General features: G+C 35.8%; 4 protein-coding genes across 4 annotated transcripts; 2 read left to right on the forward strand and 2 right to left on the reverse strand.

Moving 5' to 3' along the window:
- The first annotated feature begins 2,767 nt into the window (after nt 1-2,767).
- On the forward strand, nt 2,768-7,318 carry LOC104903944 (protein NUCLEAR FUSION DEFECTIVE 4). The gene is made up of 3 exons (XM_010692089.3): nt 2,768-3,299; nt 3,806-4,647; nt 6,144-7,318. Exons 1-3 carry the CDS (start codon nt 2,964-2,966, stop codon nt 6,610-6,612), a joined length of 1,647 nt encoding a protein of 548 aa, XP_010690391.1. The 5' UTR covers nt 2,768-2,963; the 3' UTR covers nt 6,613-7,318.
- Nucleotides 7,319-27,537: 20,219 nt separating this feature from the next.
- LOC104903945 (endo-1,4-beta-xylanase 5) lies at nt 27,538-31,813 on the forward strand. Its single transcript, XM_010692090.4, has 8 exons — nt 27,538-27,951; nt 28,052-28,086; nt 28,192-28,324; nt 29,137-29,309; nt 29,399-29,500; nt 29,595-29,741; nt 30,255-30,893; nt 31,435-31,813. The coding sequence occupies exons 1-8, from the start codon at nt 27,888-27,890 to the stop codon at nt 31,768-31,770; spliced, it is 1,629 nt and encodes a 542-aa protein (XP_010690392.1). The 5' UTR covers nt 27,538-27,887; the 3' UTR covers nt 31,771-31,813.
- A 351-nt stretch (nt 31,814-32,164) lies between these two features.
- On the reverse strand, nt 32,165-33,063 carry LOC104903946 (photosystem I reaction center subunit III, chloroplastic). The gene has a single exon (XM_010692092.4). It carries the CDS (start codon nt 32,959-32,961, stop codon nt 32,269-32,271), a length of 693 nt encoding a protein of 230 aa, XP_010690394.1. The 5' UTR covers nt 32,962-33,063; the 3' UTR covers nt 32,165-32,268.
- A 10,288-nt stretch (nt 33,064-43,351) lies between these two features.
- Nucleotides 43,352-46,723, reverse strand: LOC104903947 (thaumatin-like protein 1). The gene is made up of 3 exons (XM_010692093.3): nt 46,367-46,723; nt 45,203-45,872; nt 43,352-44,043 (listed from the first exon to the last, which is right to left on the reverse strand). The coding sequence occupies exons 1-3, from the start codon at nt 46,422-46,424 to the stop codon at nt 43,725-43,727; spliced, it is 1,047 nt and encodes a 348-aa protein (XP_010690395.1). The 5' UTR covers nt 46,425-46,723; the 3' UTR covers nt 43,352-43,724.
- Nucleotides 46,724-72,089: the final 25,366 nt, after the last annotated feature.

Below are 72,089 nucleotides of genomic sequence, written 5' to 3' on the forward strand. Positions count from 1 at the left end.
ACTTTATAGGTAACCAAGGCCATCAGAACTATTCGCTGGTTTATTATTTTCCTCCTTTTGATGTTGATTTCTCTCTTATCATCCGCAATAATATTTTAGGCTGACCTCCTGACTAAAGAGATGTGCCTAAGTTTTTCTTTCCTTATTAAAAAAAAAAAATGAAACAATGGTTTACGCTTAGTAAATATTTCAATACACTATACCGACAATTTTGTAAACTAAATCGATGGCCCATTGAAATCAAATTTGTTTATTATTTGGACAAAAGAGCTGACATTTATTTGTTTGTACCCCTAAATTGTACTTAATTCCACAGGGGAAGAGGACTTTGGTGGTAATACCTTATATATATTCGACCAACGTGAAAAATAAACAAACATAGAATATGAAAAAAATTGTTGAAGCAAACAATTATTGGAGATTTGGAGTGAGGTCTGTAAACATCCAAAAATAGTGACGTCCAAGCATCAAAAACCTGCATGGTTTTTTCTTGGAATGGTTGACAACTTGCATTTAGATAGGCCAAGATAGCTACATTGTGGGAGGTAAGGAAGCTGCATCTAGACAAAAGTATAAAAAATAAAAGAAAAAGGAAGCTGCATAAGTTTGCTACTATTTTGAACTACGCAGATGCTCAGCCTTACGAGTTACGGCTCCTTGGCCGCCGTCCATTTCGATCTGTGGCTCGCAGCTGGTGGCCTTGAATACTTGCTAAAGTTTCAATGATTATGTATCACGTCGTACACCGTGTTGCTTATAAACCATGTGCTCATACATGTACATATTTTAATAATACTTCTAGTATTTAAAGCTCGTTGGTTGTTTTCCATCTTTCATATTAGCAATGAATAATGGATTAAAAATGCATTATGGAGTGTTTGGCAAATACTTTTTTTATCTCACTTTTGACTTTATAGTTTAGTCAGACAACCAAAAATCATGTTTGATTTGTGGCTTTTTTGTTGGCTTTAAAGTCCGTTTTTCAGCCAAAAGCTAACTGGAGTAGTTTTTCCTCCTTGGATGTTGGTTTTTTTAATAATAAGATTACAAATATACCCTTATGGTATAAGTTGAATGAAAAAAAAATCAATATCTATAATGGTCATCTTATAGTGCAACAGTCAACAACCAAAACCAATTTACCAAACATGTTTATAAAGAAAAAAATAGTCAAACAACCAATACAAACAGCCAATACAAATAGCCAGTCAAATAAATTAAATAATAGCCATTACCAAACAAGGCCTATATAATGTTGTTGGAGTGTTATATCATCATTACGACATTTACCGATTACTTTGTTAAAGCTAATTTTAAAAACTTAGATGTCAACAAATTTAATTGGATTATGCACGTTGTAAAATTTGGCCTACAATACTACTTTTAAAAATTGAGGATTGAAATTATGATTTGGGTTGCACCCACATCGTAAGTTACAAGATATACATCTTGGGTTGTAAACTCGTATGGGCACTAATCTAAGTTTCAATGTTGAATAATGTATAAAAGCTAACGAACCCAAATCTATTAATATTTTTTCCTTTTCTCTTCTTCCATCATGATATACAAATATAATAAAATTGTTTTAAATCGAGTTATACTTTATTCATTCTCAAATAAGTAAAATACTTCTTCTATTTTTTTTAAAAAAAGGAATTATTTCATTTATTTTACGGTTTTTTCACCAGGTACCCATGTGGTTTTTCAAAATTTATAAGGTACCCCTAATTTTTTTTAATGCACTAGGTACCCTTACTATTTCATTGAAATTCACGAAATGCCCTTACTGACTAACGCTGTTAAGTTTCCATTAGTTATTAACCCTAATTAACCTTATAATCCTAATTAAGTCTCTAACCCTAACCCTTAAGCCCTAATCCTAACACACTAACACCTAACCCTAACCTTAACTACCCAACCACCACCTTCCCCACCCCTCCCCCACCCACGCAGCCCCCCACCCCCACCGCCCCGTCGAATTCCCCCTACCCCCATCGAATTCCCCCTCCCCAACCCGACCCCCGTCGATGCTGTTCATAATCTCTCTCTCCTCCTTCTTCATTGATATCTTTGATTTCGAAAACTGATTTCGAAAATGATTTTCGAAAATGACAAGGGTTCGACGGCGCAGTGGTGGCGGTCTGGTGCGGCGGGAGTGTGAGAGGAGGTGAGGTGGTGGATGAGTGGGGGTGAGGTTTTGAGGGGGGTTGCTGCCAGGGGAGGGGGTTGGGGATGCTGTCAGGGGAGGGGGTTGTTGCCAGGGGTGGGGTGGGTAAATCAACGGGGGAGGAGGGTTGCTGTAGGGGGATGAGGGAGGGGAGGGGAGGTGGTGGGGTTAGGGTTTGAAGTTATGCGGTTGGGATAGGATTAGAGGTTAGAGTTACTTTTTTGAATTAGAGGTACCTGGTGCATTAAAAAAAATTAGAGGTACTGTATTATTTTTGAAAAATGATAAGGGTACATGGTGAAAAAACCCTTTATTTTAAATTCGAGAAAGTATGAAAATAGACCAGGCCAAATTCGAAACAAAATTTATCAGTGTTTCTACTCGATGGTAAAATTTGGATTTTGAATCGAAATTGATAATACCTCCATTTCATATTATTTGTAACGATTTGACATAAAGTGTGAATAGAAAATAACTAATAGTTGCAAATAATATAAAACAAAGGTTATATGTCAAATCCACGTTCATCAAGGCGACTTGGGATTGGGCCAATTTATTATTGATATACCTACAGTCCTACCTCTAAAATCTAATACCTTGAATAAAATTTAAAAATTCCCAAAAAACCATAATAGATCTCTCTGATAACTTTAAATAACGTGACACCAGTTGCAAGAAGAAAGCGTCAATATTACCGCTTCCTCAGTCTGTCTGTCCGACTGCATATTTGATATTTCTCTTTCTCAGTTTCTGAGTTTCTCTCTCTTCAAATCAACGCCTTACTATCCCAATAATAATGGGTTTACCTTCTCAACGGCCGTCAATGGCGACTGCACTAAAATGGTTAGGATTTGTAACGGCCGTTTGGGTGCAAGCTATTTCAGGCAACAACTACACTTTTTCCAACTATTCAGATGCTCTAAAGACCCTCATGAACTTAACCCAAGTACAATTAAACAATCTTTCTGTTGCTAAAGATGTCGGTAAAGCTTTTGGCCTTCTTGCTGGGCTTGCTTCTGATACTTTTCCTACTTGGCTTCTTCTTCTTATTGGGTCTGTTGAAGGTCTTCTTGGTTATGGAGCACAATGGCTTGTTGTTAGTAAAACCGTTTCTCCTCTTCCTTATTGGGCCGTATGTTCTCCTCTCTCTCTCCATACTTTTTTTTTTGTATATTATATGTTGGCTAATTTTGTGTTCTGGGATGTATGTTGACTGTTGAGATTTTCACATAATTTATAGTAATGATGAACTTTGTATAAAGATTTGATTAGCAAAGTTGGGGTAGAATAGAAACTTAGAATTTAAACATTTTTGGTCTGATTGAATTTGCTTTTTGGTGCCCCTATGGGAGATCATGATAAGATGAAGGACCCTACTAGACTGAAACCTCTTGCAGGTTAATCCGGCCTGAATTTCAGGCAGACATTTTGAAAGTGGGGGATCAAACCTATAGTGGGGATCGAACCCCAACTTTGAGGTTGGAAGGTTCTTTCCTTACTGCCAAGCTTGGCTTGGTGATTAAAATATATTTTATATGAATGGACAACTTATAGTGGGTGTTGTTGTTGTTGATTTGAGGTGTTGGTTGTTAATGAGAAGTTGATTTTTTTTTTTTTTGTGGAATTGAAAATGTGCAGATGTGTATATTTATGTGTATGGGAGGGAACAGTACAACATGGATGAACACAGCTATCTTGGTTACATGTATCAGAAACTTCAGGAAAAACAGGGGACCTGTTTCTGGGATTCTCAAGGGTTATGTGGGTTTAAGCACGGCTATATTTACTGATGTTTGCACTGCCCTCTTTTCTGATAGTCCTGCTAATTTCCTTATGATGCTTATGGTTATTCCTTTCGTCGTCTGTCTAACCGCGATGATCTTCCTCCGGGAGGTCCCTTCATCGGCCACTGACTCCGACATAACAGAAGAATCTAAGTACTTCAATATGTTTAATATAGTGGCTGTTACTGTTGCAGTTTATCTCTTAGCCCATGATTTCATTGGATCGCTAGGGGATGTTTTCGATGTAACCTTTGCGGTTGTGCTGGTAGCATTGCTTGCTTTCCCGTTGGTGATACCGGGTTATATAGCATTTAAACTCTGGGTGGATTCGAAAGCTAAGGAGGATATTGAGGAACAGAATACGGAGCCTCTATTGGCTCCGGAAGCTGTGTCCGATACACAGCCAAATGATGAAGTGGATGTTGTGGGTGTGGAGGTAAATGAGGAGGTTGAGAAATCACAGCCTGTTCTTGGTGAAGAGCACACTATCATTGAGGCGTTGAAGACGGTTGATTTTTGGGTTTTGTTTGTGTCTTTCTTGTGTGGTGTTGGACCTGGTATGGCTGTAATGAACAACATGGGACAAATGGGTTCTTCTCTTGGCTATTCTGATGTTTCCATCTTTGTGTCACTACTTAGCATTATGGGATTCTTTGGTAGGATTATCTCCGGGACAGTTTCCGAGTACTCTATCAAGTAAGTATGCTCTTCCATTCTCATCTTATTTATTACTGTTGTTACTCAGTCAAGGAGCAAGTAAATATTGTTTGGATGCAAGTACTTAAAAGTTATATTTAGTTGCCCTCGTGGGCTTTCCTTTCAACAATAAAAAGTACTTAAAAGTTGTATGAGAGTTCTTGAAACTTAAGAAAATTGCACAAAAAGATATTTTGGGTTGGTGGGGGGGAGGAGGTGTTCAAACATAGTAATAGTTATATTGAAAACAGGCATAAAACAGCTATGTAAAATAGAGAAAGGTGGGTGTATGAAAAAGTTTTGACTATTAACTCATAATATACTTGCAAACCATTTTTAATTCCACTCATAGTATTATTTTTTACTCATAGTATTAGCTTTTCTGTATAGGCAAAATACTGCTCCGGGGTAGGTTTATGGAGAAAGATCAGGCATGTATGTATCATGCCGCTTTCATAATTAATATTGAGTTGTCTGTTCCCTTTCAAAATCTTTGTTAAATATGCTGTTGTTGCCATGTTGAAATGTCTTAATAATCTAAAAAATCAATTTAGTTGGCAAGTGGGTTTTAATAGAGGTCTTAACTACTGGTGATACAAAGTGCACAATAATTGTTATAGTAGAATATGGTTATATGGAGATTTCTGTGGATGCAATTAAGCTTTCTTTATATGAGCAGGCTGGCCTACAAGTGTATTCTTGCGTCCATACTTTATCTGTTTTATTACCAACATGATACCTTCCAGTTTGCTTAATTGATATGTTTAGTCTAACCACAAATAAATAAAAATCTTCAAACGTGGTAGTGGTTGGCAAAGATCAAGTAGTAGAATTACTGGGAAACGCAAAGTTTGTGTCTTTTTACATTTGTAGCTGAACTGGTTGATACTATAAGCTGGATTGCTTGTGATATTATTATATCAGTATGCATAAGTTAACATATTAAAGTCGGTTTCAATACTTCAGGCTCCTGTTTTTGACACAATCGTAACTAGAAGTCGCTTTATCTTTAAAGATAAGCAAAGTTTATAATCAAGTTACAAGATATTTTTCTTTGCCATTGTAAAAGTGGGCTCACTCCACATATGGACCACAGATTAATGGCGCTTTGCTGTTTAATAGTTCACTGTAGCTGATCACGTCATGGCAGTTGCAGATGTGGTCTTGTAGTCCTATATGGTTTCCTTTGGCCCATAATTAGGACAATTATTGACTGGTAACATAAATATCTCCCTGGATCCTCCTTTTTTCCGGTCTTGATGATTATAAGGCAAACAATCATTTATAACTAATCTTCAATGGGCCTAACACAAGCCTACATTGGAGTACTCCACGAGTCTTATATGCTAGTCATTCTCCCTCTTCTTCTTCTGTGTAGGGCAACTAGTCACCTTGCATGTGGGTTTCTCTTACTCAATTTAAGAGCTGTATATACTCGAACTAAAATGTCAAGAATATGTTGATCTTATGAATTTGATTGGTCGATTATATTGCAGGAAAGCTGGAACCCCTAGACCTCTCTTCAATGCAGCATCGCAAATCTTATTAGCTGTTGGATTTGTGATCATGGCAATAGCAGTCCCAGGGAGCCTATACATCGGGGCAGTTGTAGTTGGTTTATGCTATGGTGTTCGCCTTGCAATCACTGTCCCAACTGCCTCAGAACTATTTGGCCTCAAATATTATGGTCTCATATACAACATCCTTATCCTGAACTTACCACTAGGCTCATTCCTTTTCTCGGGTCTTCTTGCTGGTCTGATCTATGATGCGGAAGCTACCATTACTCCTAGTGGTGGTAATGAGTGCTATGGGGCTCATTGCTATAGACTTTGCTTCTTGATCATGGGTGGTGCTTGCCTTATTGGGTGTGCTTTAGATGTCTTGATGGCTACCAGAACCAAGGACCTTTACAGGAAGATCGCTGCAAGCAAAAGATCGAAATCTGTGGTTAATGGAAAATGAGCGATCTCTACGTGTTGTATTTATGCAATTGATGGAAATGGAGCAACGCATGATTCCGATTCTTCTCATGTGAGCGTTATCCATTTCCAATTTTTTGACAGTACGGGGATTGGGGGTGTATGTTTTGTGTATATGTAAAAAAATAAATACAATTTACTTCCCAAAGTGCCATTTCGACAGTGTTGTACGACATGATGTTAGCAAAGACCGGGAAAGGATGGGGGTGGAGAATGCTGTATGAGTGTATGATTGATTCTTTGTATTGTAAGTCTCTAACCATCTTATCTCCTAACCCCTCTACAAAAGCAAAAATGAAAGTAAACGAAAGAGATGTGGTGATATTCTGTTATTGTTCCACCTTTTTTTGGATATTCTGTTATGTCCTAGTTGAATATGAGGTATTCTTTGTCCTATAATACCAATTGAGTCATTATAGCAGTTCAGTTGATCCCCTCAAGTCTTTTTAGCCAGTTCCCATGAATTTCCTTTTTCTTTTAGCAACAAAATTGTTGGTCTTGTTTGGCAATTAGCGGATAGTTGTTAGTTGTTAGTTGATTGTATTAGTTGATAGAAGATAGTTGATTGTATTAGTTGTTTATATAAATGTGCTTGGTAAGTAGTTGATAGTTGATTGTTACATAATTATGTAAAATGACCAATAAAGACATGTGCTTAATATATTGTTGTACCTTTTATTATTTATTAATGTGATTTTCAACAATTTTAGGATATAAGTGTAATTGATCCATTTACTCCTAAATCTCTAATGTTGAAACTCATCACATTAGCTTTTTCAAAAAGAGCTTTGTGGGCTCAATAAGCTAATTGAATATTTTTTTACCAGATACACAAGTTAGAGGATGGACTAATCAAATTTCATAATATGAGTTCAAACTTCTAATATTGCTCCAAACTTCTGTTTACCAAACAAAGTCTTTATTTGTGCATTTGCTTCACTTAAATTATGCTGTTTTAAAATTGGAAGTTCTATAAGGCCAATCTTAACTTATCTACACCTATTGGAACCTTTTATAATTGGAACTTGAACGTGTTAGCCTTGAAGTTAATTTGTTTAAACTTATACTGTTTCTAGAAATGAATATAGGAGAATTAAGTCTCGGTAATATCACTAACATGTTCGAACATTTGACTATGTAAAGTTTGTTTTATACACCTGAAGTATGCTTATTTACAGGGGCAGATTCAACGAGGTCCTAGGTGGCATATATCCTCAATTTTTTTAAAAAAAAAATTATGTTTCAATAAAAAATTTAGAAAAAACTCACAAAACATAAAGAAAATTCATAAATGTAGATGAGGAACTTTTATACTTTATTTTGTTAGTCTTTTTATTTTATCTAGATATTTAACTTGATCATTGGTGTTTCAACCAACAAGAAATATGAGAATTTAGTCTATGTTAAATTGTTAGTAGTAATACTCGCAAAATAAGGTTTGACTCATTTAACTCACTTGGTAAAATTAAGAGTTTTACTTTTTCTATAAATATGATCTTAATCTCACCAAGTGAGGGCGTTCTAGGGCTGGAAATTCACCTACCTTCTTATTCACTCCTAAGGAGTTCTGGGCTGGACATGCACTTACCTTTTTATTCTACTCCTAAGTACTTGACCATATCCTGATATTAGATCTACCATTGATCTTGTAAGATACCGTCTATTTTTAATTTAAAATTAAATACGGTCCAAATTCAATATTAAAAAGAGAACATGCCACCTTTTTAAAAATAGTGACTAGTTTAATCTCTATAGGGACCAGTTTAATTTATTCAGAAATGTCATTCTCTAACTCGGTCAGTGGCTAGTTTAATCCATTTAGTGACTAGTTTAATCTATTCGGTAAGACTATCGAGTTATTTTTTGAAATTGTCTGTTATAATCCGAGAATCAAGAAAACACGAAAGGAGAAGAGAAGGGATGAATAGGATAGTGTTGGGTTAGAGTAAAATGTAACTGGCTTGTTAGAAAAATTTAGTATTAAATTCGTCTAATTTTATATTAAAATTAGACTGCATATTTTAATAATTTGTGTCAAATTAAAAAGGGTGAAAACTAAGGTATGATTAGGCTTCTTTCGTTATCATAAAAAAATGTTTAATCATAGTGCCTTTTTTTTAAATTGTTTTTTGCTTGTTTGTTTTTGTTCGGAGGTGAGTCGGTGTTAATACAACTGTTCCTCAATTTTTCATATAGGCAGGTTCATGTCCATCCATTACTAATAAGGCGGGCAATTTCAGCTTTTCTCGCATGCGAAAACTTGCTTGTAGTGTAAACAACGTTTTCACAAAAGAAAGAGATACATAATCACAGTAGTATATATAAGGAGGGAGGTGGTAGCTTAGAGGAGTATCATTTCACTTCAAATTTTCATTCCAACAATATGTTGGAGCATTTACTTGTAAGCTGTTTAGCCTTGTATCTAGCCTTTGACTTGATGTACCCTGATAGAGGTGGTAGCCTGACAAATGTTGATTTTCGGATCAATTATCTTTCTAATAAAAAAACAAAAGTATATGTTTCTGTCAAGAAATTAAGATGCTAATGTATGTTGAGAGACATGATGTGGTCCCCAAGAAGGTACGTCTGAGCTCCGTTATCCGTACGTCGGAATCCTGCAAAATAAGGTTAGCCTACCCCGGGGGTGGTCCCGGGATCGCCCCTCCGACGCTCAAGTCAGCTGAGATTGAGGTAGAGAGAGAAAGTGATCAATGTAGAGAGAGATGTTCTAGGTTTTTGTAGCTTAGAATCGTTTAGCTTTGTCTGATGAGACGACCCTTATTTATAGAGGATAAGAGCTCCAACAAATGAGGGCATTTTAGTCAGCTCCAACTGGTGGATGATTGACTTCCCTAGATGTAGGGGTATTTTAGTAACTTTGCTATAAGTGGGCTGGTCTAGGAAATGGGCCCAAACAATTAGCCCCACGCTAAGTAATCGGAGTGGAAATCACCATTTTAGTTCGGTTGATTGGCGGAATAAGGTGATTGCATTTTTGCTAATATTGAGCGGGACCCAAGAATTTTCATGACGGATCGTAGCGGAGGAAATCTTCTGGCGCTAGGATTAACCAAGCACGGGGTTGAAACGCCCCCAAACTTTTGCGAAGTATAGGCTGGTCGAGTAGCTCCCTAGTGGCCGAGCTGGTCAAGGCCGAGCAGCTCCCTCGAGCCTTGATGGTCGAGCAGCTCCTCTGGCCGAGCTGGTCGGCTAAGTATGAGAGCGACTCATCAAAAGAGAGGGGGTCTCCTACTGGCTGAGCGGGTCGGACGCCACTCGGATGAGGGACTAATGAGTCCCATGCTGTCCGAGTAGGTGCCAATGAAGTACTTAGCTTGAATTTAGCTAAGTATGAGGGAGACTCGTCAAAGGAGACGAGGTCTCCTAGTGGCTGAGTGGGTCGGACGCCACTCGGATGAGGGGTTAATGAGCCCCATGTTGTCCGAGTGGGTGCCAATGAAGTACTTAGCTTGGCTTTGGCTAAGTATGAGAGCGACTCGTCAAAGGAGAGGAGGTCTAGTGGCCGAGTGGCGTCCGACCCACTCGGATGAGGGGCTAATGAGCCCCATGCTATCCGAGTGGGTGCCAATGAAGTACTTAGCTTGAATTTAGCTAAGTATTTGAGTGACGCTCCTCGAAATGCGAAGGGAGGTCATGGACGCTCCTCGAGATGCTGAGGGAGATCCTTAGCCTTATTTTGGCTAATTTAGTAGGACGCTCCTCTTATGATCGAGGAGGTGCCAATGAAGGAATTTCTCGACTCGGGGGGGCTAATAAGCCCCATGTTTCCCGAGGAGGTTTCACGACATTACTCGGGTCACGAGTAGGTCCAATTAACGATACTTAGTCGTTTTTCAGGTAAGTTAGTAGGACGCTCCTCTTATGATCAAGGAGGTGCCAATGAATGTATTTCTCGACTCGGGGGTGCTAATGAGCCCCATGTTTCCCGAGGAGGTTTCACGATGCTACCCGGATCACGAGTAGGTTCAGTTAATGATACTTAGTCGTTTTTCGGCTAAGTTAGTAGGACACTCCTCTTATGACCAATTGAGGTGCCAATAAAGGAATTTCTCGACTTGGGGGAGGGGGCTAATGACCCCCATGCTAGGCCGAGGAGGTTCATTCGTTTGCACTTAGCTATTTTCGCTAAGTGACAGGGTACTCCAGGCATCGCCGAGGAGGTACCGCGAGATAAATACTCGACTCAGAGGGATAATGAACCCCTTGCTTGGTCGAGGAGGTTGATTTGTTTATAATTTGCACTTAGCTATTTTTGCTAAGTTATAAGGTACTCCTGGCATGGCCGAGGAGGTACCGCAAGATATGTGCTCGACTCGGGGGGATAATGAACCCCTTGCTTGGCCGAGGAGGATGATTTGTTTGCACTTAGCTATTTTCGCTAAGTGATAGGGTACTCCTGGCATGGCCGAGGAGGTACTGCAAGATATGTGCTCGACTTGGGGGGATAATGAGCCCCTTGTTTGGCTGAGGAGGTTGATTTGTTTGGACAATGACACTCGATCGGGGCGCTCCTCCATTATCGAGGGGATGCCTTTGGAGAAGTTCTTGACTCTGGGTGCTAACGAACACCATCATACCTCCATCGAGTGTATTTATTGGACCAACTAATGGGTTCAAGCAATTAGCCCCACGCTGGATGAATGGATAGAGTAGCCTCATTCCTTCCCGAACCGGTTGTCCAGGGAAACCTGAGAAAGATTCTTGCTCTGGAATACCATGTTGGTCCCGGGAGGGGGGAGGATTCGAGATTTCGCCTTCTTTTTATATGCCCTGATGTGCGAAAGCCCTAAAAGTTATGTTTTCCTAGGCCGACATAAATGGGCCTCATGAGGGAACCGAGATGATATTCATGAGTGGGGTGAATCCCCAAATTTCTCGAGCGGTAGACATAATGATGTCCATTTGATCTTGCTGAGGGGACTGAATTAGACTGACTCGATTCTCCGGGTTGGCCCTCAAGTCTCTCGAGTTGGGTGTTAAGACATTTAGTCAAATTTAGGGTAAGTGTTTATCCCCCTGGCAAGGCCGAGAAGGGTAATGCACCAACTCGAGGGATAACAAGCCCTCCATAGTAATCCCGAAAGTCTTTGAGGTAATTACTCAGTTTTCCTTGACTGATCTGAGTGACGTAAGGTTTTTGATAATGCGCCTTTGAGGCTGAGATAAATTTCTCCTTGGCTGAGTAGGCATCTAAGGCCGAGTAGATTCCCCGGCTGAGTGAGCACCCAAGGATCAGTGGGTACATTGAAGGAGTAGGTACTGTTGATGAGTTGGTGCCTTCGATGATGAGTAGGCATATCTAGCTGAGTATATTCTTTTGGCCAAGTGGGGACCCAAGGATGAATGGGTACCTTGAATGAGTAGATATCGTTGATGCATTGGTGCCTTTGATGAGTAGGCACCTCTAGCTGAACTATATCATAAACTTGAGGTTGCCACTGTTTATTCAGGAGGGGTTTTGCAGTTTCAAGTTACCACACCCTTTGTTCGGATTAGTCTTAATGGGTTGTGTTCTTCGATACAAGTTATTTCGAGTGATAACATATTTCGCCCTCTGAGGGTTGACTCAATCCTCCCTCTATTTTGGTCCGAGCCGGTTAGGCTGAGCATCTCAGCAAGGACGAATGATCTCCTCGAGACGAGTGAAAGTCATATCCATCCGACTTTGCTTGAGAGTTTATTGAAGATGATCAGCTGCAATCAAGGTGACGTTCGTTGCGGTTATGGGTGGAGGGTCAGTTGCTTATGTCTGACCCGATGCTGCGGGATGATCGACTTCACGATGCCGATGGACTCCCCACTAGTGAGGAATCATCATCGTCGGGATAGAAACGTAGGTGTATGATGGGATGCTTGAGCTCTCCCGGAATGGATGGCTTGGGAGCGTGTCTTCTCGGTTGGGGCCATTGCTAAGCAACAATGAGGTGAGTTTTGCTAAGTAGCAACAAGGTGAATCTTGTTGAATGGTGGCGAAATAACTTCTTGTACTTTCCTCACAGACGGTGCCAAACTGTGTTTGTCAAGAAATTACGGATGCTAATGTATGTTGAGAGTAGGGATGGCAATGGGGCGGGTCTGGGTCGGGTCCAGCTGGACCCAGACCCAGACCCGTTATCCGTTGGGTCTAGATTTTTCAGACCCAGACCCAAATCCGCTGGGTCTAGCAGGTCCGTGGGTCCTTACTTGGTCCTAAATGGGTCCTTCTTAGTTTAAGTTTTCATCACATTTTTGAATATATGTAATTAAAAATTTTCGCCTAATATATATATGTTTTTGTATCCATGGTTAAAGCATTCTCTAAATAAAATTTTAAGAATTAACTCATAAAATATTAAAATGTTACAACTTATAAAGTTACATGTCTTAGTGGAGTTACAACACTAACGAGTTCACAAAATCAAAACTCATAAAATTATAGAGTTTTGGTAAAAAAAAAAATTCTAATATGTAAATGGGTCTGTGGGGCGGGTTTGGGTCTAGCATATGTGGACCCGGACCCAGACCCGACCCATGCTCTTTGGGACCCAGACCCGGACCCGGACCCATTGGGTCTAAAATTTCTGGACCTAGACCCTTATAAATGGGTCGGGTCCTAGCGGGTCTGGGTCGGGTCCAGGACCCATTGCCATCCCTAGTTGAGAGACATGACGTGGCCCCAAGAAGGTACGGTTGAGCCCCATTATCCGTACATCGGAATCCTGCAAAACAAGGCTAGCCTACCCCGTGGGTGGTCTCGAGATCGTTCTTCCGACGCTCAAGTCAGTTGAGATTGAGGTAGAGAGAGAAAGTGATCAATGTAGAGAGAGATGCTCTGGATTTCGTAGCTTAGATACACTTACCTTAGAGGATAGGAGCTCCAATAAATGAGTATATTTTAGTCTGCTCCATCTGGTGGAGGCTTGGCTTTCCTAGATGTAGTGGTATTTTAGTAACTTTGTCATAAGTGGGCTAGTCCAGAAAATGGGCCCAAACAGTATATATAAAAAGTAACTAAAAAAACTAGTGGAAAAACCTTATCTGTCACTTAGTAACAAATTCGGTTTTTGTAAACCGCATCCGAAAATCAACATAAAAAATGGGAGGGAAAGATGAGAGGACAATCTGATGCGGTCCTTTGTGATGATGATATATTGTTGTACAAACTAGTAAAATGTAGGCCTTTAAGATTGTTGAGGTCTTTACATGATAATTTGAGACTCTTGATGCAACATGTCTGAATTCTTATTTATCTCTTTCCTTTCACCATAGAAGGTCATGACAACAACGATGTACAAATGAAAACATGTCGTGAAAAAAATTGTCCACTGTCAATCGCTAATATAGATTGGTATTTTTCAAAAGCCAAAGTTCGTGATTCAAGTTATTCAACTCAACGTTTGTATGCTAGTGTGAAATTGAAGAAGCAAGTATTGAGTATCGTCAGCACAATTTAGTTTTTACATTCGATAATAAATAATATATCCAATAATGAATAATAGAAATATTATTTTATCTGGCAAAGAAACAAAATCAGTTTTCTTTTATTTGCTTTATTTTATATTTATAATTTATAGAGGTAAATCATATTTGCCCATATGAGACAAATGATATGTCTGAAATCTTTCAAAATTTGGGCAAAAATAAGTTAAGATAAAAAACCCTACCCATGGAATTAAGAATATTTTGTGGTTGATTGCATACAACTTCATATCTAGCTTTGCAGAATTAACTAAAATGATCTAATAGTTTCAATGAATAGTAAGTTGTTGCCCTTAAGGCTTAAGGTGAACCTTATGTTACACTAGTAATTTTCAAAAGTTGTTTAGATGACTGATGATCTGATTTTGTCTTTTGTTAATATGCATTAAAAAAATCATACTATTTGAAATTGTATTGTTTTGGAATGTTAAGATACAGATATTGTACGTAATTCAATTGTAAGATTGTATGGAGAATGGATCAAGTATCTATCCCACCTATTGAATTCGTTTGTGGACCCAAAAGACAACAATTCTAGGTCTCTGATATGATGATGGTTGTAGATGCATAAATATGTCTCGCCATTCTAATTATTTAATGATGATACTAATCATCGTCTTTATCAGTCTGATTTGAAAAACAGCCACCCAGATGGTTTTTAAACGCAAAGTCTATTTTTTTTATTTTATTCCAATCCTAATATTAAAAGCCCAATTAATTATTTAGTATAATTAAATAATAAATATTTGATTAATCAAATATATTCGATTAATCAAAGATATATGATTTCCATATTTTAAACGATAATATTATTTAATGAGCATAAAATAATCTTTCAAACAATGGATAAATAATATAAAAAAATGGCCAGATCTACAAATGGGCTTTGCGCTCCCGAAAAAATTGAATGCCATGGACCAAAATGAAAAAAATGTTTGGTCCCTCCATGGAGAGAGGAAAGAAAACAAATTCCAAATAATTTTTGGTCCTTCAATGGAAAAAATGAACAAAAATTCGGTCTATCTTCGTGGAGGAACAAGGGTTTTAGTTCGATTCCATGACATGATGGCGCAAAAAAAATTAAACGAAAGATTTAATTGACTACAATCAGTTATTGTGCTCGTGGCAGCATTGAAGTCTCTCTGATAATTGAAAAAAAAAATAGATGAAGAGAAAAAAGAACTTAACTACTGAATTCCAAAAAAAAAAGTTGCTTATTACTAACTACAGTTTTTCTTGTCTTTTTGTACTCAAAAAATGGAGCAACTAATATTTTTAGAGAGTACCTTGTTTATACTAATGTAGAACTAATGAGTTTTGTTATACCTAAAAAGTCATTAAGATTGTAAAGGGTAAAAATCTGGAGTAGCTTAATATTTTGTGTAGATCTCATTATTTTATAGTATATGTTTTTGTTGATGGTTTCATTGACATGTACGATGTAACTTTTTTTTTTTTTTAATATTGATAGCTAACTGATCTATAAATTAAATCGTTGTGAGGGATCGAACATCTTTCTCTAGTGTTTCAAAATAGCATTTGATACAATTATAGTTTAGATGTTGTGTCATTATTAATTTTAGGATTTTTGAATATTGGGTTGCTTTGACTTACCAACTTGACAATTTTACCAATCTTGGTGATCAAGTGCGAGTTCGGGTATGAAATGGTCTCACTTTAATTACTAAGTAATGCCTTCGAGCCAAACTTTAGTCTTTTGTTTGTAAATAAGCTTTCATATTTGGTTGGAACTTTTGAAGATCTTATTGATCATTAAAGCAAAACTTCATATCTTGGGATCCATCTCATGTAAGGTTTTATGTACTTCGTATTAATTTGTGTTGGCATTATGATAAACATGTCAATATCACTTGTGAATAAAAAGATAATTACTTTGCATGAAGAGTCTTCTCATGTCTTTACTTGGTATATTTTTTTCTTTTGAGTGCAAATTTCTTTAAAATGAAGTTACTAGTCTTATGCATGCTTATAGTACATCCTAGTGATCTTATTATGAAGATGGTAAGTTATAAAATTCTTTTGTCTTATGGCATTGTATTCTCTTTTGCATGTACTAGTTTATATCATGAATTTTCCTGATCAGACATTATAGTAGTGGAGTTTTGATAAAATGTAGTGAGAATATATATTGATGTGTCTTCAAGATTGTTGAGATCTCTCCATGATACTTTGAGATTCTTGATGCAACAACATGTCTGGATTCTTATTTATCTCTTTCTTTTCACCATAGAAGGTCATGACAACAACGATGTACAAATGGTCAAGTGTCGTGAAACAAATCGTCCACTGTCAATCGTTAATACATATTGGTATATTTCAAAAGTCAAAGTTCGTGATTCAAGCCATTCAACTCAACGTTTGTATGCTAGTGTGAAATTGAAGAAGTAAGTATTGATTATCGTGAGGACAATCTTGAAATTTTGCAACACGTTTTAAAGACTTTTATTGGATTTTCACTTCATGTACATTGGTATATGTGAAACATAGTTTTCACTTAATTTAAATATAGATATATCTATTTTTATTTTTTATATTTGATAATAAATAATATATCCAATAATAAATAATAGAAAAATTATTTTATCTTGAAAAGAAACAAAATTAATTTTATTTTAAACTATAGAGGCAAACCATAGTTGTGCATATGAGAGAAATAATTTGTCTGAAATCTTTCAAAACTTGGACAAAAATAGGGTAAGATAAGAAACCCTACACATGAAATTAAGAGCATTGTGTGGTTGATTGCATACAACTTCATATCTAGATTCAAGGAATAGTAAGTTGCTGCTATAAATGTGAACCTTATGTCACACTATTAATTTTAAAAAGTTGTTTAGATGATTGATAATCTGATTTTGTATTTTGTTAATATGCATAAATATAATCATAATATTTGAAATTGTATTGTTTTGTAATGTTAAGATGCAGATCATATATGTAATTCAATTGCAAGATTGTATGGAGAATGAATCAAGTATCTATGCCACCTATCAAATGCGTTTGTGCACCAAAAGATAACAATTCTAGATCTCGCTCCTCTGTTGAATTTTCATGAAATGATAGTGGGGCAAAAATTCCTATCCTGATGAAATTGGTGGAAGATGATGGTTGTAGATGCATAAATATGTCTCGCCATTTTAAGTTCTGATACTAATCATCGTCTTAATCGGTCTGATTTGAAGAAAAGCCATACATATCCGTTTTTAAACGCAAAGTCTATTTTATTTATTTATTACAAACCTAATTTTAAAAACCCAATTAATTTTTTAGTATAACTAAATAATAAATATTTAATTAATTAAAGATATTGGATTTTCATATTTTAAACGATAATATTATTTAATGAGGATAAAATAAATCTTTTAAACAATGGATAAATAATATGCAAAAACGGCCAGATCTACGAATGCGCTTTGCACTCTCGAAAAAATTGAATACCATGGATCAAAACGAAAATTTTTTTTGGTCCCTCCATGGAGAAAAAAAAAACTCCAAATAAGTTTTGATCATTCAATGGAAAAAATGAACAAAAATTTGGTCTCTCTCCATGGAGTAATAAGGTTTTAGTTCGATTCCATCACATGGTGGCGCAAAGAAAATCAAACAAAATGTTTAACTAACTACGATTAGTTGTTGTGCTCGTTGAAATTTTGAGGTCTTTGATAACTAAAAAAATAATAGATGAAGAAAAAGAAGAAATTAACTAATGAATTCCAAAAAAAAGTTGCATATTACTAACTACAGTTTTTCTTGCCTTTTTGTACTCAAAAAATGGAGCAACTAATATTTTAGAGAGTACATTGTTTATAAAAATGTAGAACTAATGAGTTATCGTACACATAAAGGATCATTAAGATTGTAAAGTGTAAAAATCTGGAGTAGCTTGTTTTGTGTAGATCTCATTATTTTATAGGTATTTGTAAATAAATATCTGAAATTATTTTTGTTGATAGTTTCATTGACATGTATTATGTAACTTTTCTCATATTGGTGGCTAACTGATCTATAAATTAAATCATTGTGAGGAGATTGAGCATCTTTCTCTCGTGTTTCAAAATAGCATTTGATGCAATTATAGCTTATATGTTGTGTCATTATTAATTTTAGGGGTTTTGGAGATTGAAGTTGGTTTGACTTACCAACTTGGCAACTTTACCTATAGTGATCAAGTGCTAGCTAGTTCAGGTATGAAATAGTCTCACTTTCATTTCTAAGTAATGCCTTTTAGGAAGGTAACTTCGCTTCCTTTAAGTAAGCTATCACAAAAGGAGAAACAAAGGAAGAGTAGACCCCGAAAAACTCCCTTGGAAAAAAGGGCACGCTCTTTACTGCTACTAGCGTTGATAGTGCAATCTCACTATCTGCCGGTGCGTCTCCGTCACGACGGTTATTCTCCTTAACTATGGTTGAGGAGATCACAAAAATATGCTATAAATTACGATAGATGATGAGAAAGAAACTATTCTGGATCTAGAAGTCTTGAACCCTAATCGAGACGAGAAGAAAATTTCACTTCCTCTTCTAGGGCGTATCTTAAATGAAAGAACATACAACATAGAGGCATCTAAACGAATGATAAGTCATATTTTTGTATAATTTTTAGGTGCATTTAGGTTGCATTTTAGAGCATTTAGTTTCATATTTAGGTTCATTATTGCATTATATTCTTAAGTTATGATTTTCTACTCCTATTCGGTATGTTTTCTTGTTTTTGATGAATTTCAGGCATTGATAACGTATTTGGAGTATGATTAGCTAAACTTGAGGATTAGGAGCACGTGGAAAGAAGCTACAATGAATAAGGATCGTATGGATATGTCATAGTACGAGTTTGAGCAAAAACGAAGCGGAAAATCATTAGAAGAAATGTACAAAGAGTCACGTCTACTCTTCTGATCATAACTTTTGATGTGATTCTTAAAATTGAGTAATTCCAGCAGATTTAGAAACTAGACTTGAAGAGCTTTCCAACGATAGGTGGCACTCCCCGAGGAGACTTCTAGTCAAGGAGTTATGCCTTTCGGAAGATTGCACTGTTTCTGCTGGAATCTGCCACGCGTACGCGCAGATCACTAATCCGCCTATTAATGATTTATTTAAGACTTTCCTTATCTTGTAAATTACTTTTCTAGTCATATTAGGTTAAAGAATATTATTTAGATTAGTTTTCATTCTCTCTCTCTCCTCCCCCCTTCACGTTAATCTTTAGGTTTTAGTTTTCTCTCAATCTTTCTCTCTAGTTTTAGTTGTAAACCCTAATTTTTATTCTTCATTAATTCATGATTTCTTTTATTTTCTTTCCTTGATTTCTTTAATTATGTTTTCTTTTATAGTTTTAGATTTGATCTTTTATTTCATGTTAGAGTAGTTTTCATTTCTAGGGTTTTGGGAATCCATGTTTATATGCTAGATTTGATTGATATTTATTATGGTTTGATTAGTTATTGATATCTCTAATTGATTAGTGTTTTATTGTTAATCTTGCAACCTGATCAATTGTTTGATTAAATATTGTTAATATCGAGTCATAGATCGAGAGATAGTACTCTTTAGAGGCTTACCTACAATTAGCAAATCTGATTATGTTGAGCGACCGTACTAGCATATGTTGATTTGAGAGTGTTAATGCCTGACCAAGGATTAATCCGTGCTCTAGATATCTGATTGATTGAACTATTGATGATATTTTGAATATTATAGTTATAAACATGGTGAACCATTACCCTAGATCCTTTTTAGTTTGATTTTCTTTATTTATTAGTTTAGAACCTTAATTCACATATTTCTGATCTTGTTTAGTTTCTCCATATATTAGAAGTTAGATTAAAACGACCATCTCTCTGTGAATTTGACCCTACTTACCCTACTACATTGTTAAAAGGTTTTGCAGGAATTATTTTTGACGGGTGTACGACAACCTATCAACGAACCATTACGAATGTCAGGGCTTTGTCTCATGGTGTTGCAATTAGGGTTTTAAGCCCTAATTTATACGCTTTTCCAATTTTTTCATTTGGAAAGATCTAAAGAAAGTTATGGATGGGAGGGGATAGTGCTTTGATAATATGTTACTAATGCTGAAAAAGGCTGATGGTGAGGAACAACCGGATCATGTCGTCATCAAACACTCACCATTCTGGGTACGTATAAAAATTTGCCTTTTAATTATAGATCCGATGATATAATTTGTGCTTTGCTTGGAAACATGGGGGAAATTTTGGAACTTGAGGAGGATGTGTTAGGGATTGGAAGGTAAAGGAAAGTTTGTGTTTGGATGGATGTCACAAAACCAATTCAGCATTTTAGGCGGATGAAGAACAGACATGGTAAGGAATTTCAAGGAGATTTCGCCTATAAGAGGCTTCCTTTCTTCTGCTTTGCTTGTGAGATTATGGGGCACTCTGAGAGGGATTGTCCAGGTGGTGGCTGAAGAAGATAAGCAGGAGGGTTTGGGTGGAGTTTGGGGCTGAAGGCGACCCCTCGTTAGGGAAGGTCAAAAGAATTAGAGGAAGAAAGGTGTTTGAGAGTTGCCAAAAAAGTCTTGTTTGTGGAGGATGATTTATAAAAAACTCCTATACTGCTGCTTGTGATCCTCCTTTAACAATTATGGGTGTTGGTCCAAGGAGGTAAGAGAAAAGGCGCCACATGTACCTCCTACTCAAAGTCAAACCATGGGTAAGCATTTAATTCAGCCAATTAATGAATATGTCTCCCAATGCTCCAACAACCCCTACCAGCGTAGATATTGAGAGTTCAAAGGAGGCACCTGTCCCCACCCTCTTTGTTTTTAATGCTGAAAAATCAACATATGTGACACAAAAATGTGACAACAAATGGAAAAGAATTGTACGTGATGAATTGATTGATAAAGGGGACCATGTGCAAACAAATACTGGTGAGACTTTTTCTGTTAATAAAAGAGTGCATGAATTTGATAATTTAGGAGTGGAAAATGTTTTGGTTGCTACGAAGCGTTCTAAGCTGAGCCTTGTGCATAATTTATCTTCATAGTCCGGCGGAGGTTGACACACACCAACCCCACCAGTCACCATGAGTACATTATGCTGGAACTGCCGAGGGATGGGAAACCCTCGGTCAGTTCGTCAACTTCGGAGGTGGAGCATCTCTTATGCCCCCGACATCATTTTTCTTTCGGAAACAATGTTAAAGAGATGTGATGCAGAATTTTGAAGAGTAGAATTAGCTTTGCCAATGCTTTTGGCGTTTCAAGTGAAGGAAGAGCAGGTGGGCTTCGTCTGTTTTGGAGAGAGCATGTTATATTTTCATTGGTTTCTTTCTCCCAACATCATATCTGTGGGGATGTTGGGGGAGGGAGCTAGTAAATGGCATTTTGTTGGTATTTATGGCTGGGCGAAAGAGGAGGAGAAATATCGTACTTGGGATTTTATTCGATCTCTCTGTGAGATGTCTACTATCCTTATCCTCATAAGTGGTGATTTTAACGAGATTCTTAGCTATGATAAGAAAGAAGGGGGTGCGGATAGAGTGAGGCGGGAGATGGTTCCTTTTAGATATACATTGGATGATTGTGCTCTTGGGGACTTCAGATTTACAAGGATGTGGTATACTTATGAGAGGGGTCTCAATGTTGCTACTCGAATCAAAGAGTGTCTTGACAGATTTGTCTGTACTTCGACTTGGTTGCACTTATTTTCGAGTTGCATTGTGGAGCATGGGATTCGTACAAGTCCGATCATGTGCCTATTATTACCCATTTACAAACATGCACTCACCACAGGAAGAAAAAACGAGGATTTCAGTTTGAGACTTGTTAGATGCTGGATGATGGATTCGAAGGGGTGGTTAAAAGCACCTGGGAGGATTTGGCTGTGGAAGGTATTTTTACTCCATTGCTTCGTTGGGTAATAGCTTGAAGACGTGGAGTGAAAAATCTTTCAACAAGCTTAGCAAGAAGATAAAAGATGTTGAAAAGGCCCTCTCCTTTCCCCAACAACGTGATATTTCGCATGAAAGTAACGAAGAGTGTGTGGCTCTTGAGAAGAAATTGGATGGCCTGATCGAAAAGTATGAAGCATACTGGTATTTACGATCAAGGGTTGCTGAGGTGAAAGACGGGGATAAAAATACACAATATTTTCACCATAAAGCTTCACAAAGACAGAAAAGAAATTTTGTGAAGGGGATTTTTAGCTCAAGTGGAAATTGGTCACGGAGGAAGCTGATATGGAACACACTTTTGCTAATTATTTCAGCAATATTTTTTCTTCTTCTAACCCCTCTAATATGATTTTTCAGGACGCTTTAAATTGTATTACTCCTATTGTTTCTGATGATTGTAATCAAGCTATGTTGAAACCTTATTCCAAGGAGGAGATCTATTTTGCACATCAGCAGATGCACCCTTGTAAAGCTCCGGGCCTGAACGGGATGCATGCCATCTTCTATCAACGATTTTGGCACATTGTAGGAGATGATGTGACAACATTTTTCAGTGATATCCTTCATGGAGTTCAGTTTCCTGCTATGCTGAATAAGACGAATATTGCTCTAATTCCGAAAGTGAAAGATCCAAAGAATGCTGCTGAATTTCGTCCAATAGCTTTATGCAATCACTAGTAGAATAAATGCTATTTGCTGCGATTTTACCCATACGCAGCAATATTTCACGTAAAAAAAAGGAAAAATATAAAATAAACATATTGCTGCGGTTTTGGCCGAAAACCGCAGCAATATGGTTTGAACGAAACTTTTTTTGAAAATTTTTGACTATTTGACCAAATATATTGCTGCGGTTTTGGCTGAAAACCGCAGTAATATATTAAAATAATATAAAAATTTATTATTTGAAACTATTGCTGCGGTTCCTAAAAAAACCGCAGCAATAGGGTTTTAAAATTAATATAAAAAATTTCGCTAGGGTTTTAAGCGCTCACTCTTCATTCAGTTCCCTCTCTCCCCTTTCACGCAGTCTTCAATTCTCTCTCTCCTCTCACGCAGCCTCTTCAGTTTTTCCTCTCTTTCTCTCTCTCTCCTCTCCCCTCTCCTCCTCTCTTCCTCTCTCCTCTCGACAGCCGTTCCTCTCTTCAATAGAGAGAGAACTGTTGCTTCATCGCTCGTCAGACTCGACATGCGTTCGATGTGGCTCGCGATATTCATCCGCTCGCAGTTCTCTCCTCTCGACGGTCGTTCCTCTCTTCACTAGAGAGAGAACTGTTGCTTTATCGCTCGTCAGACTCGACGGTCATTTGACGTGGCTCGCGGTTTTCATCCGCTCGCAGTTCGTTAGTCGTCGTCGTCTTTAACCGCCAGATTCGGCCGTCTACCAGTTCTTTCGTCGTCGTCGTCCAGTTCATTCGTCGTCGTCGTCCAGTTCATTCGTCGTCTTCTTCAATTTGTTGTGCGTTTCGTTTTGTAATGGTTGTATTATTTTTTTGTAATTAGTTGTAATTATGAATTATATTATTGTTGTTATATTATTTTCAGATCTAGAATTTTGTGATATTATTATATTATAGTTGTAGTATATATATATGTTTTTTTTTTTTGAGGGGTATTTTTTATATTCTTTTTGGAGTTACCTTCTTAATCTTATGTTGGGTGTAGGATAATTGTCATAATTTTTTTTTCAGATCTGTCTTTTTGTATTTTTTTATGTTTTTGAATTGAATAATATTCTTTTGTCATTTGTTTCAATTAATAGTGTTTTATTTTTTTTTTTTGTCTTTCAAATTTGATGGCGAAATGACAAAAAAAAAATTTGTCTGTACCAGGTCATATTGCTGTGGTTTTGGCTAAAAATCGCAGCAATATACTGAATTTTCCTGATAAAAAATTATAATATTGCTGCGGTTTGGACTAAAAACCGCAGCAATATTTGTAGATATTGCTGCGGTTTAAAACCGCAGCAATATAATTAATACCTATTGCTGCCCTCTTAATTGCTGCGCTCCCAAAACCGCAGCAATAGGGCACTTTTTAACCGCAACAAATAGCATTTATTCTACTAGTGAATGTTCTCTACAAGTTGGTGTCCAAGGCCATTGTTATGCGTTTGAAAAAGTTTTTGCCTGATATTGTTACAGAGAATTAGAGTGCTTTTGTGCCAGGGCGACTTATTACAGATAATGTGCTCATTGGATTGGAGATTTTTCACTCTATGAAGCACAGGAAGTAAGGCAGACGAGGAACTAGTGCTATGAAGCTGGACATGAGCAAAGCCAATGATAGAGTGGAGTGGGGCTTTCTCAGAAAGATGCTACTAACTATGAGCTTTGATGACAGATGGGTAAACTTGATCATGGACTGTGTGTCCACTGTTTCCTATTCCTTTATTATTAATGGAGGAGTATGTGGTTCTGTTTATCCTGCACGGGGGGCTTAGACAAGGGGACCCCCTATCCCCTTATTTATGCATTCTGATTGCAGATGTTTTTTCAAAGATGATCCAGAAGAAAGTGCGGGAGAAAATGATTCATGGGGCTAGAGTCAGTCGTAGCGGTCCGGAAATTTCCCACCTTCTTTTTGTTGATGACAGTTTATTGTTTACTAGAACTACCCGACAGGAATGCACTAAATTAGTTGATATTCTCAACATATATGAATTGGCATCCGGGCAGAAAATTAATTATGAAAAGTCGAAAGTCTTGTTTATTAAAGGAGTAAGTTTAGAACAACAGGAAGCTCTTATGGGAATTCTTCAGATGCTCAAGGTTGACAAATATGAGAAGTATCTTGGTATCCCTTCTATTGCGAGATGGTAAAGAAAGCTATTTTTGATTCAATCCTTTATAGAATTTGGAAGAAACTCTAAGGTTGGAAAGGAAAACTTTTATTGAGAGCTGGGAAAGAAGTTATATTGAAGGCAGTCATTCAGGCTATCCCTACATATTTGATGGGAGTTTACAAGTTCCCTAACATGATTATTCAGAAGATTCAAGCAGCTATGGCTCGATTCTGGTAGGGTAGCTTTGATGGAAAAAGGAAAATTCACTAGAAGAATTGGGCGGATATGTGTACATTGAAGTGTTTTGGTGGGATGGGTTTTAAAGATCTAGAGGTGGTTAATGATAATCTTCTTGGACGTTAGACATGTCGCCTCACTTGGCACCCCCACTCTCTCCTTGGGTGTGTAATGAAGGCAAAATATTACCCTAATTGTGTTTTCCTTGATTCTTTTATGGGTCACTCATGCAGCTACTCTTGGAAGAGCATTTGGAGTTCAAAAGCTTTGCCGAAAGAAGGCATTTTATGGCGTATTGGTGATGGTAAGGATGTCAGCATTTGGGAGGACCCTTGGTTTTTGATGATGATGGCACATATATTACTTCAGTGCCGCGTGCAAATACTTCCATGGTAAGTAACCTAATTGATGAAAGTTGCATGGAATGGAAAACAGGGCTTATTGAGGACATCTTTAATGAGAGAGATGTCAAGTGTGTAGTGTCAATCCCTCTCACTTCCCCATCTCCTAAAGATGATTTAATGTGGGCATTTTCAAAGGATGGCTACTAAACTATAAAAACAGCTTATATGTTGGGTAAAGGAGGTAAGTTGATAATTATCACCGTTCTTGGATTGATATATGGAGCTTGGATGTTATTCCTAAGGTACGTAATTTTCTTTGGAGAACATGTACCAACACCCTCCGGGTCCTTGCACTTTTGCACTACCGCCACCTTGTGGATGTCACTGATTACCCGTAGGGTTGTGGCCAGCCCGAAATGATGCACCATGGTCTTTTTAGCTGCCCTCGTCTGGTTGATTTATGGAAGGATAGTGGTTGTGAAGTGTTGCAAAATGTAGATGAGAATCTCTCTATGTGTGATGTGCTCGAGAAATGGCAACAAGTGGATGCGAAAGTGAGAATCCAAACGGGTTTTCTTTTGTGGTGCATTTGGGGAGAACGGAATAACAAAGTGTTCAATGATCACACTTCCCCGAATCAGATTATACTAAAGAGGGTAGAGTGATACGTGGAGGAGCAAGGAAAATATGGCAAAGCTATTTACCCACACAAGCTTCAAGAGTGTGCAACTAGTTCGAACAGGTGGAGTTTACCGCCAGCAGGTTCGCATAAAGTGAACGTGGATGCGTCCCTAGTGGTAGATGGACGGGTGGGTTTAGGAGTCATTGCGTGTGATTGTGCTGGCATCGGGGTTTTTGTAGCAACACCTTGAGTTCGTGCTCATTGGACGCCTGAATTAGCAGAAGCCAAAGCACTAGAGATGGGGGTGAGATTGAGTTGAAGATTCGGCCTCCAAAGCATCATCCTTGAGTCGGACTGTTAAACACTTATTAAACAACTTACGAAGAATGCAATTTTTCTTTCCGATTGAGATAATATCTTGTCTAACATTCTAGCTTTCTGTACTAGTTTTTCTTCTCTAATATGGTCTCATATATGAAAAGAGACGAAAACTTTGTGGCTCATCATCTAGCTAGACTAAGATTTGGGAGAACCATTCCCCTCCGAAATTGGCTCCTTATATTTTGATGGACAATTTGTCCCTTGGTTAATGCTAGCTTGATGTTTCACCTAAAAAAAAAAGTAAATTTTGAACTAGCATGACAAACATCATCCACCTCCATCAAATAGAGAGTTTCCTTGCTTTCGACAACATTGCTTTGACGAAAATAATGGCATCCAATGATCCGATCTTAACTTCAATTACCTAAAGAAAACCCTAAATTAGATTACAATAACAACTTTGTAACTAGGAAAAATAATTTTTGAATATACTTCTTTCCAAACGATTTGTTATCAAAAAGAATGGTTATAATTAGGAAAACCTCTTTCATCTACCTATGAAACTTTAGTATCTAAATTATAATTTTCAGTTGAAGTTAACAATAATTACTCTGATTCTATGAAGATACCTCAATTAAATTATTCGTGGTTATTTGTTCTAGACTTCTATCAGTAGGTTCATGCGACTAGACATAATTTGGCGAGAATTATGATTAATGTCTAAAGAATTGATAAATCTATCACTAAAATGTCTTGGGTGGATCAAATTTTCAACATTTTTTATCACACAAAAATGGACTATAGTAGAAAAAAAAGCGATTATATTATATGAAAACTGACTATATCATAAAATTGACTATGTCATACAAAAACTAACTAAATAAAAGGTGTTTATATCATATAAAAACTGACTAAATTAACTAAAGACCGACTTTATCAAATAAAATTGATTACTATATCATATAATTTCCTATACTTATTGTTTTCCAATTCACCACAGTGCTCATCTCTCCCTCTGTCTCATGAGCAACCTAGACTCAGTTTTCAGATCTTTTCGAGATAATATCACCACCTCTTTCTGTAATTGGTTAAGTGTTATGACATGGTCAGATCTTAATTTTACGAACTTCTATAATTTCACTATACTCCATTCTTTGCCATTTACGTAAGAGGGCACTCACTAGTCTAGTCACTCATGCTTATGATCTTCACATGTGATGTGAGTAAGCACTAAGCACGGGCCTGCTAAACGTACATTTAAAACAACACCCTGTCGCTCCACTCCCCACTGTTCTCTTGTGAACTCCTCCAACTCCAAACTCAAAATACAAGTAAACAAAAAACTAAACTATAAAAAAAACCTACATGATTTTAACTTCCAAATAAAGTTGTAATAAAACAAGGAATAAAGTTAAAAGTATGTTGAAGATGCAGAGTTTCACTTTATTTCCTCGTAAATTATCTCCCTCCCCAGTAGATATAGTATATGCTTATATAGCTTGGTACAAATAACCAAGACATATACTAAAATGCATTTCTCGTTGATTTTCCTATGTGCTCTAGGATTATTATTTCTCTTAACCAATAGTTATGGTAATTACCTTATATTCTCATCAAAATAATTCATTTTCTACATATGTACATTGAGCTTAATTATGCTATAATTAACGTTTTTGATGTTTTTTTGTTGCAGATGGGCCTCTTTATGATTCTTCAGCTTATACAGAGGTAGGTACATATATCTATGATTCTTATTTCATTATATTACTGTTCTTGTTATTTGTTGTTTCATAATTGTAATTAACATAGTTCTTATACTGTTTTTGCATGAAGTGCAAAGTACATCCCGAGGACCCACTATACAATGGAGGAATCCTACAAGCTTACAGAAAATTTTACATTAGTGATGCATCTTCACCCACTTTTATGTTGCATAATCTTTCCAATGCTTTTTACACCTTCTCTGGTTATTTCCTAATTCCTATCCTTTCACTATATTGCATATTTTCAGTTTTATACTCTCTTCGTCAGGAATTAGTACTTACGTCGACACAATAAATGGAGTAAATTGGTAATGCCAAGCATACAATATATTTTTTAATGAATAGTGCTACAAACTTGATCGTTTGCTACTGAATAAGGAGGTATATTAGCGTTTGATCTTATCCTTACTAGCTCTACCATGCATCGTCAGATAGCAATTGGTAAAAATGTTAATAATGTTGGTGTTGAAATGGTGGCGGATTTTGAGAAGTCCGTCAATGATCGAGGGTTGTTTGAGGTTGGTGAGCTGCAGCCTGCAAGAGAACAAACATGGGCTACCCTCGGAGGATGCGAGGAAACCCCCTCCGTCCTCCGACGCTCAAGTTAGTAAGTGTCCGTTAAGGATTTAGAGAAAGATAAACTATTTTTAGTATGTGAGAGAATATACCTGCAGAATAGTACCATTTACTATTTATAGGAGTACTATTCATTTGACAGAATACGTAATTATGTGACACGTGTACGACTGAGATGAGTCTGACTAGACGGAAGATTCCTTTGTCCTTTTCGTGGCCACGAGTATTATCCCGGTCACTTACCTGGGACGGCTTGATCCGGTGTAGTGAGTTTGTGTTCTAGTGAATTTTATGGGGGACACTAAGATCTGTCCGACAGTAGACTTGGGATACTACCCATACAAATAATGTACCTCTTGTTTTGTGGAGACGTTAGGTACGTAACTTTTTTCTGTTCTTATCGTCCTAATTTGTTCAATTTGTTTTAAATCGATGGCAGCTTGGGTAATGATAGAGGGAGTTGGTTCAACTTTAGTAAGAGCAAGCTTAAGAACAGAACATGCAACATTCAGTTGTATTGGAAGTGTAATAGCAAAGCAAGGATGCTGGTCCTTTCTAAAAGGAGGATTTGTCCTAGATTTACCTTCAGATAATTCAATTCTCTATTTTCAGGTACTTTTATGCCTTGATTTTACTCTTATGATATTCAAGAAATTTCGAATTTGTGTCCTTAATAGTGTTTTTATATGAGTCTATTACAGGATTATGATGGAAAATCCAGTAACATATCAGTTGCTAGTGCATCCTTGCAGCCTTTTAGTGAAGAACAATGGAGATTAAATCAGCAAGCCATAATTAACAGAGTGATAATCTTCTCATCATTTGCTTATTAACAAAGTAACCTTTGTTTGAATATAATTTGGACTAACATGTACTGCACTTTTTGCCTTCATGAAGGAACGAAAGCGCTTTGTGACAGTTCATGTATCAAATTTGCATGGAGAGAGGCTTGTAGGAGCTTCAATAAACATTCAGCAAATATCCAAAGATTTCCCTATTGGATCCGCCATTGCCGCTACCATTCTTGGAAATCTTCCCTACCAGGTCATATACTCATATTCACATCTTAGGCCTAGCTTGTTCTCTCCAATTTATAAAGAGTAACAGTTTATGAAGCTGATATAATAACTATGTATGCAATAATGCTAAGAATCAGCAAAAATTAGTTTATTCAGTAAAATATCAGAAACAACTTAGTCCTACAACATAACTCATATTAATAGTTCAACAACAAATTTTAAGTACTAAAGGTGAAAAGTAGTGTTTGATAAGGTAGCTTTTAGTGGCTGAGATAGTATTTGGAGAAGTTAAGAATTCGCTTTTGGGGCTAAAGATAGCTTTTGAAGGTTGAATAGTTCTACATAACACTGATGATTACTTGGACAACTATTCTGACCTTGAATCTATGTTAACTAACAGCTACTATGCCAGCTAACAACTACTTTTGCCGAACAACCCATGTAACTATAACGCCATATTATTTCACTCAATCATTGGGCTAAATAGTTGTGTAAACATAAGATTATCATTCCTAACATACGAATGTACTTTTACCAGAGTTGGTTCTTGAAGAGATTTGATGCAGCAGTATTTGAGAATGAGCTGAAATGGTATGTGACAGAACCAGAACCAGGAAAGACCAACTACACATTAGCTGATCAGATGCTGGAATTTGTCAGAGCAAACCAGATAACTACAAGAGGCCACAACATCTTCTGGGAACACTTAAAGTACACTCCACCATGGGTTACCAAACTTGAGGGGACCGAGCTTCAAGGAGCTGTTAACTCTCGAATTTCGGGCCTGATGGACAGATACAGAGAAGAGTTCATTCACTGGGATGTCAACAATGAGATGCTCCACTTTGATTTCTACGAGCAGCGACTCGGTCCTCATGCCACCTTGGAGTTCTTCAAGACGGCCCACCAGGCCGACCCATTAGCCACCTTGTTCATGAATGAGTTCAATGTTGTTGAAACTTGTAATGATGCTAATTCCACAGTTGATGATTATGTTAGAAGGTTAAGGGAGCTTAAAGAAGGAGGAGTTACAATGGATGGAATTGGCCTAGAAGGGCACTTCACTGTTCCTAATCCTCCCTTCATTAGGGGTGTCCTAGATAAGTTGGCTACCCTTGGACTTCCCATTTGGCTCACTGAAATTGATATTTCTCAAACCATTGACAAACAAACACAGGTAACCCTTATATATTATGGTATAGTAGGACTACATTTCTTTCACAATTTCTTTCCAAATTCTGTTTTGTTGGTTTTACTTACTAAGATTTTTTTTAAAAAAAAAAGCATGACAAGTTTCTTGAAAAGCTTAGTAGTGTCGGTACCAACTCAACCAAAAGCTTAAACTGATGGTTGGAGTCCCAGGAATAATTTAATACTCTATCACGCCCCCTCACGCGATAGCCCATTAAACTTGAAGTGTGGATGCGGCACAAGCCTCCCTTGTACCTGACGCTAAATATTTCACTTAAAAAAGAAGGGGTGGATGAGATTTGAACCCCTGACCTATATGTCACACTGGCTCCGATACCATGTCAAAGGACCAACTCAACCAAAAGCTTAAGCTGATGGTTGAGGCTTATCAAGTAGCTTACTAGAAACCTACACTTCATTTACTATAATAAGTGACACACAAATAGTACACGAAAGCGTACATAAGATTTCATGTCAATAATTAGTAAAATGTTGAGATGACAGTTTCTTCCACACTCAATTTGCAGGCTGTATACTTGGAGCAAGTAATGCGAGAAGGATTTTCACACCCATCAGTAAAAGGTTTAATGCTATGGACAGCCCTAGATCCAAAGGGATGTTACCAAATGTGCCTTACTGATAACAATTTTAATAACCTCCCAGCTGGAGATACTGTTGATAAGCTATTAGAAGAATGGCAAACTAGGAGAGTAGAGGGAGTTACAGATCAGCTTGGTTCATTTAGTTTTCATGGATTTTTAGGGGAGTATACTATTATGGTTAAACATGGAAATAAAACCAAAAATTTGTCATTATCATTAAGCGGAGGACACGAAACTAGATTTGTTAACCTTCAACTGTAACCATATATTATACTCCATTTATACACTTTGATTGCAATATTCATTTTACTTGTTCTATAATGTTGTAGTTTATTAAATCTCATTGCTTTAGAATTTCTTACATGTGATTACAGTAAAGTGTACATGACTCTAGTTGGAAAATTGAGTAAAATGTGTACATTGGCTAACATAAACAGCCTAGCCAATAAGCAAGACAGTAAAATCGCGTGTATATAAGTAGATTAGTGAATAAGCTTGAACTCAGTTCGGGTCTTTAACACCCCTACTCATGTATAAGTTGCTTATATAGAAGTATTTCATAACTTAATTACCACTATTAGACTTGAAATCCTACATAACAATTAACAGACAGTCATAACTTAATTTAAATGACTAATACTCAAAAGAAACCAAATGATCAAGTCACAACCACAATAATGTATCCAAATTGGAGTATATTACATACACATAATCAAAAGTAGACAACAATTTGATCACCAACATAAAACATGACATAATTTAAACATTGCTGTCAATAAGTTCACCATTCAACAACTCTCTGTAAGCAGCAACAGGCCAACTGAATCCCCTAAAAAGAAGTCTTGAAGCCAAAGGAACATCAATAATAATCTCCTTTTGAGTAGGTTTTTTCTCATCTCTAATAGCAATCAAATAACTCCTTCCAACCCACCCAATCCATCCTGCAATATACAAAAACAATATCCCAGGAGTAATAAACTCACCCCAATGTCTTTGATCACCACTCACTATCAAATGAGGTAGTCCATCTGATCCACACAATAACCCATAATTCCCATAGTTCTCAAACCTTCTCTTTGTCTTCTCCATTGTAGCCTTGATCGCCAAAGCCGGCGCGCTATCGGGTGCGTACAACTTCAAGGATGATTCTAGCTTCTTCAGCTGTTGCTTCTCTCTTTTGGCAAATTGCTTGGATTCCTTGCATGGTGTTAGCCCTGCAATATCAGCCATTGCAGCATCAGGCGCCACGGTCCATGAAGATAGCAACACTGAGGATAGTGCTAGAGCTGCAGCCACATTGGTTCCTGTTTTGCTTAGTTCAAGCTTTTTTGGTTGATCATTTTCTTGCTGTTGACAAACTACAAGTTTTGATCTTGGTGTTTGAGAAGATAGAAACTTTGGTGGTTTTGTAGCAAGAGGTTTGTAGAGGTTAGTTGGGATTGTCAAAGACATGGTGGTGTGGTAGGAGTTGAGGAGGAGAGAGAAAGAGGGGGGGTGGGAAGGAGTATATGATGAGGATGGAAGAAGAAAGGAGAGGTGGGTTTTAGATTCTAAGAAATACAAGAGGATTGAAGTTAGTGGTGGGTGGTAGATTTTGGGAGGATAAGATGGAATGAGAAATAAAGATGAGTTGTATGGTTTTTATTGGTGTATTCATATTTGGGTTTGGGTTGTTTTAGATTTCTTTCTTAGCTTGGATTGGTATAGTATGTTTGGGGGTGTGACTTTGGGTTTATTTGGAACTAGAGTTGGGAGTATGTTGATAACACAAGCTTGTGACGTGGACAAGCCTCTCTTGTTATGTGGGGGACTAATTTCCATGCTGGAACGAGTGACGATAATTTTTATAGTTGGATCAATATTACTTGGTTTAGTGGTTAAGACATTAGTATATATGTTTGTGATCATGGGATCGAATTTTACATATATATTCTATTTTTTTAGTGTATGTGGATCACATGGCATAAAACACTCTAGACAAAGGCGCCACGTGGCATCGTTCTTCGCTTAGTAACAACTTTTAATATATTTGTATAGATGTGCAAAAAAATATGCTCGATTATTGGAAACACATAATTTTTGGTGCTTCGGACAATACCTAAAAATTTGTACACATATTGACATATCAATCCATTTTACTGAATGTTTATTTTTTTTTTTTTTTTTTTTTTTTTGAGGGATTACTGAATGTTTATAATTTTATTGAATTTAGCTAAAATGAGCTAAAAGACTACTTACGAACTTTTTGAAGAAATATTTTTTATTTTGTTTTGAAGGGAAGAACTTTGAATTTTAATTAGTTAGACAATGAAATGGGGCTATCGAAAAAAGAATTAAAAAAAAGAGAGTAATTGGATCAATGCTCCAATTAGCGAAAGAACCTTGATCTTTTATCTATAAAAATTTCATGGATGTGTTCCAGCGGTTAGGCCCAAATGCAAGTCAGGTCTAATAACCAAATAGAAGGCTCATGCTAGAGTTTACAAAAAAGAACTAACACTTGTCCAACGTACAAAAGGGGAGCGTTAAAACCCCAAGTACAAGATCCTCAGGCCCACACAAAAATCTGTTCCATCATTAAAAGCAAAAAAATGAAACTTTCTCATAACCATGCTAAAAATTTAGCATTCCTAAACAGGCTTTATTTGGCTAAGGTGTCCGCAACAATGTTCGAGCTTCTGCCTTTATAAATGATGGAGAGATCATGCTAGAATTTTCTTGCATTACGAATATAATTCAGCTGGAAATTTAAGTTCTAAGGTCTCCATTGCCATTGTTGCACCATCTAATAGCATTTGCGGAATCGGACTTTATGATCAAGTGAGTGTTTTTTACAAATAAGAAGAAGAAGAATGTAAGGGAGAGATGAGAGAGAAAAAGGTGACATCGGAAAATAGTTGATCCCATCCATCTGACGGAGATGGTGATGCTGGATCCTTTGGCGGTGATGAAGGTTGCACCGACGAAGGTGAAGAAGTCGAAGATTTGAGGAAAGAGGAAGGAAGATGGTGATGTTGGATTAATTTGGCCGCACGATTTCGTTTTTGCGTGGCTTGTTGTACAAAAAACGGACTGAAAAAATATATATGCAAAAATGTCATCTTTGATCTTCGTGACCAAAATATAACGCTTAGGATTTTTCTCAAATTGAAAATTTTACTCTACCTTAAGCCTTTATGATAGCTTATAAATTTCAAAGTTGGTGAGAATACTTAATGAATTTCGCCAAACTTCTAACATTTATATGAAATTTACTACTAGACTTAATACTATGATCACATTTTGAGGAAAGATTAGTAATTACGTAAAAAATGCAGCAAAATTTGTATTAACAAACGCCAATACTTCAACAATCTGCTAATTATCTTAACTTCATCTTACCCCAGTTTAAACAATTAAACCTAGAGACACAAACTATATGTAAAAAGTCAATTTTAAGATCGAAAACCCTATATTTTTTTAGACTGTAGTGCTGCTTCAGAAAGACCAATAATCAAGTTGTTTTTGGAGTTATCATTATTACTAACACCAATAGAACTCTTTTTAAAACTTATCCCAATTGAGTGATGATCACAATTAAACATCCTTTTGACTTCTTTTGTCATCTTTGTATATAATCTAGTATTTCTTTTTTCCAAGGATCATAACCTTTTGACAAACGAGATCCTTTCCCTATCAAGTTGGTGTTCATATACACACTTACACTAAAGTAAATTACCACTTGAAATCAAATTAAATTGAACATAATACATATAAGTATACATTAATTTGGCTCTAGTAGCAGTCGATGAACTGCAGTAGGTAGGTAGCTAGCCACTTAGCCAGGAGAAGCAGAATAAGAATAAGGAGGTCTAAAGTTGCAGCTGCTGTTTTGTACGCAGTTTGCCGTTGGCTTAAAGGTAAACCCGCCGTAGTGCAGAATTGGTGGCTAATATTATGGACAGGATAATGTAAAGTACAAGTTTTGTAATAGATCCTTATTAGAGCATCTTCTTGAAAATTTAAGTATTTGTTTGGTATACAGAAAATTATATAATTGATGAAAATTCTCATGATTTTGTTATTTGAATTGTTGTTTGGTTGACAAGAAGTGGAAAAAATGAGGTGAATGAAAATTCATGAGAAATTGAAATTCCTACATACGTGGAAATTTATTCATCCCCCTCCTTGGTCATTCAAAATTACCACATCAATTCACGGAAACTATAAATTTTTTCCATGTCAAATAAAAACATTAGTCCATTTTATAGGAATTACTCAGAGAAATAACTTCTTATGAAATGAAACTTCCCATGTATATATAAGCACTTCCTTAAATTCTTTTTTGGGAATTCCTACTATTAATTTCTTCCACTTTCCTTGATTTCTTTGAAAAATGAGAAATGAGCACTATATTATGAGATGCAGGGAGTATGAAATAAAACAAAGTAAATCAATAAAGTCAATTTACAAAATAAATATAATAGTACCCTTATGATTAACTTTGAATTAACTACAATAATAAACATATGGCTATTGAAATTTCAATACCACAAACGAAAAACTGGTTATGATACTGAACAAACTCGTATGTAGGGATGGGTATGGAGCGGGTTGTTATCTTCCGTAATTTTATAAATTTTATAAATATATACTTTAATGTATATTTATATATATTTTAGCATATTTCAGTATTTAAATGCTTTATTTCCTGAAAGGTTGACTATTTGAAAGTCAAAAGTAATTATTGAATGATTAAAAGAAGTCAAACATTTTATTTAGTCATACTTTGAGAATATTTAAATAGCTTAAAACAAATTTTGGTTTAGCATGAAGGATTTTAAATTGAGTTAGAGGAACTCAACTACTCAAATTACCAACCGTTAAATATTATTTTAGTCAAAACACCTTTTTCTATTCTCAAAAGGGGGAAACTATATAAACCCCCAAAATCCCAAATTTTTCCCATGCACTTATATCCTCTCTCTTCCTCTCCCCCTGATTTCGGCCTCCTCCTTTCTTTTCCTCTCTTTTCTTTTCTCTCTTTCTTTTCTTCTTTTCTCCTCCTCTTTGTGCTTCGCGGCCAACCAACAGCCGACCACCGCCGCCGCCGACCCGCCACCGGTCCTCCGGTTTTCCAGCGCCTTCCTCCCTCCTCTTTCTTTGTGGTTATTTCTTCCTCCTCAAGTTATATTTAATGCATAGTCTATGTTTGTATGGTTTTAATATGTTTATGTATAAAGTTATAGTTTGATGATTTAAATATAAATCAAAGATTATGTAGTTTATATAATGAAGTAATTAAATTTCAAATATATTAATTATGTTTAATTTAATATTTTAAGTATTCAAGGCATGGATTTTTAGCGTTTTATGAGTTGGAAAATCATTGTAGTATATTATAGTTTATGAAATTGAGTATTCTTATGATTTTAATTATGTTTAAGTATGATTAAAAAGAGTTCTATTATATTATAAGTTGCTGAAAATTTTATAAAGATGCTTATGATGGAGTTTTTATGATCAAAGTATTAGTTTTTAAGGATTTTTTAACAACTAGTATACTAGTACTATACTAGAAGGCTTTAATAATTAAGTTTTAATGACGGAAAAGGTTTGTAAACACTTTTTAAGAGGGTTTAAAGTATATTAATATTGCTGGAAATTTATAGAGTATTTCGTGGTTATATTGGTTATTTTAGGCGGAAAATTCTCCTTAGGCGACTTTTAAGCTTGTGAAAGTGGCCTCTTGATTTGTCTACACAATATACGATTAGTATCATGTCCTAAGGATGAGATTTATATAGTATCATGTATAGGAAACTATTTTTAGTTCATGTGTGATTATATTCAATTGGATTTGCATGTTTTATGCCGTTGTGTGAACCATGTTGATTATAATGAATGATTATTATGTTTGTATGGAATATTGATGCAAGCATATGAGATTTAGAACTTTATTTTATTAATTCACATGAGGGATTAATATTTATGTTGGTATTGGATCATGATTGAATCATTTTGTTCCTTTGGATTATTTATATAATTACTTTATAAGGATCGAAGGCCTTATTTGGTAAGTTGATTATTACACCAAGGTTGGTTGGTTGTTAATTTGGTTCAACAAATAAATAAAGATTATTGACTTAATATTGGAATCAATCTTGGGTTGTTAATTAAGTTGTTAATCCCCTTATCTAATCCTAAGATGAAAATGGAAGTTTGTGTATATTGATGATTATATTATTTGTCCTACTTGTGAGTCATAACAAGTGAATAAATTATTAATCATGTAAAGTGAAACGTGCATAGCAATAACTTTAGACTTGTGCAAGTCTGAAATGTTGGACAAGTATGAGTTAGAGTACATGGTGGTACCCCATGACTTTTCCTAGCTAGGACCAGATTGATCATTGTGTCCAATTTTTATTTAAAATGATTGTCAATATCGTAGTTTAGAAGAGTACAGAGTCGTGCCCGTATTTCGTCTTCTAGATTGAAGACTGATTTTGATTTAGACAACTCGTTTCGTTGACTATTCTATCTAAATTAATTAATTTATTAATTGTGGAGTTTAGTTCAGTTGAAGTAGTCTGAGATGTTATTATATTATTATTTATCCCTACTTAATATTTATTAGTATCATGTTAGATTTATTTATTTATTTACTATGTAGTATTTAGCTTTGTTGATTACGTGGTTTGTGTGTATGTGTTGATCATGATTATGCCTTATTGATCCTGTGATGACCCAATTAGTGAGCAGTCTCTCGAGATCAATAGAGCATCGTCGTTTACATGTTTGTAGATGATGCATCATGGGTTCAGGAAAATGGAGAGCTTGTGTTGACTTTACAGTTTACAATTGACTTTATACTTTTCATAGTTGACTTTGACTATTGTGGCTGACTTTTACGTTTGAGGTTGACTTTTGACTTTATGTTGGTTTGATTTTTGGAGTTGACTAACTTTTATTTTCAAAGTTTATTTTGTGTTATTTTCTCTGCAAAATTCTGAATAAGCCGATACGTTATCACACGGGAGATAATATTTTGATAATTCTCTAAGTTTTATATTGAAAAGATATTTTGGAAAATAGAGAATTGTCGGGTCCTCCTAGACACATACTCGCAAATTTGAATTTAAACCTAGACATGCCTAGACCCACAGGGTTTAGAAAATTTGGACCCTTACCCAGATCAAATGGATCCGACGTGTCCTAGGTACAAATGGGTCTCAAACGTATTAGGAGTTTCGATTTTTTTTTTATCCTGCAAATTTTTTACACCTTTTTTTAAAGTTATTAAAATGATAAAAGAACAAAATAATAGTTTAATTATTCTTGTACAAACATTTAAAATTAAAACTTCCTCAACAAGTTGACTTGAATCATGGTAAAAAGTTTTATTACGAATTTATATATTTTGTATTATAATACATTTATCTAATATGTAAAAACAAAATTGGGTCTACGGGACGGGTCTGAGTTCATGGGACACAGACCCGAATTTTAGCACATAGACCCAGATCTGACCTATACTCAATTGGTGTCCATTTTTTAGAATCAGACCCTAACAATGGATCGGGTCCAACCAAGTCTGGGTCGGATCCTAGGCAATGGAGATGATCAAAACAACTCAAGAGTCATTCCAACATATCTTGAGGTTTCTAAGAAAGTTCCAAATGTAAAATATTGTCCGGCCCTAAAAGTTCGAAAAAAGAAAATAACCAAATTCAAATATTATAATTATAATTCCTGTTTTTGGACATTTTTAGTAGGGTCTGGACAACAGGCTTGACAAGATTCATCATAAGGTCATAGAATTTCATTTGTAAGCATATCCATGTATAGTAATGGGAATATGATGGCCTTTGGAGCTATTTTAGGATCGATTGAAATAAAATGATGGAAAATAAGTAATAAAATAAATCTTATGGCAAGAAAGGATTCAAAAGACTGGGGTCATTTCAAGACATCTTGAGGCCTTGGGGCCTTTGGGGGAAGGTCTCGAAATATAAAATATTGTCAAGTCCGATAATAGTCCGAAAAAATCCAAAATTATGATGCACGTTTCAGACATTTTTGAAGCTCGATAATGAAATTGACACCATTTATCTTAGGGTCATATAAGTCCTTTGAAAGCATATCCATGCATAATAACTAGCATATTGTGGCCTTAGGGGCTATTTCAAGATTGAAACGAAAGATGCTAAACAAGGCATTTTAAGGGCATTGGAGAGGGTATAAAACACTCAAGAGGTGTTCTATACACCTTAAGGCCAGGGGAAAGGTATTGGATAAAAATAATATTATAAATCAGGAGAACTCTAGAATTGGGTCTTAAAATAGCCAAATTTGAAGGTTATATACACGTTGTTGCATATCCCCAAGGCCTTGCAATGAACCTGGCGAGATTCATCCTAGGCTTATAGGAGTCCATTTGAAATTATATCCATGCATAATAACAAGCATATGACGGCCTTCAAAGCTATTTTAGAGTTGAAGTGAAAAGACACAAAATGAATCAATATTTTAAGTCAATGCAAAGTGTTATCCATCCATAACTCATCCCGAGGCCACCATAGATTTTGGACAAAAAAACATCGGTTTTTCGACCAAATGCCCCCGAGTTTTCACGAAATTCACCGGGTACACACTTTTGAAAATACAAGGGGTACCCCTCAATTTCAGAACAATACACCCAAATGCCTTTAATGACTAACGGCGGTTATCTCCATTAACCACTGTTATTCATTAACTGTTATTTTGTTGTTTTCAACTCTAATTAACCACTAACCCTAATCCTAATCCATAATCCATAATCCTAACCCTAACCACCAATTCACCACCCCATCCCCACCACCCCAGCAGCCCCCCGCCCTCCCCCTACACCAGCAGCAACCTTGCGCCTACCCTACCACCCCATCATCATCTCCCACCCTCCCACCACCCCCGCAGCCCTCCTCCCCTTCCACGCAGCCCCATTCCCTCCCCTACTCCCGTCGATTTCCACAACCTTCCCCCACCCCATCGACTTCCGCAGCAAACACCCCTACCCCGCCAATTTCCGTAGCCCACAACTGGTGGGTGAACCGACTTCCACAACCCGCAACCAATTTATGCAACGTGAGTAGAGGAGGGGATCGAGAAAATCGACGAGGGTCGTGGAAGGGAATGAAATTCGATGGGGGTGGGGGGAAATCGAGTGGGGGTTGCGAAGGGGTGGGGGGAGGGCTGCTAAGGGGTGCGGGAGGGGCTGTGGTTAGGGAGCAGTGGTGGTGGAGTTTGCGAGGGGGTATGAGAAGGGGGTGGGAGTGCTATGGATGGGGAGCAGTGGTGGGGGAGGAGGCAAAGGTGGTGGAGTGATGGGAGGGTGGGTGGTGGGGTGGTGGGAGGGTGGGGGAGTGGGTGGTGGGAGAATAGGTTAGGGTTAGGATTAGGGGTAAAAGTTAGTATTAGGGCTAGGATTAGAGATTAATTAGGATTTAAAGTAGAAAATTAGGGTTAATGACTAACGGTGGTTAACGTCGTTAGTCATTAAGTGCATTTGAGTGTATTATTGTGAAACTGAGGGGTACCTCGTGTATTTTGAAAAGTGCAAGGGTAGCTTGTGAATTTCGTGAAAACTCGGGGGTATTTGGTGAAAAACCGAATAAACATTTATAGGTACTAAAAATTCTAAAAACTGCCCGAATTTTTTAGAGAATATAATACATCCTTTCGAAAAAATTTAGAACAACATAATGTTGGTAGACCAAATATATAAGGTATATAATGTATGGGCTAAAGAATAGAAATTGAGATTAATATTATTCTTCTTTTTTTTATTTGGTAATTTACTAGCCCAAACATGCTCAACCCTCATGAGTTAGGGGGTAAGAAGGGAATCCAAACCCATAAAGAAACTTCCAGAAACTAGAAACTGGGGATTTACATCCAGAAGCAAATATCGACACAAACGCCCCAAATGTAGAGTTGATGAGAGTCGAACTCCAGAGGGAGCTCCAACCATTGGACTCCCACATAATTCTCGAAAATATTATTCTCTGTATAGGCTCTATAAGTACTCGTATGATTAATTTATCTAATTTTACATTCATTTCAAACTATATTGTTTGAAAGTATTGTATAAACTTTCAAAACTCAGAGTATCCTAGCAAAAGTTACTGTAATATGTGCCTTGAATTCGTGGCCAAGGAGAAAGGATATAGAGATTCGAAGCATTGCACTCAGCAGCCCGGACGAGAGAAGTCAAGCTCGGCCTCGAGGAGTCAGCCCGGGCGGGCTAGTGGTAAGCCCAGGCGGGCGCATGGCTTCACCAACTTTCTGCCTTCGAGGCAGATTCTCTTTGAAAAGCCTGCACCAGACAGACAACTTGCCCTGTTTCGCGTTTTTCGAGATTTAATTCGGATTTTTCGAATTTCTTTGTTTAGGGTTTTGGGAGATTGTGTAAACTTTAGGAGGCCATATATAAGGCATCCTAAAGTCATTTAGTAACCTAAGATTCAAATTAACCCACAAATATAACTCTCTCTCTCTCTCTCTCTCTCTCTCTCTCTCTCTCTCCTCTCTCTCCTCTTCTTCTCCATTGTAATTCCTCCATTAGAGAGGCTAAAGAAAACTCCAAGGTTCTTGCTTGTGGATGTAGGTCAAGATTCACGTTAAATGTTTGTCTCTCTTTATTGCTTACTTTTCTCATTTAAAGTTTGAAAATTTGCATTTATTGTTGAACTTGAACTTAACTAACAAACCCTAGGTCTTGGAAGTTGCATTTATTACTTACAGTTACATTCCAACTGTCATAAAGTACAAAGAAGGGGAGGGGGAATCGAACCTGTGACCTATCGTTCACAGCACCTCAATCTTAACCACTAGGCCAAGACATCCTTGGTAGTTGTGTACTTGAATAATGTATATAATAACAATTAGATAAATAATAGTAACATTGGCATTTACCCCCAAAGAGATGGAAAGTATTACTTTTATTATCAGTGTGGTGGTAGGTGGCGACTCCGACATCAATATGGCGGTGGTGGTGTGCTGGTGTTAGTGTCCAATTGCGATGTGGAAGAAGATGGAGAGGGAAGATGAAGAAGGAATGGGAGAAAATGAAAAAGGAAATAAAAATTATTTAAAATGTAATATTTAATACGTATTTAGGACGCAACTTGAAAATTCTAAAACGTTATTTAGCAACTCAGATTCTAAATTGGATTGTTTATTTGCAGCGTCGATACGACTTACGAGTACATAAACATAATAGCTGTAGCAGGTACATCGAGTTTCTACAAATTTGTCCAAATTGCGATGATTTTATCGAAATCGAAAGAACATAGAGATTCTGCATTACTCCACCACAATCCACATATGTTTGCACTGTTGCACTGTTGCACATACATTGTTACCCCCACAGCTTGTCGGCAATAATGAAAAAGCTAAAGGAACAATAGATGTGTACATTAGTTCTAATATATCATGTTATTAGTATAAATTTTAATTCTTTTTACCTAAATATATACCTTCATTGCGCAAAAAACATAATTTTACCAAAAAAAATGATAAATAACAAATGGTCAAACAACCAACTCAGAAAGCCGATAACACCAACTCAGAAAAATAGCCAACAACCAAACAATCCATTTTGTAATAACACTATGGAGTATGTCGGTAGTATGTTATATATTCATACAAGATCAATCACTTTTCAAATTTAATTGTTCATACCCTCACTTTTCTAAGTTTATCTCAGCACTTTGGTTGAACACCATCATTAGCTTAACGATCTAATTAGTCATAATGATTAATAACATGACTATAAATCAAAAGCAGTATGACGCACAACTTTTGATCCTCAGACAAGATGTGTTCCAAAGATCTTTTAAGTAGATACCTCCATTGACTATCAAATTTCGTAGATATGATGACAATGTTAAATCTAAAGGCAAAAAATTAACAACCAAAAAACAATCTCATAGCTGACATAAAACAACTGCAATCTTGCTAAACCCGCAATTCCCATCTTTTTTTTCTTCTCTCTCCTACATCTTTGCCAACACTTTTTTCTGTACAAGTTCATAATTAAAACCCTTGAATTCTAATTTATCTAAATTTGAAGTTGGGTTCTACTATGCTGGACAAGAACACCCCTTTTCGGCTTTGCCAAGTGTTCGATGAAATGCCAGACTAAAACATGTTAAAGACATCATTACTCATTTAACATCCTTATAGTTTTTTCACTACAAGGTGAGAAAAGTGAAGAGGGAGAATATTGCAATTACAAAGGGTACTACTATTGTTGGTTGTAAAGAGGGTGAGTGTCCCATGGCTAAGCCAGCTAACCATGATCCATCAGTTAGCACAGCTGAGGTTGTTGTTCCGGTTCCGGTTCCGGGTCCGGTTATCATTCCAGGTCCGCCTTCGGACGCTGACCCATATGTCATGCCCCCTCCTGATCCAGTTGATGTTGAGCCAGTTGGATCCGACCCGGAAAAATCTGGTGGTGTCGTTGTCACAGGAGCTGTAACTGGGGTCGTTGTATCTCTTGATGATTTCTGACTGTGACAAATACAACACACGCATACAATTACATATTGCATTGATTGAATTATTGTCAGAACTTAAATTAACTCTTTAGGGTAGGCTATTTCTTCATACACTTTTCTGTAACAAGTTAACAACTTACAAATTACAAGTTTACAACTGCAGTAATCTTTGACTTAAGTTTTTGGTTAGCTAAATAAAACAGGAGTAAAACCAATATGGTAAGAGTAGTTGTTGGCTTTATGCAATGTTAAATTATGAAAACACTCTCATTATGATTTATAGCTAACTAAAATTTAGCCACACACTCCTACTGGTGCAAAATCAGGGTGCATTCTCAATTTCTCATCACATTACAAGAAAAATAAGTTTCAAGTTTGGGTATGTTGTCTTTTACCTTAAAAATAAGAAAAATTCACAAGAAAGAGCTCAACTACTATTCCTTTTCTTTTATAAGTCTCAACTATAGATTATTCCCTACAGGTCTCAAGTTTCCTATGTTGTGATTTTCATAAATCCTGAGTTATTTATAACCGATTTCGAATGTAAGATTTTTAAATATTTTCCATCTTTGAACACTTTCAGCAAATGACAAAGACCTATAAAATGGGGCCAATATTTTAAAATCTTACCTTTAAGCCGTTTATAAGTAATTCAGGACTTATAAAAATCACAAAATAGTAAAATTGGGACCTGTAGGAAATAATCTATAATTGGGACCTATAAAAGAAAATGGGCAATAGTTGGACCCCTCTTGTAAATTTATCCTAAAAAATAAGTTTCATGCCAATAAGATCAAATTAGGTCTAGCGTAACACCCAAAAGTAAGTTTCAATAAGGATCAATCAGGTCTAATAGGTTTATCAGGTTTTTTCAGGTAAGAAGAACGCACCCTAAGATGTAAACATAAGGTTGCATTATAGTTGATTCATCACGAAACAAGATAAATATATGTTATCCCTAATCAGGTGTAAATATAACTATATTAAGGTAACATTCGAGTTTGATTAGATCAAATCAGGTCAAATAAGTTCAATTCAAACCCTACAATCTCTAATTTAACACGACAACACAATCCAAACCCTACACAACAACATTTACCGACACGATCAACATGTTTAAACTTGTAACATGCTATGTAAGAAAAAGATGTGCAAAGATAAAAATAGTTTACCTTGGAGTAGAGGGGCAAAAGGTGATAGTATAATCAGCACCACTACAAGTGAAAGTGCTAGAAGCATCATCATAAGCATAACTATAAGATCTAGGACAAGCAGCCTTAAACATCTGAGAATAAACCGTAGGTTGACAAGTAGTAGGTGAACCATACGCACCACTACAACAATACTCCGGACTTCCAAAAGCCTCACACGCACTCTTACACGCATTACCATTTCCTGCTTTCAGCTCACTTGGACAAACTTGGTTCAAATCAACCACACAACCAGTTGTAGCACACAAACCCGACCCACCACTTACCTCAACCAACATGGGTAAATTATACCCGTCAACTAAACTCACGTCATAAAAGTCTTGACTACCTGTACCAAGAGTGAACTCGGCTAATGTAGCTGGCGGCTCGGCGCCGGCTCCGTTGCATTCTACGGCGCCGGAGCCGCAGTCTCCTGTGGCGCAGTAGCCGAGACCGGAGCCGCCGAAGTTACAGCCGGTTCGACCCCAGAATCGACCGGACCAACCGGTTGGGGCTTGGAGTGACTGGGAGGTGCCGGTTGGGAGTTCGAATCCTGTTGTTGCGAGTTTTGGGGTGCCTGCATTGGCGAGGATTCCAGGCCATACTGTGTTGTCACATTTGTTGACGAATGTGAATGTTGCTCCATTAACTCCTGTAAAAATACATGTAATAATGAAGTGTAACATATCAGTATATTAAATGAAAGTGTAGTTTCACTGAAAAGAGTGAAATTTTATTAATTAGAGGTTATATTTACTTACTCAATAAAGCTCATTTTTTAGTGTTTTTCTACTGGTTGATATTGATTACAACAATTTGTACTTGTTTTTCTACTGTTTTTTACTGAATGGAACTAATTTTAGCTATTTTTGTAGTGTTTTTCTACTGAGTTTTATTGATATGAAGTGATTTTTGCGTTTTTGAAATAGAATTTTGCTGATAAAAGTTGATTAATAATGGAGGAACAAAAATAGAAGGGGGAATCAGGAGAAATGAGGTTAAAGATTGTATTTTTAGAGAAAAAATGGAGAAAAGATGACATTTTTAGTTTAATTAGAGGAAAAAAAAAACAGAGGAAGAGGGAGAAAAATTGTATACCCAGAAATGAAAATGGCGAAAAAGTTGGATTTTAAGTTGATTTTGTACCTGTATGAAGAAAATGCAGGAGACTAAGGCTGAGAATGATGTAATATAGCGGATCCATTTGTGTTTCTTGAACTTTCTCTCTCTTACTCTGTTTTCCCCTGTTTAGTTTGAGTGAGATTTGAGTGTGAAATGAAATGTGTGGATTTAGAGGATAATATGAGGAGATTCAGAGGTGAGGAGAGAAAACAGGGGAGTATTACTTTCTTGTCTCCAAAAAAGTGAGTAAGAAATGAGAGTGAAGAACTGAAAAAATGGGCTGAAAATTGGGGGTTCCCCACTCAGAAAACAAACAAAAAAATTCACCTCGAGTGGAGAGAGAGAGTAATGTCAGAAGAACAGAGAAGCCATCACCTAAAAATGTTAGATTATATGATAATGTTTCACTTTATTCCTTTAAATCAGATTTATAGTATAGTTTAATCATGCTACTTTTGTACAGTAAAAATGTAATTTAGTTTAGTTGCATTGGCCAAGAAGGTGGTGTTGTATAATGGCTTTTTTCTCTGCCACTGTACAGATGGATGTGTGATTAGTTTAATGTTTTGACCAAAACACTAGCATATGCCATTGGTACACACTCTCCCAACCCATTTGGGCACACTCCCAACCCATTTGGCATTTTGGGCACCTTGTTTAAGTAACCAAATAACCAAGTAACCAAGTAACCAACCATATAAAGAGTCCATTTGGGGGAGTAATGTGACTTGTATTTTGTTTTTGGTGACCTTAAATATTACTCCATGATTCCAAAACATTTATCTATTATATGATTTTAATATTGTATCGTTTTCTTGTTCCAAATCCATTCATAGGACTAAGAAATAGGATGTACTCCTTGTCAAGTTTCATCATACCAAGCAATACAAGGAAATTAATATTAGTATTTAGTCATTATGCATGATCGCTTGTTAAATATAACAGCAGATAAATTAGAAACTAGTATTTTGCCCGGGTTATGCCCCAGTGTAAGAAAACAATTTCATTTATTAATATAATACTTTATGATAATAACACTAAATACAATTTATGGTGCGTTCTATTCAACTTATTGGCCCTTAACTTATTGGACTTTATCTAAACTGAACTTATTGGAACTTATTAAACCTGATTGGACCTGATTCAACTTATTGGACCTGATTGAACCTGATTGGAACTTATTGGACCTTATTAGAGCTTATTGACCTTATTGAAACTTATTAGACCTTATTGGCCCCGATTGAAACTTATTAGACCTGATTGGACCTGATTGAAACTTATTAGACCTTATTGGACCTGATTGAAACTTATTTGACCTTATTAGACAAAAAAATTGACTATTAGTAATATAAATATTACCCCTAACGTAAATACTACCCCTCAAAATATATTATGAAGTAATAATTAATAAAATTCATCCTTCAAAAAAATAATTATTATTAATTATCTCTTATGATAATTAATTTAACAAAAAAATTTTACTATTTATATATTTAACATGTTATCTCTAGTTATTTAAAGACGAATTGCAAAATATTGTAATTATAATTATTATTATTATTGTTAACCTTAATTATTTGACCATGATTATAATATTACCTAATAGTAATATGAATAATCAAATAATAGACAATAATACAAGTATAATACTATACATTGTGGTATTTTAATAAAAAAATTCTAATAATAACATAACCAACTAATAGTAATATGAATAATAAAATAATAGACATAATACAAATAAATAATAAAATAATAGACATAATACAAATAAATAATAAATAATAGACATAATACAAATAAATAAAAATAATAGACACTAATACAAGTATAATACTATATAATCATTGTGGTACTTTAATTAAAATTCTAATAATAACATAATCAGCTAATAGTGATATGAAATTATGAATAACAAAATAATGGACAATAATACAAATGTTTATTAAACATTGACTATTTGGACCTTATTGGACCTTATTAGACCTGATTGGAACTTATTGGACCTTATTAGACCTGATTGGAACTTATTGCACCTGATTGGAACTTATTGCACCTGATTGGAATTTATTGGACCTTATTGGAACTTATTGCCCTTATTAGACCTTATTGCAACTTATCTGAACTTATTGGACCTGAAACTTAATTTTATAAGTTGAACAGAACGCACCCTTAGTCTAGTGGTTAAGACTTTAGTATATGTACTTGATGTCTCGAGATCAAATCCTATACTATGCAATTTCTTAAAAAGATTATTGTACGTTTCTTGCTTCTGCACGCCTTTTAATATATTTGTAAATATATGTAAAGGAAATTTAATTAGAAATAAAGTTGCTTGAATTATGATGAAGCGGTACAATTCCTTGATCTAAACATGTATGTTCATGTTTTATGCATTGAACTTAACACTCGTAAACTAGATTTTGTTCCAATTATTTTCTATTGGTGGTGAAAATTGAAAGAATTTATCATCCTAACAAGTAAAATTTTATAGTAGCTTTTACAAAATTTACACAAGAAAATTCTCGATATTCTTCCAAATGTTTAAAAAACAGAGAGATAAAACGAGTCAAATTGAACATCGCTAACTTTCATCATACTTCTTGAGGGTGTCAAAAACAGGCATGACCCACGGGTCCACCCGCGTTTAATCTGTTCCGATCCGACATGATCAGCATTCCTAACATAACCATTTCGATACGAAATCAACCCAACCCAATTACACCCAAGCATAGCAAAACCCAACAAAATATGTTACCGACCCAAACTTAATCCGAACCTACTTAGATTTGAATATCAAAATCCGAATCCAATCTGCATCTGACCTAAAATCAAACCTTTAAGTAGATCCGAGAAAACCAATTTAGATCCAACCCATGTCAACCTAACTCATTAATTGCGGACCTGATATTATCAATCAAAATATGTTCTGCTCATAACTTTAGTTCATATTCTTATTGATACTTCTATATAAAATATTAAAATATTATTATTATTAAAATCTCTGGACATATTTGATAATATGATTATAGTTAACATTGGTCAAGTTTATTAATTAACTTGTTCATTTATGTATTTCTCGCGTTGTCGCGCATACGGATATGCATGTGTCGACCCAAGCTTCGATTGATATAATGACTAGAAACGAACGAACTTAAACATATAATGGACTATTCCAACTCCACCGAAATCCGACTTGAGCCGACTCAAGTCCATCCGAACACTACCCAGCCGACCCAAGTCCATCCGAATCTAACTTGACCCACACAAACCCATTTAGAACTTGACTTATGTGTAACCAAAATTGATTCGAGCCGAGCCGAAATGGTCTGACTCATACCCAAACCGCACACGAGATTACGGTGGTAGGGTTTGATCTGGCCTAAGTGGCTTCGACCCAACCCACACTTGACCCGAGAAAAGGTTTGATTCGGTATGATCTGACTCAAACACATCCAACCCAACTCAGGTCAATCCAAACTCACCCGATAACCCAGATTAACACTCCTTCCCGTCCCTTTACTCCATCCTACCCACTTGTCACCAATTATAGCAATCACTTGCATGTTGCATGTGATGTACATGCCCAAAGGTGAATTGACCGATTATTGGGAGACAATTTACTCGCAGATTTGGTGATAAGAAAGTGTTCAATAATTCTTCAAAAGATAATAATACTACTTATATATATATATATCCTAAATTAGTTGTAAATAGTTTGATTTCTAAATTGGTTATAAATAGTTTGATTTTTGCATTATTCAAATACCTTACTTTTTTTTGATAATTTTATTCAGATACCTTACTAACTATCAACTACACTTTATGCAAATGTAAATGTAACCTAGTGGCAGAAAATCTATCAAAAAAATGTATTGTTTGGGAACTTTGATACTAAGGCCTGGCCTGAAGTTTAATATGTGTGCTATTCTTTTCTAATGATATAGGAAAGTCCAGCCACACATAATCTATCATGAATCATGGCTTCACGCATAGATAAATCTGATCGAGATCATACGAGTACTAAACAACTTATAGTACGTGCATATAGAATTTCAAGTGATGACAAGATTCACATGCATCATGCATGTGACCTCAACTTCAATTCGCATAGTGTCAAACCCCCTATTATTACTTGTCCTCCCGTTTCACGTGAACTTTCAGCCAGGCACTGAGGCACTTAAGAGCCTTAGAGAGTTAGAGTTAGAGGGCATTTGTTCTGGAATTTGGTCAACACCATCTATTAGTCCTTGACCTTGTACATCCAAAAACCCACACATAGAGAACAAGAATTACAAATTTGGACCTGCAATCTACTTCCTCCATTTTTTAACTTATTTTAACTTTTAATACTATTCGCACATATGATTTTGACTATCTCTTGTGATTTGTAGTTAAGGAAAAATATAATCATGTTGAATCTTGTTAAATTCGTCTCAATGTATATTATCCAAATATCAACTTTTTGTAATTTTGTGTTTATTAATAATTAGAGATATTACGATTGAAGTTAGTGTCTTGGCAAATATGCTTAAAGGAAATTGATCAACTAAAAAAAAAGAAAAAAAGTAATAATAAAGGACATGAAATGTTTATATCAACCAGCTGATGAGGGAGTTTCTCGATCCATAAATCTATTAGCTAGGAGTAGGTATGTAATCTACTATTAGAGGTGGCAAACACTTACCCTACTCGTTAACTCGTTTCAAGCTAACATGAAATAAAGGGGCCGGGGTTAGGAATTAGGTTATTAAACACGATTACTTAAGTAGGTTATTAAACATGATTACTTAAGTAGGTTATTGACCCGACATGACCTAATTATTCAATGTTAAATAAGGACCGGTTAACCTTTCATACTTTTCTTTTTCCCTCAATTCATAAGTTCGGCCAGTAGACAATAGATACTAGCATATATACAAGATTTCTTATGGCAACTTCTTCATAATGGCCTCCTTTTAATGTCAAATTTAGCAAAAAAGACAAATAACTGACGATGCTCAGTATACTGTGTGTCATTCAGGTACTAAAACCATAAACCATTTATTCTTTTCTTGTCCTAATATTTGCCGCTATTGGACCCACTTACATATATATATATATATATATATATATATATATATATATATATATTATATATTATATATATATATATATATTATATATATTTATATATATAATAATATATATATATATATATATATATATATATTATTATATTATATATATATATATATATATATAAGTCCAAAATTATTAATCATAATATTCTTGTTGATCTCGAGCAATATCTTAATTGATACTTTTCATTATCATCCGAAGGTTATTAACTTGGTTAATAATAACCTCTGGAGTATTGGGAAAAAGCGTAATTCTATTATTTTTGAAAATAGCACGATTGACATTGATCATATATACTATAGAGCTTGGCATCTACAGCAAGAACGAACAGTTCCTACAATATTAAATATCTAGCTCTTTCAATATTTCATCTTTTCCTTCTTGCAAGTCTCCCTGTCGAATTTATGTTCAATGGCATCCTCCACTTCAAGGATGTTTTACACTTAATTTTGATAGATCCATCATTGGATCCCCCACTTCTGGTGATGTTATCATTCATAATTCTGCAGGACACATTTTAGCAACCCAAGTCTATCAATTTGGTCACACTCAACTCTTATTGCTGAAGACTAGAGCTTGCATAGTGGCCTCATTCTTACTCAAACTCCCAATATTCAGAACTCCTATTGGCTATATTGAAGGAGAAAACCAAGTGTTGATTTGAATCCTCCAAGGCCTTTATTCTTGTCTAGAGATTATACAAACTCTCATTAGTAACATCTGGTTATTGCTCAATTAATCAGTTGACTATTTGCTCCAATGGTTACAAAGCCAACAACGTATTAGCAAATTATCTCTTCAAAAAAATCGCTCTATTTTTGTTGCCACGGTTGACATCGTTGGTAGAGCCGGTCCTACTTTTGATTATTTCATTCTTCTTGATTCGTTAGGTCACTCTCTTGAGAAAAGAATGCTTGTTCTAACTTTTTTTCTTGTACCAGAAAAAAGATATTATTTTACCTGTTAATCCTTGTCTTCATTTTTCTTTATATGTTATGCATGTGACTATATGAGTTACTGAGTTTTTAAAATTTATGTACAGAATATTTTACGAAGTTATTTTTATTAGAACCATAGAAGTACCATGAGTAAGGATAGGAGTTAGCTCAAGTGGGTAAAGCGCCCCCCTTTGGTCCCTGAGGTCAGGGGTTCGATCCTTACTCCCAGTATTATGCATGCCTTTACCCGCCAATGTATTAGTGTTTCCTACAGGCTAATAGCCTTGTAGGGGTTAGCTCTTGGGCTGACTTAATTTCCTAATAAAAAAAATAAAAGTAGCATGAGTAATAGTAGATAACAAATAGGATCAGACCGTTGCCTTGCGCGACTTTGCTAATAATTTTGTCTAATTGGACCGTTGCTAACCTTTGGGTATCAAGTGTCAACTATTGTCTATTAGGACGAAACTCCAGCAGTGATTTAGCCAGAGGGATCGGAGTGACCATGCCAAATTAAGCACGAATATGCATATGGTTTTTCTCATCCATGGATCCGCCCTAAAAAAACAACAAAAAAAAAAAACTCATGGGATAATAGTTAGATAACCTTTTAGGGACAACTTATCTTCCGAACTGCTCATCAGATGACTTCAATTTTTTTAGGAATAGTTTATAGAAGATATACTATAAGATATACGTATAGTACATATCTTAGTCAAATATTTCAGTTATTGTAATCTAGTATATTTACGATATCATGTGTATCTATAGGATATTATCGCTTAATTTGTATAGCATATTCTCTAGAATATTATTAGCATAATATCTTTATTTCCTCTATTCATTGTCATAGTTGTTCTATAAATAGGTTGCAAACTCTTTCAATACATTTAAGCTTTCTCACAAACTCTATCATGGTATCAAGAGCTTTGATTCTTAACCACACTTCCCTTCCCTAATCTCCCTCCCTCAATGGCGGTAGTGATAATATCACTCCCAAACCAGCCATCATCCTCCTCCATCATGGCTACACCATCAAAACCTTTTGTCAACGTCGACAAATGATGGTGACCATATCAAACTTCCTTCTCAAAAAGCTTCAAACCAAAATTACACTTCCGCTCAACTCTTTTGGCACTCCATATTTCATATGCCATGAGATGCCAATTATCAATTTATTTTTTCTCCAAACCTTTACGGAGAAACAATCCCTTTTCGGCACCCCCGTAGTTTAATTGACTACCAAAAGCGCTGCCGAACATGAAACTCCTTTCTCCAAACTTTAATGGAGAAACATTAACAGTCTCAACAATTATCACCATTCTATCATGGCTATCCTCCTCTTCTTCAATCGTGCATAATTGTTCCAACAACCAAACAACGAAAACTTGTCAGTGCTCCATCCTACTCAACCATATATCCTTTCATCTAACATTAAAAAAAACCATCAAACACACCCACAAAGCCAACGCCCTTCTCCTCTTTTAATTATTTCTTATTTCACTTCTTTCATTTTTAAAAAATAAAAAAATAAAACAAACATTCTTTCTTTGTGGACCGTCATCACCTTCATCTTTGCTCTACTCATTTTCAATGTCGTCGCTCAAACCCGTGCCCGAGCTCTCCGACAACTTCTTCAACTTCATTAACTATCACGTGTTTATCTTCCAAGATTGGTCTTTCCCTCCGGCTGTCCATCTTGTGGGGGCATATAGAAGATATACTATAAGATATACGTATAGTACATATCTTAGTCAAATATTTCAGTTATTGTAATCTAATATATTTACGATATCATGTGTATCTTTAGGATATTATCTCTTAATTTGTATAGCATATTCTCTAGAATATTATTAGCATAATATCTTTATTTCCTCTATTCATTGTCATAGTTGTTCTAATAAATAGATTGTAATATAAACTCTTTCAATACATTTAAGCTTTCTCACAAACTCTATCATAGTTTAGGCTTTATTCTCCTAAAAAATTGCTATATTTCCAATAACTTGTTTTTACTAAATTTCTCTTGTTTTTGTTGAATTTAACTTATCTTTTTCTTAACGACAAAAGTTTACTCCCTATACAGCTCAAAATAAGAGTAGTCGAGTAGAAGGTGATAGACTAATGGTGTCGGTGCCTTCTCCAATTTCATGTCCTAAAATCGAGTCTCATCAAAGTCCTCCTAACCCCTATTTGTAAGAAACTTCAACTTACCTTATTAAAAAAGAATATTATATTGTCCCAAAATTATTTTTTTTTGTGTGATCAAGGTTTAGAAATTCTCAACAAATAAACAAATTGGTTATATTTGAACGCATGAAGTGTGATAACTTTCTCTGATTGATTCTTCTATGATTTAATGGTATAAGAACATCATCTCAAAAGTAAAATTATTGAGCTGAACTACTTGTAAGTTGGTTGGCTTTGTAAAGTTTAGGTTTTACAATATACATCCGTCATTACTTGAAGTTTGTCACTTGTGTTCTTCATAGTCTTCAATGCAAATTTCAAACCATTAATATTTTGAATTATGCATTAGTTAAAGATATAAGAAATTAATATTATGAAGGTATAGATTAAAATTCTAATATCATTGTATATGATAATATTTTTTAATATATATTATGAAAAAAAGGGGTCAATTTTTTTAATATTTGACAACCTTATGAAATAATAAATTAATAATTGTGCAATCAACCTAAGAGAACGGATGCAGTGGCGTAGTACTTGAATTAATTGATCTATTGACATTTGTGCATGCAACATTACAAAGGAGGGAAGGTAGTAGAGGGGAGCTAGGGTTGTGAATGTGTGATTGTAATGTTAATTTCCATGTATTATGAGATTGTTTTGTTTACTATTAGTTTTAAGACATTTAAGAATACTATTGATTGAGGTATAGTATGGATAGAAATTAAAGAAAAATAAATCATAATGTGAATAATCACAATTATTAGGTGTGTAATTAAATAAAGGATTTTTCCAACATACGCCACAAGGCATGGGTTAAGAATTACAAGATTATATCAATTACCCAACTTCAGGCCAAATCGAAAAACTTGGTGAGTGATAACCTGTTTAAAATAAAGAGAGAGAAATATCTCACTTAATTAGCTTGAGAACGACTCTATCCGTCTTCTTTAATTACTACATTTGCTCTTTCACTTCCGAATACAATTTCGAATATTAATATCTTTAGCTACATACAATAAAAATTATAAAAATATATCTATTTGGAAAGTGCACATCGAAACATATCAAATATAATTAGACCTGATCTGACTATGTTTTTCCTTACGTAGATAAACTCAAAAAGAGTAAATTAAAAGTTTGCATATGTATAGTACCCATAACTAAAATGTAGTAACTAAAAAAGACAGAGGGAGTATTTTACTGTTACCAAATTTTAGTATGAAACTAGTTGTTGGTCAAGACAATACCCTTGATCATTTTTTTTACTAATGTGTGAAATATGATTTATACCATTATATATGATCTTGAAACATCACATTTGGTGATAGTTATAGTGGTGTAATAGATTAACTTAAAACAATTAGCCATCTTCTATTACTAAGAAAAAGAAAAAATTATTTTTACGAGACAATCACCAAACTAAAATCTTTATTTATTTATTTTTTATTAAAGCCAAACTAAAAGCTTTCAACAACAAAGAACTAAATGATGGACGATAGGTCAATTATTAACACTTATAGAATTGTACCTGAAAAGCACATACATGTAGTTTAAATTGTATCCATTTTTCTTTCTAGATCTATCAAATACAATCAAAATTTTGATTAATCATGATGATGAAGCTAATTATACTATTGATAGTCATTTGAAAAGAGCAATATGAAAGCAAGAGATTAAAGAAGTCATCATACTTTCAAAACAAAAATTCGTCATAAATTTATTTTATCAAACTATTTGGTTTTCTGTTTTAAAATATTAAATTGTCATTTTGGGATAATAAGATGTGATTGTAAGTTTCCTATTTGTTTTACCAGTTACCAAATTCAATATTATAGCCTTATAGGGTATACGTTAACTTGGCTTTAAATACTTTTTTTTTCAGAAATACCAATATAAGATTGTAGATTAGTTGGTTAGTGTCTTTGTATTAGAAGAGAGCTTATGAGTTTTAGTATATACTTCATCCATTCTTTTTCTATTGTAAGGATTATCATTTTTGGTAGTTTCACATCGATTGCAACAACTCCACTTTCGGTATAAAAATCAACTTCAATTGACATTATTACTCTTACTTTATCTTACTAAAATCATCATTTATTACTCACCAACCCACCATGTATCATCAAAGGTTGGGTACTTTAACTTTATTAAGTGTTCATTTATCTCTAATACTCTAGTAAATTAAAGGGTACTTTTATGCCTAATTACCTACCTTATACACTTCCTTTAAAACCATGTTCAAAATCATTGTTGCAATAGAAAAATTACAGAGGAAGTATATAAATTTTTGTTGGATTTACACTAGCAACTCATCTCGATCAACACGTGCGAGTCATTAATTGATTGCTAAAGGTTCGTTTGATTCAACTTATTTTGTCTTATCTTATCTTATCTTATAAGACAATTTATTGTGTGTGTCTAACATCTTATCTTATCTTATCTGATATAATCTTATAAGATTTTATTTTTCCTTAAATAAGTTAAAATAAATTGAACAAAACAGAACCTAAAAGCCCCACAACCAAAAAGAGAATACTGGAATGTTTCCCTAACTTCCCAAACCCCTTTGTATTTTTACAGAGGACACACACACATTCAATTTGCTTATTTTAATTAACACACTTTACTATTTGATTCATTTCTTTTTAATATATATAATATTGCTTTTCTATTTTTTGTTAACATGTCACATGAGTCCCATTTATTTTCTCCTCTTTTTTTTCACCCATGCTGTCCACTTTTTAACATAATAACCTACTCCATTTGTTTTTTTAGTTACTACATTGTATTTTGCACAAGATTTAAGCAATGTCATTTTCAAGCTTTTAATTAATCAAGTACTTTCTGACCCGTTTAATATTCCCTCCGTTCCATAATATAAATTTTGTGTCTATTTTTGACCAAATGTTCTTATTAATGTATACCAAAAAATATACTCATGTGAGTTCTTGTTAGATTCGCCTTAACATGTACTTTCATAATATCAAATTTTTATATGTTTTATTAATACGAAAATGAAGATATCGAAGGTCAAAGTTATGTCCTGGAGACTGCGCAAAATGAAACATGACTTATATTATGGGACGGGTTGAGTATAAAATAAGGGGAAAAGTGAAGAAAGAGTACTTTTCGGTGGAAAAATGAAGGACAATTTTTTTTCTGGTGGGCTAAGGACAACTCCAATAAGTAAACATTCAAACAATGTAGTAATTAAAAAGAAACAACTATTTAAGGAAAATGTAGCAATTACAAAAAAAAAAGAGGGAATAATTGACGCAGTCGGAAAACTATGGAGATTAGCAAACACTAATCTCGAATTAAGAACGATCAGATTCACAAGCGATGAATTTGTAAAAACTCCGGAATCCACCAGAAAGAGTATAAACTCTGTGATATTATTAAAAATCGAAAACTGCTTCCAAACATTGACCTAATAATGTTTAAATACGTTGAACAAAACCCTAAAATAAAATTAAGGAAATAATTAAATTCGGAAATAATTAAAAAGCTGATTTCGGGCCTTAAACGGACTCAAATGGCCTAAAAAGCATATACGTCACAGCGCTGTGAGTTTGACTTGTTGGGCCGTTTTGCTTTCGAAAATGTATTACAATAGTCAATCGAACTCCGTCGACCCATTTTTCGCAAAACAGTTCAGGCTTTTTGTCGCAAATCCTTTTCGAACTTTTCCGCCAATCTGCCTACGTCAATAATATATACCTTGCAATTTTCTCTCTATCTTTTTAATTATAGTTTTCCTCTCTCATTTTTAGTTTATTTCGTTTGCTTCTGGACTTCCTCCTTAGTTCTCTCACGAAGTGAAGTGAGTAAATTAAAAAGAAACAAAAGTAGAAGATTTTAAAGTAAAAGCCACTAAGATAGTTTCCCTTCCGAAGTTACATTCTAAACATATCAAAACTTAATATTCCGTTCCTAATTTTATAAAAAAAAATTTATAGAGCATATATTAATTAAATATTACTTCGTCTTTTCTTTAATGACTGCAACACTTTGACTTCCACGCTTGCCAGTACATAATTTTGATTTTCAACTTAATAAATCTAATATTCGATTAGTAATAATTATGAAAACAACATTTATCATTTACTTCTTTCGTTATTTTTTTAGATGCAACACTTGCATAGTAATTACGATTAACCAACTAACCTTATTCGATAATTTATTCTTTATGTACAAGAAATAACATAATTAAGTTGAATATTGTTTGATTCATCTTAATGCATATTTCACAGAATATCAAATTCATATTTTTTTTGTTATGCATAATTAAAGATATTATTGATCAAAGTAATGCGTTGGATCGATGACATGAAAACAAGAAGTGTAGCAATTAAATAAAAAAACACAGAGGCCGAAGTATTTATTAGCTAAATAACAAATAGTCAATATTATGATATTGAATGGTGTAAAAGTCAGAACATTGCGATATAATTTATAGAACAGACGACGTAGCATTATTCAAAATACAATTAACGAATATCAATAATTTAGATAGGTAATATTGAAAATCTGAGTTTGATTTATAATTCAACGTACATTTTTATAAAAAACACTAAATGGAAAAATTGTGCCCAACTTGGTTATTACCTAGTGATTCTTGTAAAATTACACCTACGAAATCATAAGCTTATTATAATACTTCATGCATTTTCTTTTACTTGTAACATTTTGGCTTTTAAGCCTATCAATACATAATTTGACCATTAATATCTCTAATAATTATCAATTTGTGAAAATTATAGAAGTTAAAATCTTGTAATATTGAGATGAATCATACTAACATCTCGCATGTTAATTTTTTTATATCATATTTAGTCACAAATTCGCAATCAGAATAAGTATATGAATAGTACAAAATCAAAAATGTTACATGTAAAAAAAACAGATAAAGTATATGCTATACATGTTATTCATGAATCAGCTGACATATTACATATACTTGGGCATTTCATGATAAAAATGCTTAAAAGTTACATGATTCACTAAGATAAGAAAAGCTTATAAATGTGATTACCACTTGAAGAAGTGTGCGTTTTGGAAGTAGACAAAAAGATACTTGATTAACTTTCAAGAATATTTTGATAAACTCGTTGATTTAGAAATACTTCTTTTTTGTGGTATTTAGGTTTTGCTTAGTAAAGTAAGTAAAAATATCTTCCTGATAACACCAGGAAAGATAACAAGCGAGGCTCATAGCCAACATTTTTTTCATCAAAGAAGATCAGCTTTTCCAGAGATAAAGGAAAGCGAGAAAAAGAGGTGGTACAGCTCTTTTGGTCAACAGATTCCCTCTCGTTTAAAACCATTGTTCATTTCGCAATGGATGATAAATTGGTAATTGGTATTTTGGTAAGTATCAAAAATCAAACATCAAGTTCAGGCATTAATACCTCTGTTTCTAAGAATCAATATTGACCTAATTAGTTGGAGGTTTGGAACAAGCCCTTTTTCCACCGTTTTTGCTCCTTACAAAGTGGGATCCCCACTTATGCAAATGATATTCATCTTTCTTTTAAAAATAATAATGCATCCGTTTCCAAAATATCAAAAACAATTTATATATCTTAGAGCTTTCCCTAAATTATTAGGTTTCTAACCCTACCTCAAATCTAAAAACTGCCTTCCTTTTTCAATACACATGCAATATTTTCCTCTTAAGAATGTTTCACAATAATATGCAACATTTCTCTATTTATAAGCTTTTAAGCATTAAAGGACTCATGTACCCTTACTTCAATTTTCTTATGATATCCAAAACCCAATTGATCACATGGGCAATAAAGTAAGTAACACTCTCTCACTCCCTCCTTAGTTCTTGTACCAAATAAAAAAAAAGTTACATATATAAGAAACAGAGGTAGTATTACTGTATTAGTAGAGTATATCATCATTTTGTGAATGTAGGAGGGACAAGGGGCAAGAAAAAGTATTACGAGCTCAAGCATAGCCTAAGTAAAATCTCGTCTTAAGACCAACTAATAACAGAAATAACCTACTCAATCAAATAACCCAATAATAAAAAGTCTACCGTTTAATAATTATTATGGGACAACATACTGCCACTTGTAATGGATAGATTATAATATTAACACTCAATTATTTGACTAGCTTTTTTAAAGCTTTAATTAATACTCTCGATTATAACTTAATAACTTTGAGGATCTAGCTAACATGGTAAATTTCCAACGCATTAGCTATCCTTACGAGTTTTAGTTTATATTTCTTTTCACTTTTATTTATAATTTACAAACAAATACTCAAGAGAAAAAAAATTGAAAATGGTATATGTAATTATAAGAATATTGATTAATTATACACCTACATCTGTCCTGTGATTTTAACTTTATTATAATCAAAAACATAAAACTTGAACATCTCAGTAATTTACATGGTAGCTGAAAATATGTACTCTCTTTTAAAAAAAATTTATAACCAATGATAATCTTGTCAAATTACTGTGAAATTTGTTTAAAGTTTAACCTAATAACTAGTTATTAGGCCCGGGCTATGCCCCGGGTAAGAAAAATTTCATTTATTAATATTGTACTTTGATATGATATCACTAATTACAACTTGGTCTAGTGGTTAAAACTTTAGTACATGAACTTGAGGTCATGGGATCAAAACCTATACCATGCAATTTCTAATTTTTTTTATTGTACATGAATTACATGAACTAAAACTCCCTAGGGAGAGCGCCACGTGGCACCGTTCCTGGTTTGCGCACGCCTTTTAATATATTAGTATAGATTATAGTTACTTCTTTACGTACTATGCATGATGGTTATTTTTAATATTTGGGTTGACCAATGATCACTTTTAAGTAAAATGTGTCATGCATTAAGGACTATAGGATATTACAATGCGTGAATGAACACCTCCAGCAAACAAAAGCTCTTGAAGGACCCATTGCCATTGTTAGATTTGTTACAAAGGATTAAACTTTCATAGACTAAAACTCGTTACACACCGCAGAACAAAAAGAGAAAAAATAAAGGGGGAGAATAATTAGCTTTATAGAAGATCCTTATTCTCTTTCCCACGTGAAGATGCAGCATCAAAACTTCTACTATTGTTTTTGATAGTTGTTCGCACATTATAGAACACACATAGCACCAAAAATGCTGTTCTTGTCACTTAATAATTTATTTTAATTTTTTAACATTTTAGATGAAACAACTTTTTCCAATTAGTTCTATTTGATTTACTACTACATTTATTGTCTCTAGGCCTAGAGGTGTAAGTTCAATTTTTGGTTTGATCGACATAAATTCGGTTTTAACATTTTAAGTCCAAATCCAAACCAAATTTCAGCTCAAACCAAATTATAACCAAATCGAAATTACAAAGCCAAAATCGAACCAAACCAAACCAAATCTTTTTTTTTTTATGTTCCAAAACAACCAAACCAATCCAAAAATATGAAACCAAAAACGATTTTTTCTTTAAATACAAACACCTTTTCCAAGAATTACAAATTACAAATACTAGTATAAATACTTATACTAGACATCCGCATATATGTACAATTACAACCGCACATACCAAAAAACATGTTGTACTTCAGCATCAACAACAAAGCTAGGCGTAAAATCAATGAGATATGTTGGAACACAAGGTGACACTCAAGAGGGGGGGGGGGGATTGAATTGAGTGACGAAATCTAATCGATTTTCGCAAAATCTCTGTTATGCACTGTGCCAGGCACTGTGCGAAATACTCGTAAATCTTTGATTTGAGTTTTTGCGAAAACTAAAACTAAAAGTATATGAAATTGATACGCAAACACAAGATATAACGTAGTTCAATCTCACCTCTGAGATCTACGTCCACACGAACTAAAACTATTTTATTTCTTTGAATCCTAAAATATCAACCTCTTGATACAATAAGACTCCCCCACCACTAACCCTAGTAGTGCTCCCCAACACTTAACTCTAAGTGTTGCGACTCTCTGTAATTATGAAATTACATAAAGAAAAGATCCTCAAACGTGTGCTTCTTATTCAAGCAATTTAGAGGATAATTACAATTGTAGAATAGTTACTCAAACTGACTCGAACAGTGCTATACTCTATGCCTTAGGAAACTGTTTTCAGCTCTTAATATCTCCGATTTTTTCTCTATGAAAAACATGAGTTATGAGAATGAATTATAAACCCTTTTATAGTACATGGCCAAGGACGAAAATCCTTCAAAATATATTTATCTTTTACTCCTTAATTTAAGGGATAAACCTTTTCTTTTTAGAAAATAAACTTTATCCTTTTTCATCTTTATCTTTAATTCTAAAAAGATAAGTTTTCCTTAAATCCATGTTTATATCTTGAATAACCAATTGATTTTCTTTTTATCTCATACTCTATTATCATCTCAAATTCTTTTTTCCAAAAACAATTTTCGAAAATCTTAATTTTTATAAAACTATTTTACTCGGTTTTTACCAAAACACGTTTTATTGAAAAATTCTTTTACAAAACGTTTTTATTAAAACTTTATCATTTTTAATAAACTTACTTTTCGAATTTCAATCTCCTTTTATATAGATATACAAAATTAACATAATTATTTATTCCCTTAACTCTAAGAAAATAATAATTATACTAATTTTATATTTCTATATTTAGCACATAATATATCAAAGTCTTCATTTATTTATAGATACACTTTGCCTAAAGTAACTACACTTTGGAATATAAACTTGGACTTCAATCTTGATTCTTCATTTCTTCAAAGTCTTCATTTATTTATTCCTTTCTCAACCATCTGTTACACACTTTCATACTAGAACATATAATATTATTTTTCATCACCAAAACTTAATATGCACATGCACAACAAATTTCCCCTTTTTGATGATGACAAACCCTAAATATAATATTATTAAATAATCACTTTTCCCCCTCAAAGTATGCATTTCCCCTTAACATACACATTAATTACATTAGGGAAAGTAACATAATATCATTCACATACTTTCACAAGTAACATGGTAACCAAGATAATTTCATTTAGTCTAAGTATTATACCCATCTTCCCCCTTTTGACATTATCAAAAAGGAGAGCATCAACATGTTTAGCGAGTCAAAATGAGATATTATAGTCAGAAAAATAATGCAAGTAGCTCGAGCAATAAATACTAAGGATGCTGGTGCTATGTCATAATCCAACTCATAATCCAAAGTCATTAAGCAAAAATATAATTCAACTCACAATCCGAATTTATGAAGCAAGAAATAATCATGAAGAATCATGGTTGATAGCTAAGAATGTAAGATGAATATAGGTAATGCAAGCTTGAAGATTTGAAATGGCAATTGGCTCAACAAGTGCTTAAACCCCTTTTTTCATATTTTTAACTTCCGCAAATAAACATCATAAGACTTTCTTCACTGTGGCACTTTGTGTTACTGTGCCACTGAACATATATTCCCTTTCAAATATAACTAATCTTCGGATATACTGGAATCCAAAATGATGATCTTCAAAACTTTAATAATGGTGTTTTTTTTATCGGTGAATTGAACTCTAAGATTTATCCAACACAAGTGTCTTACTCTTCCTTTCTTCTCTTTTTCTTTTTTATTTTTATTTTTTTAGAAAAGAGAGTCAGACCATACAATATTACTAGAGTCAATCAATAAGAGATCAAAGGAAAAATAAGTTAATTTGAACCTCATTTTCTTCTAGATACATCTCATGGCACTATGCCCTGCATAGTGTGAAACAATACTTTCATTCTTTCACGCATTAGTGTTTCTTCCAACCTTTTCATGTTCCCCCTTAACTAATGCGTCTTCTTCCTTCACTATCGTATCAATATGTCTTTGCTCCATATACCATGCATCAAGATTAAAAGCACTTGTTAAACTTTGGATCAACGTGTGAAGAAAGGAAGGATAATAATAGGAAAATGAGGATAAGGTGGGACATATGAAAGAAAGAAATAATGAGGCACAAATGGCAAACTCATAAATAGAAAATCAGAATATTGAGCTAAACATCAAGCTTGCTATAGGAGAAATAATTTGCATTTCATAGCTCAAAAATTCGGCAACTTAGGATCATATAGCTTATTAGTTCGGCAACTTAGGAACATGACATTAGGACAACATCATTAGACCATTACGAGTCCTTCTTTATATCAAGTAGACCTTTACTCACTAAGCTTCACAAAGACACGCATCAACACTCTAATTAACATATTTAAAGGAGGACAACATGCATAATACTCAACTCAGTTCCTGAAATTGATCCCAAAGCCACGAGTTATCTTGTAAAACATTCATGCATGAAATTCAACATAACTACCTTGATCACACGTACAATTATGGTATGCTTAACAAATTATTTTTCAAACCACTTACCAACATCAAATTCTCTATGGAGTATGTTAGGGATTTGCCGACGTTTCAAATACCAATTATTTATCCCTTTTTGTTATCGCCAAATGTAACACACCCTCCATGTTAGGCTACTAGTGAGAGGAATTAAGATTTATCACTAGTCATATGTCTTGAGCAGCCGTTGTCAAAATACCATAGGCTGCTTCCTCTCACGTTTGCCTGCAAAAAGATCACTTGTTAGTTTAAGGAACCCAGATCTGCTTGGGTCCCTTTGTCTTTCGTTGAGCTTCTAACATGTCTTTTCTAACCCATATTTGATTTACGTTCTTTACATTTTTGCACAACTCATTTTCTTAATATTACAGTTATCCATAAGGTGTCCATTTTTTCCACAAAAGTTGCAAATCAAATATTCAGTTAGATCAACATATTTTCTTTTACGAAAGTCTCTTTCGAAATTTATGGCATTGTGTCGTACACTGTGTTGCTGACGTGCATATCCTAAATCAATTTTGTTTCGATTGTTGGTTATACTAGACAAATAACCGAGAACTTTTAGACCATATGACCACTTTTCATACATTTTTCGAGCAATAGTCAATTGTGATTCCGAGAATTCTACAGAAGTATTTAGATCAAAATTTCTTTTTCTCGAAATTTCTAATTCTCTTTTCACTTTATCAAGTTCGTCACTTAACTTAGCATTATGAGGTAGCATGAGTGGAACAATTCTGGATCTTTGTCTTGATTCTTTCAACTCGATTAATTCATGATTTAGCGATTCAATTTGTTTTTCAAGACTCAAATTTTCAGCTTCTAGCACAGTGTATGGCATGTGTGGTTAACAATTTCTTTAGCGAGAGACTTTTCGTATCTTACTGCGTTTAACTCAACATCTTTCTCTTCAATAATTTTTTCAAGTTCATCATTCTTTTTCATCAGTATTTTATGGTCTTTTAACATATCTTCATATTCAAGTTCCAACCCAATCTTTTGCTTAGTTAAAATTTTCACTTCTTTTTTCATGATTGAAAAATCATCATTCATTTCTTGACAATCATCAATTACATTTTCAAGCAAAGTAACAAGTTGTTTTTTTGATAGAAGATGTATTGAAGGTTTTAGAGAAAGAAGACTTACCTCACTGTCTTCAATTTCATCTTGGGAGTTCGAACTTTTCGCCATTAAACACAAGCTCGAGTCGTCCTGGCACTGTGCCCTTCTGTGTGATGTCCGTACAGCATTCAGACATAATTTTGATTCATGGCACTGTGCCTCTGACTGTTCTTCATCAAAATCCGAATCTCCCCAAACGGCAGCTATCATAGCTTTTTTAAATGGGAAATTTCCTCAGGTACCCCTGAGGTTTGACGTAATTTCCAAATTACCCCCCACATTTGGGGAATTCCTCAAATACCCCTGAGGTTTGTGTTTGGGGTCAAGATACCCTTACTATGGACGGAACCCTAACGCCGTTAGGTTTTCCCCCCTCTTTCTCCTCCATTTTCTCTCTCCTCTCATTCTCCCACTCACTGTCAAACCCCCCTCCCCTACTCCGGCGCCGGCGAACCTACCCCTCCCTTCCCCATTCCCGATTCCCTCACCCTCGGCGTTGGCGCCGGCCAGAACAGCAGAACGACAGCCTAGGGTGGTTTTGAGGGCGGATTTAAGGGTTTGTGGGCGGCGTATCTAGGTGGCGAAAGGAAGGGGGTCGACTCACGGTGGGAGACAGGGAAAGGGGGACATTTCCGATAGGGGGAAAGGAGGAAGGGCGTGGTGTCGTGTCAGGGTGTTGTTGTTCTGGCCGGCGAAGGGAGGGCTAGGGTGAGGTGTTGAGGGTGGGGGAAATGGAGAGGGAAGGGTCGCCAGGGGTGTTACTGTTTAGGCCGGCGAAGGGAAGGGGTAGGGTCGCTGGGGGTGCTGTTGTTCTGGCCGACGAAGGGAGGGGGTAGGGTCGCCGGCGCCGGAATGGGTGGTGGTCGCCTGCTGTTGGTCGCCGGCTGGGGGAAGGGTGTTGGCAGTGGGTGGGGGAATGGGAGGAGAGAGAAAATTAGGGAGAGAGAGGGAGAAAACCTAACGGCGTTAGGGTTCTGTCCATGGTAAGGGTATCTTGAGCCCAAACCCAAACCTCAGGGGTATCTGAGGAATTCCCCAAATGTGAGGGGTAATTTGGGAATTACGTCAAACCTCAGGGGTACCTGAGGAAATTTCCCTTTTTAAATTCTTTCTTAGATTGCTCCCTTCTTTCTTTAGGCTTCTCATCATGCCATAAGTAGGGATGGGCATGGGTCCAGGACCCTACCTGGACCCTGTTGGACCCGACCCTAATTTAAGGGTCTGGGTCCAACTTTTTCAGACCCTAAGGGTCTGGGTCCAAGTAAATTTTTTAGGGTCCGGGTCTTAAAGTTTTGGACTCAGACCCTACCCAGACCCGACCCTTAGACCCTAAACTTATCTAATATATACATTTTAACTTTTTATTGAAAAAACAAATTGATTTTCTAAAAGATTAAAACCTAAACTAAAACACCAAAACACCCATTCTAAACTCTTATGTAAGTTGTGTTTATTTCGTTTTTTTTTTCAGTTTGTATGTTTGTTGTTTTTGTTTCTTTTTTTTTTCAGTTTATATGTTTGTGAATTGTGTTTGTTTCGTTTTTTTTTCAGTTTATAAGTTGTGTTTGTGTTTGTTTCGTTTTTTTCAATTTATATGTTTGTGTTGTTTCATGCGATTTTTTGTGTTTGTTTCATGCGAATTTCAGATGATTATTGATATTAATAATGCTAAAAATTTAGCAAAATAAAAAATTTAGGTCTGGACCCTCCAGACCCTCTAGACCCTCCAGACCCTAAGGGTCCGGGTCAGGGTCCAATTTTTTCAGACCCTTATGGTCCGGGTCTGGGTCTGCAAAAATATTTAGGGTCTGGGTCTAGGGTCCAGCTCGACCCGACCCAGACCCTACCCTTGCCCATCCCTAGCCATAAGGGACATTCCTTTACTCTGTGATCGTACTCACCACACTTGAAACAACCAGAATTATAGTAGCACTTTTCTTAAAGTTAGAGGTAGTGCTCTTACCTTTGAAATTTTCATCTTTTCTAGGATAGTTGTGTTTTGTTCCTTTTGAGAAAAAATTTTAAATCTCCTTGTAAGAAAATCAATATCATCATCACTATCACTATTTTCAATTTCCAATTCACTTCTCAAGGCTATACCTTTACTTTTTGGTTCATTAGTTTTAGAATCTAAGACAAGTTCATGAGTCATTAATGATCCAATTAGTTGTTCTAGTGAAAGTTTAGTCAAATCTTTAGCTTCTTGAATAGCGGTTATTTTTGGGAGCCATCGATTTGTTAAACTTCTTAACACCTTTCTCACTACATCTTCAGAAGTATATGTTTTGCCTAGAGAACGTAATTCATTAGTGATTAGTGTAAATCTAGTGAACATCTCTTTAATAGATTCGTCCTTATTCATAGTAAACAATCCATATTGTTGGACAAGCAAATCTATTTTAGATTGTTTTACCTCATTCGTACCTTCGTGGGCCAATTCCAGCGTGTCCCATATTTCTTTTGCTGTAGTACAAGCCAAGATCCTTGAGTATTCATTGCGTCCAATTCCATATTGGAGAATACTCATAGCTTTGAAGTTTTTTTCGGCTTTTGCATATTCAACAGAGTTGTAGTCATCTTCATCTTTATCGACCATCTCTCCTTCAGCATCTTTGGTTTGGATAAGGATCGATCCTTTCCTTATGATTTTCCAGCGTTCATAGTCCAATCCTTGGATGTAGATCCTCATCCTAACCTTCCACCATCCATAGTCCTTTCCATTGAAAACTGGACACTTGGAGTGTCTTTCTCGAGAGTCGTCTTACATGTTCATGATTTCTATTCTCTAGAGATTAGCCCCTCGTCCGAGTGGTGACCGAGTCACTCAACAAATAGGAGTTCCCATGTTCTTTGCCAAGCCACTTTCATAATTAGCCAAATATGGATAAGTACTTATTGACACCCACTCAGATAACATGGGGCTCATAAATCTCTCATCCGAGTGGCGCCGTCTCACTCGGCCAGTAGGAGATCCCCTCTCTTTTACCGAGCCGCTTTCATTCCTAGCCAAATATGGTTAAGTACCAATTGACACTCACTCGGACAACATCGGGCTCATTAGCCCCTCGTCCGAGTGGTGACCGAGTCACTCAGCCAATAGGAGTTCCCATGTTATTTGCCAAGCCGCTCTCATACTTAGCCAAATATGTCTAGGTACTGATTGGCATGCACTCTGACAGCATAGGGCTCATTAGCCACTCATCCGAGTGGCCTCCGACTCACTCGGCCAATAGGAGATCCCTTCTCCTTTATCGAGTCGCTTTCGTACCTAGCTAAATATGACTAAGTACCAATTAGCACCCACTCGGACAGCATAGAGCTCATTATCCCCTCATCCGAGCGACGTCCGACCCTCTCGGCCTATAGGAGAGATCCCCTCTCTTTTGTCGAGTCGCTATCATACTTAGCCAAATATGGTTAAGTACTGATTGGCACCAACTCGGACAGCATTGGGCTCATTAGCCTCTTATTCGAGTGGCGTCAAACTCACTCCACCAATTGGAGATCCTCTCTCCTTTACCGAGCCGCTTTTATACTTAGCCAAATATGGCTAAGTACCAATACCCACTCAGAGAGCATGGGGCTCATTAGCCCCTCATTTAAGTGGCGTCCGTACCTCTCGGCCTTTAGGTGTCTGACTCACTTGGCCAATAGCAGATCCCCTCTCCTTTGCCGTGCCGATTTCATACTTAGCTAAATGTGGTTAAGTACCAATCGACACCGCTTTGACAGCAAGGGGCTCATTAGCCCGTCATCCGAGTGGCGTCCGATCCTCTCGGCTTATCACGACCCCTCTTCTTTTTTGAGCCGCTCTCATACTTATAGCAAAATACCTCATTGGTACCCACTCAGTCAGCATGGGGATTATTAGCCCTTGGCCGAACGACGTTCTATCCACACGACTAACATGGGACTTCTTATTAGTCCTTAGCCAAATCGCTCTCATAATTAGCCAAATTCAAGCTAAGTACCTCATTGACACTCACTTGGTCAGCATGGGGCTCATTAGCCCTTGGCCGAACGGCGTACTACCCACTCGACCAACTTGAAACTTTTTTTAGTCCTTTGTCGAATCACTTCAAATAGCTAGCCAAAAAATCGCGCTAAGTGCCACATAGGCACCCAATCAGTCAGCATGGGAGCAGTGGCACTACCACGCTCGACACATGACTCCTTGGGTTCGGCAAGTAAGCTGAAAAATCGTGCTTGCCCCTTTAACCAGCGCTCGGCCTGAATCGTGCTCGACGCATCTACCCCCTCTGCCCCTATGTACAGCTTACATGCCTCAGCTTGCTAAAAGATCCCCTCGGCATGAGCCTCCTTTACTACGCTTCGCGCATCTTGCTTCGCTCAACACGAGACTCACTCGGCTCGAGCAGGAAGCAGGGGCTGCACTCGGGGTAGCTAGCCTCGCTCGGCGCAGCTAGCCCGCTTTGGCACAGCTAGCCTTACTCAGCCCGACACTCATCATCTCGGGAAGGAAGTAGGGGTTGCGCTCGGCGCAGCTAACCTCGCTCAGCACAACTAGCCTCTCTCGACACATTTTGCGCTCAGCACGACACTCTGTCGGCTCGGGAAGGAAGCAGGGGTTGCGCTCACCGCAGCTGGCCGCACTCGGCACATGGGACTACGCTCAGCGCAGCTAGCCCCACTCAGCACATCGGAGTTGACCTCCTGGATCCCGACCAGGCAGCGAGATCCCGTGTTTGGTTAATCCTAGCGACAAAAGATTTTCTCCACCACGATCCGACATGAAAAGTCGTGAGTCCCGCTCAACATCAACAAAAATGCAATCACTTTATTCCGCCAATCAAGCGCACTAAAAATGGTGTTTTTAACTCCGATTACTTGGCGTGGGGCTAAGTGTTTGGGCCCATTTTTCGGACCAATCCACCTATGACAAAGTTGCTAAAATTCCCCTACATCTAGTGAAGACAATCCTCCACCAGGTGGAACTGACTAAAATACCCTCATTTATTAGAGGTCCCATCCTCTATAAATAGTGGTTGCCTCATCTATCAAAAGGTAAGCAATTCCCAACTAGAGAACACATAGCATCTCTCTCTAAATTGATCACTTTCTCTCAATACCTCAATCATTTACTGGCATGAGCGTCGGAGGGGCGATCTCGAGACCACCCCCAAGGAAGGCTGATCTTGTTTTGTAGGATTTTGGCGTATAGATAACGGAGCTCATGCGTACTTTCATGGGCCTACATCAAGTCATCAACCTACTACAATCTCTTACTTTCTTGACCGAAACATTCTTAATCTAGAGAAATTAGTATCAGGCATTTTTAAGAAAAAAACTAGCATTATGAAAGAAGCTTCTGCGATATAACTTTATAATATTAACAACACTATATTATACTCCTTCGACCTTCAGCAGGGCCGTCTTGAAGATTTTGGGGCCCCGGTTCTAACATGAAAATTGGGCCCTTAAATTTATTAAAAAAAAGATAGAAGGTTAGAGTTCTAAAGATAGAAAGTTGAAAATCTGAAGATAAATCATTGATAAATTTATTAAAGGTGGGAAACAAGGGTAATTTCTTCAAATATGAAGTAAAATTTTCAAAATAATATATTTTGGGGCCTTTCTAATTTTGGGGGCCCTGTGCTGTTGGGCTCCTTGCACACCCTCATCTACCCCTCTGCCTTCAGGAACATTATTTCATTTTCCTCCAATCATTTTCAACTTCCTAGCTCATTTTGCCACAATTACAAATGATTTTAAACGACAAAAGGTAAAAATGTGTTGGAGAAAGAGTTTCACTTTGTTGAATTTTCTGTTTTGCTTTTTCTAAATTTCAAACTTTTGACCACCCTCTTTCGCATATGTCATGTTTTTTATTGGCGGCCTTTCAACAGGGTAGGGACTACCGGACGTGGCAGTACCGAGGTAGGGACACTTCTTTTCTCCATTACGGCCGGATGTTATAAGGCCCAATTATTATTCGCTATAGGCCCGTAATTTAAGGTCAGACTTGGTTGGACAAGTCCAACGTATATTGGC

This window comes from Beta vulgaris, chromosome 9, assembly GCF_026745355.1.
Source record: "Beta vulgaris subsp. vulgaris cultivar EL10 chromosome 9, EL10.2, whole genome shotgun sequence".
NCBI lineage: Eukaryota > Viridiplantae > Streptophyta > Magnoliopsida > Caryophyllales > Amaranthaceae > Beta > Beta vulgaris.

What these genes read in the sequence shown, in the direction of transcription:
- LOC104903944 (XM_010692089.3), top strand. Translation starts at nt 2,964, where the DNA reads ATGGGTTTACCTTCTCAACGGCCGTCAATGGCGACTGCACTAAAATGG. An exon ending in CTCCTCTTCCTTATTGGGCC is followed by an intron (nt 3,300 to 3,805) that starts GTATGTTCTCCT and finishes GAAAATGTGCAG; the next exon opens with ATGTGTATATTTATGTGTAT. An exon ending in GTTTCCGAGTACTCTATCAA is followed by an intron (nt 4,648 to 6,143) that starts GTAAGTATGCTC and finishes ATTATATTGCAG; the next exon opens with GAAAGCTGGAACCCCTAGAC.
- LOC104903947 (XM_010692093.3), bottom strand. Translation starts at nt 46,424, where the DNA reads ATGGATCCGCTATATTACATCATTCTCAGCCTTAGTCTCCTGCATTTT. An exon ending in CCTGCATTTTCTTCATACAG is followed by an intron (nt 45,873 to 46,366) that starts GTACAAAATCAA and finishes GTATTTTTACAG; the next exon opens with GAGTTAATGGAGCAACATTC. An exon ending in TTTTGCCCCTCTACTCCAAG is followed by an intron (nt 44,044 to 45,202) that starts GTAAACTATTTT and finishes TATTTGTCACAG; the next exon opens with TCAGAAATCATCAAGAGATA.
- LOC104903945 (XM_010692090.4), top strand. Translation starts at nt 27,888, where the DNA reads ATGCATTTCTCGTTGATTTTCCTATGTGCTCTAGGATTATTATTTCTC. An exon ending in TCTCTTAACCAATAGTTATG is followed by an intron (nt 27,952 to 28,051) that starts GTAATTACCTTA and finishes TTTTTGTTGCAG; the next exon opens with ATGGGCCTCTTTATGATTCT. An exon ending in ATTCAATTCTCTATTTTCAG is followed by an intron (nt 29,310 to 29,398) that starts GTACTTTTATGC and finishes AGTCTATTACAG; the next exon opens with GATTATGATGGAAAATCCAG.
- LOC104903946 (XM_010692092.4), bottom strand. Translation starts at nt 32,961, where the DNA reads ATGTCTTTGACAATCCCAACTAACCTCTACAAACCTCTTGCTACAAAA.